Here is a 72,089-nt window from a genome sequence, read left to right as displayed (position 1 = left end):
CCATCATAGAGCTAAACAAGCAAGAAGTATCCAAACACCAGAATGAAATAATCAAGCTAAAATACAAAATATCCTACTTTTAACAGTTCAAGAACTTCTTACAGCCATGGCCTGGCCTGGCACTTGAACCCTGCAGTATGTCGGTGGTGAAAGAGCAAGGCTATCCACTCAGCCACCCTGTATTGTAAAAAAAAACTGTAAGTTCCAGGTGTGGTGCTGCACATTAGGGGTCAGTGACGGTGTGGGATTTTAGAAAGAAAAACAGTGTGGCTCATGCTTGTGGGTATAAGGTGTGTGCTACTGCTAAGCCATGAAGCCATTGGGTGTTCAATGAGGAAAACGAGTTGATTACTTGTTAGTGTGGAGATGCGATCGATCTGCTCAGCTGCTCCTCACTGACACTCCACAGATCATTAGGCAAAGCACCTGGACCTACAGTTATAAAAGGAGCCTGAATAGAGAAAATAAAGGACAGCAAAAGGAGAAAGGGAAGGATCAAAAAAGAAAAAGAAAGAATCACAGGAGTAAAATCAAAGGAAAAATTTGGAGGAACAGCAGAGAATGGAATGGATGTGCAACAACAACAACAACATTTATTTATATAGCACATTTTCATACAAACAGTAGCTCAAAGTGCCTTACATAGTAAAGAATAGAAAAATAAAAGACACAATAAGAAAACAAAATAAATCAACATTAATTAACATCGAATTAGAGTAAGGTACAATGGCCAGGGGGGACAGAAAAAACAAAAAAAAAACTCAAGACGGCTGGAGAAAAAAATAAAATCTGTAGGGATTCCAGACCATGAGACCGCCCGCCCAGTCCCCTCTGGGCAAAGGCAACAAAAGGTATGATGCTCCAGTTGGCGAGGCAATTCTGCAGTGCAATCTGTAGGAACAGGAGTGATTGAGTGCACCAGGGGTCCTACTGGACCAGATGAGGTGATTGGGATGACAGTCGGAGTGAAAACGATAATTGTTGGCACTACTACCAATGGATGAGAAGCGAGGAGACAGGTGAGAAAGAGAGAGAAGCACTGGGCCTCAGAACAGGAGAAGAAAAGAAGCTAAATTATCTCTTGGGTTTTACAAATGACTGTAACCCTTGCTTTGATTATTTCTTTATTTATTTATGGATTGATTTTAACTCCCACTGAGTGCACTTGTTTTTATCATAGATTATTTATCAGTTACTTATTTAAAAATACGGGCACTGCACCATTCATGCATACACTAATTTGCAATGAGCACTATGATGCACCAAACTTGTTGTTATTGTGTCCTCATTGCCCTAGCCATCCTGGTCATTACGATCGAGTAACCGGGTTCAAGGAGATGCCAGAGGTGCAGAAAACCGCGCAAGACACCACTTTCAGGTCAAAATTCATGGTTGCTGACTCAATCACTCTGATTTATTTTACCCAGTGTTATTTTGGGCACCAAATTGCAGTGCCTGCACTAGGTTGGTCTAGCTGGCAAGATACAACACATTAACTTAAATAAGTTCTAAATTATTCAAAATGACTCTGCCTAACAACTACATAAGATGTCTGTGGTAATATAACTGGAACAGATGTTTCATTTAACCTAAAAACATTAAAATAAATTAAAAACAAACAGTTGTAATTGTTGGTAGTAAACATTTACTTTACAGTACAAATGCAAATTTGATTCATTCTAATACTTCACTTCCATATCTCCACTTTGACTGTTAATTAGCACATGCAACCAAGAATTTCACTGTACTTTGTACATGTGGCAATAATGACCCTATAAATCTATAAACTATTCATATTACTATGTGTCCTTCTCTATAATGTACACAATTACAGACCTGTGCAGCTCCGTGATTTAGTACTTCTGCTGGACAGCCAACTGAATTGCAGGTTTTTGTCAAACGGTTTACTTGACTTGAGTCAGACAACCCTCTGCCAACCCTAATCTTAACCACAGTGTAACCAGTTGTTGTCACTGACATACACTATAAAGTGACAACCTCCTAATTGGAGTGGAGAGCTGGAGGTCCACAGCTAGAGCTCAATATGTGCGTCTTGGGAACTGCAGGTTTGACATTGTGTGCAGCAATACAGGGGCGCCGCAGGGGACTGTACTTTCTCCGGTCCTGTTCAATCTACATACATCAGACTTCCAATATGACTCGGAGTCCTGCCACGTGCAAAAGTTCGCTGATGACACTGCTATTGTGGGCTGCATCAGGAGTGGGCAGGAGGAGGAGTACAGAAAGCTAATCAAAGACTTTGTTAAATGGTGCGACTCAAACCACTTACACCTTAACACCAGCAAGACCACGGAGCTGGTGGTGGATTTTAGGAGGCCCAGGCCCCTCATGGACCCTGTGATCATCAGAGGTGACTGTGCAGAGGGTGCAGACCTTTAAATATCTGGGAGTGCAGCTGGATGACAAATTGAACTGGACTGCCAATACTGATGCTCTATGTAAGAAAGGTTAGAGCAGACTATACTTTCTGAGAAGGTTGGCATCCTTCAACATCTGCAGTAAGATGCTGCAGATGTTCTACCAGACGGTTGTGGCGAGTGCCCTCTTCTACGCGGTGGTGTGCTGGAGTGGCAGCATAAAGATGAAAGACGCCTCACGCCTGGACAAACTTGTTAAGAAGGCAGGCTCTATTGTAGGAGTAAAGTTGGACAGTTTAACATCTGTGGCAGAGCGACGGGCACTAAGCAAACTCCTGTCAATCATGAATAATCCACTGCATCCACTGAACAGTGTCATCTCCAGGCAGAGGAGTAGCTTCAGTGACAGACTTTTGTCACCGTCCTGCTCCACTGACAGACTGAGGAGATCGTTCCTCTCCCTCACTATGCGACTCTTCAATTCCACCCGGGGGAGTAAATGCTAACATTAATTTTATTTTAATTTTTTTCATTTTTATTACTATTTAATTTAATATTGTTTCTTTGTATCAGTATACTGCTGCTGGATTATGTGAATTTCCCCTTGGGATTAATAAAGTATCTATCTATCTATCTATCTAGAGTCTATTGGATTTACTACTGTACTCTTATCCCTGTCTCATAGGAGCCAGAGCATTTTGAAAAACACTGCCCTCTGCTGGATTGCATTTAAAATGTCAGTGCATTCTATAATGGAGAGAAGAAAAAGATTTTAAAATCAGACAATTGCTATCAACTAAGAGTCCCAATGTATGCAAGTCCTTGTAGAATCATTTTTAAAATAAAATACTTATTCATCACAAAAATGTTTTTTTAATATCAATGAAACTATGTGGAGCACAAAGGCAAAACGGAACTGACTTTAACAAGAAGTCAACCCAAACCAAACACAGATTCCAATAACAAGGTTAAAACACTGAGCAGCAGGCTGAAAAAATCCAGAAAATCACCAAGCACATTAAATTAAAAAAAAAAAACAGAAAAAGTGCAGGAATTCACCACTCCTAACTGTATTCAAAATGAACTTTCAGGAACTGTGCAAGGCCCTCTGGATTTATATGGCACAGGGCAGTTCTTGGTGATGATGGGCACATGGAACTTAGCACAGGCTTAGATACAGATACATAAAACATAAAGAATACTTTGAATCATAAGCAAAAGAAATAGTAAGACATACAAATAACGAAAAAAATATAGAACAAAGACACAAAACAGACATTTGAACCCCAGCCAGGGCTCCGCTGATTTATAACAAAAATAGTCTTGTTTCAGAAAATGTTGTATTGAACAGACTCATTATTTAGTAAGATTTCCATTTCATTATTGTTACACATAGACATTGCTTCTCTTGACAGCGCCTTTCTTCACAACCCTGTTAAAATATTTAGGGATGCATTTTCTTCGTTCATACAATCTACTTTCATTGTATTCACACATCTTCCATGCTATTTTAAGTTGTTAATGAAATGTTTTTGCAGCTATGATATTAACAAATAAATAAATGTTGTATGACTCTGGAAATGTTGCTCGAATATCGAAAGTAGCAAATAAAACAGACTTTCTCACATACCAAACACATTCATTAGAACTCATTTCTGTAACAGTCAATACTTTCAAAAATATGTTTTTTTTGTTAGATACTACAGCGTTGCCAGGAAGCTAGCAAAGTCAAGCAAAAAGATGGGCACCAGCATGGTCATCCCATTTGGTTATAACAACAACAACATGGCTCTTAACAGCCTTGTTTTAAAAGTCAAGTTGGCTATGGAGTTGGAGCTCTGTCTTCCTCACAAGCAGTTCAAACAGTGATGCCACGTTCACCCGTTTATAGCATTGTTGCCAGAAGCGGCAGAGTCTTCTCTGAGGCTTGTGGGTGAAGCTAGGCATCATCCTTTGGTGGCCTATCAGTGCTACACCCCTCTTGTCCTAGGGTGCTAACATGAAGGTGAGATGGAATTATTCAAAATATAAAAAGATTGATTTTGTGGTAATTTTACCTTCATGAATCATTTCACACATACTTTGTCATTGAAGACACGGGTTGACTGGCATTCCAGCCACAGCTGGATCATTCCTTTTTTATCCTGGTAGCCATCATAAAGTAAGGACATGGATGGACGGGCATACCAACCAGGCTGGTTACTGGTACTTTTCCTGGTTGGGAGGCTATTCTGAGGAATAGACTGAGGGAGACTTCTTCTCAAGGCTTTGTGTTCCCCCAGTGCACACCGGGTGATAGTGTCCCTCTGGTAAGGCTCTCATTTGGATAACTGCAGGGCTGCACAAGAGTTGTACTTTTCCTGGGCAGTCTTGTTAGGGTTCTTTTGTGTCACTAGGGGGAGCTCTCCTATTACGGAGCGGTTCCACCGGTCCCAGAAGTGCTTCCAGGAGGCAATCCTATTGCACTGTAAGTAGTCTCAGGTTTGTGTTGAAAACCAGCCACTCCACCTCATCCAGCATTCAGAGTTGGGAGGAGGTGGACAAGGCTTGCCCGGAGATGAATGAAGGTGGAAAAGAAAAGAAATGGAATTGTGACTAATTTATCAGATGATAAAAACTTGTAGAAGTAATTTACTTTGAATAAAAACTTTGTTTCCTGAATCTGTGACTGTGTGGTTTGGTTGTGTCTGGGTATCTGGGGGGCAGGTCACAATCTTCATATGGTACTTTACATTCCTGAATGCTCCTCAGTGCTGATCAACCTCATACATATGCAATCACAATGCTGTCGATATTCATTGGCTGGTAGAGCTGCCCTGTAACCTGCATTCAAGAATATCTGCCTGAGCTCCATGTGCAAAATCATGAATGGCATTACAGTGAACCTCTTCTGCGTTCTGATTATCCATCAAAGGTATTGGTGCCAGTGTCTGAGCAGGTTGCTGCTACTACCTGGCACATGTAATGACATGATTGCTGAACTTATGAAAAACAGAGGTATGCCAAAGCTAGTTTGCCTCAAAATAAATGAATCATAAGTTTACCGAGACCATGGAAATGCGATGTTTGTCAGCCTCATCTTGGCATAACATATGACTGAGGCATTAATGAAATGTAACAGCTTACAGTTAACCAAAGTAGCTGAATTCTTGTTACGTGCCCTTATCGCAATATAAGTGCTGGAAAGTGATCCGATTACATTTAGAGAACCAGACACAGCTGCATATTGCCTTTTAATTTTGGCAAACATATATTACATTTTACGTATGTACATGGTGGCGCAGTGGTAGCGCTGCTGCCTCGCAGTTAGGAGACCTGGGTTCACTTCCCAGGTCCTCCCCGCGTGGAGTTTGCATGTTCTCCTCGTGTCTCCGTGAATTTCCTCCGGTTTCCTCCCACAGTCTGAAGACATGCAGGTTAGGTGCATTGGTGGTGGGCTGGCACCCTGCCCGGGGATTTGTTCCTGCCTTACTCCCTGTGTTGGCTTGGATTGGCTCCAGCAGACCCCCGTGACCCTGTGTTAGGATATAGCCGGTTGGAAAATGACTGACTGACTGACTGTATGTACACCCACAGCTTACAAAAACTGAATGTAACGCCTCCTCGGTCAGCTAATAGCTGAGATATTCCTAACGTATTGGCCAGTTCCCTGAGAAATGACAGCAGGTAAAGAATATAAACTGACAAAAAACATAAACGTTCTTCAGTGCAATGCACAGCACTGGCCCCTCTTAAAAGGAAACTGAAATACAGTCTGCACATCATGCTTAACATTTTTGAGGTTTAAAATGTTGTCACGTCAATGCACACAACAATAATGGCTCCGTGATATGAATTATTATACTTCATATCCCCAAGCTGTTATTACAGTATAATATAATATTGCACACAAATAATCATTTAGATAGTTTGGCTTCATTTTCCTGCTTGATCAAAGATGTCGTCATTAATTGGTTTCTCTGAAATGTCACATATGCAAGGGAAAGAGTTGCTGTAAATTTACTGATGCTCCTCTATCAAGTTTTCTTCTATAAATTCAAACATTGTGTAGGAAGTTGCGTATGCACATTTTGAGCCTCATTTCTGTGCGTCTACATGCTTTATAAATGAGGCCTCAAGCTTTTACCAAAAATCTTTCACTTCATATTTCGTGTTTAAGTTTATAAGTGGAATGGTCTGAAGTTGTCCAGTGTAATGAGAATGTGTGGTGACAACCCAGCACTTGAATTCCTATTAAAATTGTAACTTCAGTCATAGTTGATGTTAAATTCACAACCTTTACTTAATATGTGTGTAAGAGTAAATCTTAGAAAGTTAAAGTTTTGAGTTAAAATCATATTAATGTTTGCTTAATTTGAATGGAATATAAATGTCTTTCATAGTCATAACTTATGGTATAGTCCTTTCCCCTTATAAGTTAGCAAGAGATAGAACCTTCTTATTGTAACTGAGAAACAGCGTGATAATAAGCTCAGTTGTTGTTTAGAACAGGTCCCAGTACATAGGGACTTAGGGGCGTTTTCCACTGGGAACAGTACCTGGTCCTTTTTTTAGTACCACCTCAGCCGAGGTTCCAAGCGTGCCGAACCGTTACCAAAACGTGACGTGTAAACTCTGCTGGTCACTGATTGGCCGGAGAAAATCGTCATTACTGCGTCACTGGCTATTCTTTTCTTTAAAGGTACACACACGCGGAAGTTTGTGTCCCGTCTCTCCATCGCTGGACGCAGTTTGTTGCATAAGTGGATGAATGTTTCTTCAGACATTCGAAAGTTCTCCAACCACTGAGTGTTTGTAAAACCGGGAACAATCACATCCCACCACTCTGAAGCACGGTTAAATGTCCAAACAGATGGTCTGTTGCGGCGACTTTATTGCAAAATGTGGAAGATCTGTAATATACAGAATCAGCATCTTAATGTTACACTGGCAGTTAAGTTCATTTTATGCTTTGCAACAGTGATAAAAGTTAGCTAGTGATGTGCTTTTTTTAGATGCTTACCCTTGCGCGTCATCGAGCTAAAGTGTTGTCGTTGTCTGCATGTTGTTGTAAAAGTTCCACGGTGTCACGGCAGTAGAGGCGGCGCAACTATAACGACACGTGAATAATCCCGCTCACTCTAAAGCGGTACTAAACTGCAGTCGAAACGCAAACCGAGCCGAACTGAGCCGAACCAAGGTGAGCTGTACTGAACCGTGCTGTGCCGTACTATGCAGTGGAAAAGCGCCTTTAAAAGACTCATTTTAAACTTAGAAATGGGATAAGCATACAGTTTTCTGACCGTTTTGAATTGGTTCAGAAATGTTAAGAAAATAGTAACGATCTGAGAAGCAACAAGATTAAGCTTACAACTGAACTTTTCTTAACATTAATTTTTCCTTTTTTGCTATTTTAATTTTCCTTTTTTTTTGTGTGAACTGTTTTACTTCAAAACTTAACTAAACTTTCAAAAACAAAGATATTTTATCTGTGGAATTATTTCTGCGCGTCAGGTTTTTGTTGAATCCCATTTTTTGAGTTGAAGCTGCTGAACTTTGGTAATTTTGGGAAAACGCAGCTACAATGTGAATCATATTATTTTTCACTGCTTCTCAGACATTGACATTTAAAAAGTTTTCAAACTGTTCATGAAAAATATATCAGTTCCTATTACGAGAGTAATGGGGAGTTCCTTCTCCTGAAAGTGCAGCCCTTATTTATTTTGTTAATACCTTTATATTAACTCCTCACAACTTGTCGCAAATTACACACTTATGCTCCACTACAGGTGTACACTTTTGGGGCAACACGTATAATGGTATAAAATTAACAAGAAATAACGGAGCACTTTGACTCCTTTTCATCTTGAATTTATAACCTGCACTTAATCTGACAATCTTTTATTTCTCTCTTGACAATATTTCTGTGTTTTCATGTCTGAAGAAGTATGGGGATTTGTAATAGAATTCTTTTGTCCAAAAATTATAACTCAGTCAGATTCCTTTTGAAACAGGAAAAAATGTCTCCTCTTGAATCCACAACACAATATTTACAAATTAAATATGGTAAACCTTTTAGTTTACTTTTCATAGCCCATTATGTTTTTCATTTCTAGGCATCCCAATGTCACTGTGCATAGGTTGAAATTTTACAATACAATAAAATTGTTCCGAAATGACACATCAAGCACTTATAACTTTTACTGCAAATAAACCAAAATGTTCTTCAGATGTTTAAGCATTTGATGATAAGCAGTGAAGCTTTGTCTTTCTACTTCCACGACCATTATTTAACATCACAGCAGTGTGCTCACCAATAGCAAATTAACGATCACTTAGCCAATGTACAATAAATGTAATAATAATATGGGTGACTATGAAAGAATCGGAGAGCAGCATTAAATAAAAATAAATTGGAAAACTTCTAAAATTATTGAGCATTTTTAATTCTTCTATAGGAAATGGGAAGATGTGTCATTCTAGGACAACTATATTTCATTACTAAAATTCCATTCATGTACATAAAATAAAAAAAAATGTATAAAATATTTGACAAGCTATGAAAATTAAATAAAAAGATTCAAAAATTAAGAAAGTGATGTAAAAGAGATGTCTATTGTAGACAATTTTACTGAATTTCAGATCCCCAGTCCTCTCATGTGCCTACTGATGCACGGTAGTGTAAAATTTGACACAGCTTCAGAGTCTCAAATTAAGTGCAGGAATTCAACACCTGGTCTTCAAGTTACTATTTTCAAAATAAATTAAAAGGATATGTCATTTCTGGACAATATTAAACTACCAGAAAAAATCAGGTGTATGCCCTTAATAGGTATGTACACAAGTATATTTAAAAAGTGGTGGAAACAGATATAAAAACTGTCATTTGTGAATTTAACATCAGACACTTTTATTTTATCTTAAAAGAAAATACAAAGGTGTGTCATTCCTGGGCAATTTTTATTTCATTTAAAACATTCAGTATTAATGCCTCCATATGCATACTAACACAATATTCGGCAAGTTGTGAAAGGTGAAATAAAGATTCACACACTAAAAGATTGTAGATTTAAGATCAAGCACCTGGCTCGCCATTTCAAAAGGATTTGGAACGATTTCTTGTGTCACACCTACTGCCTGTATACCATTACAGCCCCTTTACCTTAATAAGGCAGAAGTTAAACTTTTGACATGCGGTGAAAGACAATGTTTAATAATGAAGAACAGGTTTCGAATTCACCACTAAACACCAACATTACCTTAATGATTTGTCATTTGGGGATAATTTAAATTCAAGCATAAAGCTGAAGTTAGCTACTTACTCAACTGTCTACTTATTTGCACATGTCAGCTACTTATTCTACATTAACTGAAAGACACAATGTTTAAAAAGGTTATACAGTACATTGAGTTGTGTCATTAATATTTCACCATACACAAAACAACTGTTTCATATTTTGATTAAATATGAATTCTGTCCAGCCAAATGCCAGAACATAAATCAAACTCAATGGGAAACCTGGCACAATGCCACATTTGCACAAGACCTGAACAAACTATAATGCTTAATCACCATTGCCAAGGCTTAAATGAATACACCATTAAAAATGATAACTTTAACTCTTAATTACTGAATACACCATTAAAAATGATAACTAACTCTTAATTACTGTGTTGTTGTAGTTATGGCCAAAAACAATACTGAATCTCATATTTTTGTGGGCAATGAAGATAAAATTTCTGATTCAAAAGACATCAACAGAGTCCAATGCTGAACAACAGCAAACAGTATAAAAACACCAATAAAAAAATTCCAAATTACTCTTGTCGCATAATCCACATCAGGCATCCCATCACATGCTCCTAATGTCAAACAAATGTGTTTTTGTTATATTACTGTTAAACAATTTCTACTGTAGAATGAGCTTTTGAATCCCAATCCTCATTCACTGTATATCATAAGACGTAAGTAACTTTAGATTTCTTTTTCATGGAATTCTGATATTATTTGCTGTTGTGCAGCCTTGGTCCTCATTGATGCCTACTGTATCAGGAATTGTGTTTTCTCTGTAAAAACACGAAGGTAACAATTTTTCATGACCATCACTACAAATAACACAAAATAAGTCACAAAGCATCATTTCTAGGTGGATTATTCCTTTATATCTAATTTGGCTATTTTTATTTTCACAGGTTTGCAGCAAGAATAATACATCATATTCAGATGCATGTGAATTTTGCCTGGCCTAATATGGGTACAGAATTAAATCCACTGGCATTATTTATTCAGTAACATTTGAGCCACCGTGAAGAAATCAGGAGTGAAAATTGGGAACACTCTTGGATTTAGTAACTTGTAAAACCACTTCACCAGTTTTTTTTTTCTTTTTTAAAGTCTATTGATCTCTAGGTGTGTTATAGTATCTCGTAATGTCACATTAACTGATCTTTGTATTAATTTTCTTGGAAAGCCATCTGTTTTGGATGCCCTTTATTTGTAAATAATTCTTCTGAATGCATAATGATGGGTTTTAACTAGTGTGTAAATGGCCTTATAAACCTCCCTAAATTAAAGAGCAGCAAAGCTAACTTCTTAAAGGCCACTGAAGATGTCCAGGGGGGTATTTCCTGTATGTCGCTTAAATCATCCCAAATCAGACTAATCTACTTCACAGCTGCGTTTGAAAAACCGACTTATTGTAGATTAGTTTCACCGGCATTAACTCATCCGAGAATGAGTCTAGCTGGATCTAATCATCCGAGATGATCGTGCGCCCGTGCTGATTGAAAAGCCCATATATATTGAGTCTAGAAAACATGATCAGCAAGTCTTTGATAGGCTAGAGCAAATTGACGAAAGAACGGGCGCATTTTTTCGACACAAGCGGAGCAGGACCTTTTACTCGAAGGATATGAAGAATTTCAAGATTTAATATGCACAAGGGGTAACACTGCAAAAGCAGCCCAAACCAGAAAAGACGGCTGGCAAAAAGTGGCTGACAAATTAAACACCTAAGTGTTATGCATTGTACTTACTAAATGCAGCGTTTCATTTCCTACGTGTAATTATTATTTAATATGTCGTAATTCCAGATCAAACGTGAGCACAAGGAGAACATGGGAACAGGTTAAAGTGAAGTACAAGAATATACTTCAAACTGGTAAATATTGGTATATAACTAAAGAATTGTTGACAAAGAATCATATATAATATAAAACATTAATTTTAAAGCTAATAAGAAGGCAGACAAGCAAAAAACAGGTGGAGGTCCACGCAGTCCAGACCTAACCCCTGCAGAAGAGTTGGCTCTCCAGCAAAATGCCCATTGCCCTGTTTCTAAGGGCATTCCAGGGGGAAGATCCTCTTCAGAATCAGTGGCAGGATGCAGTGGTCACTTCATTTTAGGTAAAGGATTCTCATTGCATATATGTGTCCTCAATGTGTGCCATAGGTATGTTCCATACAGCCCTCTTTTTTGTTGGGTCAGTTTCAGGGAATGTCATATCCCTAGAACCTGTGTCTGACCAACGAGATATTGACAAAGGTCAAATATTTGATGAAGACACTGTGTCTGATTATTCGTCAAGAGGAGAGGTAAATTTTACAAATAATGTTTGATCAAACTCCACTCTGATCAGTCCCATGTGCCCCAATCATATTTGGAAATCCTGGGTAATGAGAATGTCAGGCGGATTTTGAGATTCTTTATGGAAGGAACCGTGGGTGTTTTTGCCAGTGTATTGACTACCTGCAATGGCTTGAAACGACTCTTTTATTGCCTGCACACGCAGGTGTCCAGGAAACACTATGAAAACTCGAAGGAAATATTTCAGAGCTAAACAGACTTTACAAATTGCCTGGCAAACTGCACTTTTAGATAGATTTTCCACATCGCCTGTATATTTAAAAAAAAAAAAAAACAGCTGCTTGCAAAAAACCTCAAAGCAATACATACTGTCTGTGTGGTTGTGAGAGCCCTACTTCGCCTAGGTTGACTTCGAATATAAGGTGCTAATAAATCTTTTAGGGCCTCTTCCCTTCTTAGTTTTTCCACATAGACCATTGTTTTTATGTTCAGTGCCAACGTATTGTTCTATGCAGTACCATGCTGGGGAAGTGGCATTAGTCCACGTGATGCTAACAGACTAAATAAACCCACCAAAAAAAGCTGGTTCAATTTTGGGAGTCAAGCTGGACTTAATGGAGGAGGTGGTGGTGAAACAGAGGTCACTATCCTGGACAACAACCCTTGCTCCCTGGATACAGCTTGGCTAAACAGAGGAGAACATTCAGTAAGAGACTGAAATAACTTAGTTGCTCCAAGGAGTGTTATTTAATGTCACTTCAACGCTCAGCCATCTGTCTCTATAATGAGTCATCAGCTGAAGTAGTATTGACTTCCAGATACTGGGCATGTCAGATTAGCTGACCGCAGTCCCTTATCTCATGACCAGACCATGTCAATTTAAATGACTGAAAATGGCTGACAATGTCACATTTAGTAATTGCATACTCACCCCTTTTTCTTACAGAGCCAACACTGTATGAAGGGATAGATTAAGAGCAGCAGCTAGGTTAGCAGCAATCTTGGTCCTTCTTTTCTTTTTTCCCTTTTAAATACAAGACATTAGGCAGAGGAGTCTCTTCTGTTTTTAAGGCACAAAGCCCCTCTGCTACCTTAACAAAGCCATCACTGTAGGAAGGATAGGTACGGGGAGTACCTGCCTTTTTTGGGTCTTGTTCAGATAGCAGACACCACTTGAGACGGCCTTCCCCTCACCCAAACACTAACCTTAAGGTCAATAAAATAGGTCCCTGATGTTAAGTCACTATTTTAGGGCTAAAATGATAACAGAAATGTGAAACCTATTTACACTCACCTAAAGGATTATTAGGAACACCATACTAATACGGTGTTTGACCCCCTTTCGCCTTCAGAACTGCCTTAATTCTACGTGGCATTGATTCAACAAGGTGCTGAAAGCATTCTTTCGAAATGTTGGCCCATATTGATAGAATAGCATCTTGCAGTTGATGGAGATTTGTGGGATGCACATCCAGGGCACGAAGCTCCCATTCCACCACATCCCAAAGATGCTCTATTGGGTTGAGATCTGGGGACTGTGGGGGCCATTTTAGTACAGTGAACTCATTGTCATGTTCAAGAAACCAATTTGAAATGATTCAAGCTTTGTGACATGGTGCAGTATTCCTGCTGGAAGTAGCCATCAGAGGATGGGTACATGGTGGTCATGAAGGGATGGACATGGTCAGAAACAATGCTCAGGTAGCCTGTGGCATTTAAACGATGCCCAATTGGCACTAAGGGGCCTAAAGTGTGCCAAGAAAACATCCCCCACACCATTACACCACCACCACCAGCCTGCACAGTGGTAACAAGGCATGATGGATCCATGTTCTCATTTTGTTTATGCCAAATTCTGACTCTACCATTTGAATGTCTCAACAGAAATCGAGACTCATCAGACCAGGCAACATTTTTCCAGTCTTCAACTGTCCAATTTTGGTGAGCGCATGCAAATTGTAGCCTCTTTTTCATATTTGTAGTGGAGATGAGTGGTACCCAGTGGGGTCTTCTGCTGTTGTAGCCCATCCGCCTCAAGGTTGTGCGTATTGTGGCTTCACAAATGCTTTGCTGCATACCTCGGTTGTAACGAGTGGTTATTTCAGTCAAAGTTGCTCTTCTATCAGCTTGAATCAGTCGGCCCATTCTCCTCTGACCTCTAGCATCAACAAGGCATTTTTGCCCATAGGACTGCCGCATACTGGATGTTTTTCCCTTTTCACACCATTCTTTGTAAACCCTAGAAATGGTTGTGTGTGAAAATCCCAGTAACTGAGCAGATTGTGAAATACTCAGACCGGCCCGTCTGGCACCAACAACCATGCCACGCTCAGAATTGCTTAAATCACCTTTCTTTCCCATTCTGACATTCACTTTGGAGTTCAGGAGATTGTATTGACCAGGACCACACCCCTAAATGCATTGAAGCAACTGCCATGTGATTGGTTGATTAGATAATTGCATTAATGAGAAATTGAACAGGTGTTCCTAATAATCCTTTAGGTGAGTGATATATACCTAATCTAAACTATTGTGAAACAACCAGGTTGTGTCCACTTTCTGAACAAGAGCCCCTTTTTTTTCCCAATCTCTGTTTAAGTACCGAAAACATGAGATATTAGGCAGAAGACAGACTCCCATCCATTTGTGAGGTTATTCCTTGTTGCTGCCTTATATGCATTGTACTACAGGATGAGCATTCAATGGTTAACAATCCTGCACACAGAGCCCATCTTCCGACTAAAGACAAAAATCAGACCTGTTTGATATAAATGCAGACTGTTTGTAGTGAGTAGCTGTAGTTCACAACATTTATGTAAATTAAGTCTCCACTTGGAAATATTATGAAATGTGACACAGGCTTGAATGGTATGGAGCTGGTCTAGCAGATATCCCTAACAATGACAATACATGCAACATACTGTGCCAATATTCCAAGCCAATGAATAACATCCTGTACTGTAAAAGTGTACTTATTAAGTATGTACAATTCAACTCACTACACTTAGTAAATATCTAAACCCTTTTTTTTATTTGACATACTTCATTAATCTCCTACGGTAAATTATAAATATATTGATTAACAAACGAAGAGACAATTTGCCTTATTTGTACAAGTTTGACACAATCAAGATTATTATAATTCTTATTACATGTGCATTTGTACCTTTTATGTCCGCTGCTGCATCCATGCATTTTCTTTCGGGATTAATGGAAGCTTCTATCTATCATTAATTAATCGTCTGCCCGATCCTTCACTACAGCAGCAATCCATCAAATCCTGCCTCGACTCGCCTACTGCCATTTAATTTAGGATGTCAGGGCCCGAGGATATCCAGTCAAGCAGCTAAAAGGTAAAACGACCTCGCCTTACCAATATCTACAGTGGAACCTCTGAGGTGGGAAGGCTCAAGCATAAACAAAGCCTCGCGTGCGGTACAAATCGGCCACGGTGTCCGTTTTACTCTGCGTTGCTATAAATATTAGAATTTCCATCAGCAACGGAACACGTCGGACGTGGGGCTTCTAGGACTACGAATGTGTGGAGGTTTCAGCGCCGCAGCTCGTGTACGTAGGTGAAGTGGCTGGTTTGTCAAAATGAGTTCACCGTCTCGTCTCTCGGCCACACCTGCAGTCCAGCCGAATGAGCGACGGCTTACAGGCAAAATCTCCGGCACTCCAGCCAGCCCTCCCGTACACAAGTCTCGTAGAAATAGCCGCGGCAGCCAATGAGATTAACTGATATTGAGGCGCCCCGACGCTGTCGGGCGGTCCGCCTTGTTGCTACAGAAGCAGAGGAGACACAAACATGGAGGAGACGGAGGGTAAGTGATGTTCGTCCAAAAAAGCGTGCGATCTTCACCCGTAGTGTGCTGAACTAAGCGCGTGCGAGCAGAACGTAATTACTCTTATTCACTCCCCCACTTTAGACGGCGCATGTCGTAGGAAACGTTCGCAGTCCATGCCACTTGCACAAAACCTTGCAATCCCAGGTCTGTCATTTATAGGTTAGATTGAACCTCTGTGGTTTTCTGGAAATGAGGTTCGCCTCATCGGTGTTTGTTTGACAAGGGAGAACATCCAGGTTGACTTCGTCCTTTCCTTACGTTTTTCTATGTGAGGATAATACGAGAGAATCCCGATTACAGGTTTAGAGCAGGTCGGAGGTGAAGGAAGGAGACTATTAAGTCGTGATGATCAGAATGATTATGTTGTGAAATTTATAAAGCAAATAGATTCATATTTGAAGCAGGGTGATGAAAGACAAGAACTAGCGGTCAGTAGATTCTTGACAGTTCTGTAGCGTGACACCGCAGACTTTATCTAAATCTAAATAACGAGGTGACACAAGATATGCGGGCAAGAGAGAGTGAGGGTGTTGTGCACCATACACATTTGCTAGTAATGTTTTTTTGTTTTTAAATTTTGGGGTCAGAAAATCAATTTTATTTTTTGATGATGTCACCAGGATTGGCCGTCACGTGGTCGGTGGACTGTCATTTGTGCCTGGTGTGCCAGACGCTCTAAATTGTGCGCTCAGTGCACTGCCAGTCGGGGCTGTCCATCAGTGGATTTATTTTAAGGTCACTTGTAATTTTTGGCAACAGCTGTTTTTGGTCGACTTTTTTTCTTGGTTGATTATATCGTCAAATTCCAAACATGCTCCTGGAGGACCTTGGATTGCAGGATGCTTTTTGTTATTGTCAGGTTGTACTTCCAGGCTGTAATCCGGTTTAATAGTTAAATTGACAATGTTATCTTCTTATGTCATCATGTTATGGTTTCAGTGCAGAATCACTTAATCTGTATTTTATTTTTTTTGGATGGTGTGGGCATAATCATCTGTGCAGGGTCTTGATGTAAGCATAATTTTTATTCTACCCAATCTGTCCATCATATTCTGTGTCAGGGAATCCCAAGTTCTGCCCTGTGGTACCACTATCACTGTGGGTTTTCATTCCCACCATTTTCACAAATGTTTAGTGTTTTTATTCTCAATTTTTTGTATTCAGAAATACAGTATGTGCTAGTATATTTGCATGTTAACAAAATTAAGAAATTAGCATATCTTTAAATGTTAATAATAGTTTTGCTATATTTTACTTTTTAATTCACATTTTCCTGTGGAGTTTACTTCCTTAATTGTATCTAAATTCGTTGGGGGTTAAGTTTTGATCCCCTGCTGAATTTGAAAGTTTGCTCACACAAATGGACAGTCTCTAATTTTTTTATTGTAGTTTCATTTTAATGGAGAGGACAAAATATCAACCAAACATCCAGAAAAAACATTACACAAAAGTTATTTCTCTCAATGACATACTTATAAAATCAATTTATAAGTATTTGATCCCCCACAAATTGGCTGTGTGCCCTTGTGGCACACAGATTACAATCAATAAATCAATTACAGATACTCCTGATCTATACTTATAAAATCAATTTATGAGTATTTGATCCCACACAAATTGGCTGTGTGCCCATGTGGCACACAGATTGCAATCAATTACAGATACTCATGATCTCAACTCGTTATGTTTATAAAGCACACCTGTCTAACGGATCAATTTCTTCCATTCCAACGTCTCCACCATCATGAGCAAGACCAAGGAGCTGTCAGAGGACGTCAGGGATGAGATTTTAGACCTGCACAAGGCTGGAATGGGGCATCCGCAAGAAGCTTGGTGAGAAGGTGACAACTGTTTGTGCGAGTATTCAGAAATGGAAGAAATGTAAAATGACTATCAATCGCCTTTGGTTTGGAGCTCCATGCAAGATCTTGCCTCATGGGGTTAGGATAATCATGAGAAAGGTGAGGGATCAGCCTAAAACTACACAGGTCAAGCTTGTTAATTATCTGAAGCCTGTTGGGACTACAGTCACCAAGAACACCATTGGTAGCACTTTAAGCCGTAATGGATTGAAATCTTGCAGTGCCCGCTAGGTCCCCTTGCTCAAGAAGGCACATGAACAGGCCTGGATGTTCACTGGCAAATTTAAGATGGTGTTAAGTTAGACTAGTAGTTTTTAAAATTTTTATTATAGTATAAAATTCTTCAATTTGCTTAGTGAAATACCTGGTCACAGGGTGCAGAAAGCTATACCAGCAACAGTGGTCTCAAGGCAGGAGTCAGACTTGAGCAGTCCATCACAGGGTGCAGTCAATCTCACTTTTTTTTGGGGTGCGAATGCATTTCACATGACATTCATTTATCATGGTTTGACTTTGAGAAAAGAGGGAGAGAATAGAATTTTATTGTTGGATGTGTGGCAGATGTCATTTTATTGAGTATTTTTGGAGAATAGCCTAAAATGGGCATTGTGTTTTAGTGTGTATCACTAGAACAGCAAAATCCTTAGTCCTTTGCTTTTTTTTTTTTTTTTGTGCATGTTTTGAGGAATCTTACGGTTTTTGTGGCCATTATGGTCACAATGTACAGAATATAGTGAAATTCTTATTTGCAAGTGTTAGTCCATGTACAACATGTTGCCACTCTCCAGTGTCATGATTAGGACGTATAGCTACCTTTTCTGAAAAATCTTACCTGAAAAAAAATCTCTGCACACATTAATCTCAACCTAGAAGGAACAAATTGTATACTAGATATGGATGTACGGGAAGCAAGATTATGACTAACACTTTTAGTCTTACCTTGTTTATCTATTATAGATCAGGTCTGGGGTTAAAACATATCCACACTCATTCCCTTGTTAATATGGGAAATGACATAGAGGATGTTGCAGGAGTATGAAGTCCCAGAGATTCTGCCATTCTTGTCCCTTGTTTCCACAGCAAGAGCTTTTTGTGTGTTAAGTCATATTTGTACAAATTAGTTATAAGTCCTAAGGTGTGGCAGAAAAGTAATGAGACTGATTTTTTATTTACCAAAGCTTTTATTTTTTTCAAACATCAATGTTATCCCCTTCAAAGTAGTTCCCTTGGGCAGCTACACACCGATGGAGACGTTGTTCCCACTGTTGGTAGCAGCGCTGGAAGTCTTCAACCAGTATGGTCTTCAGCATGTAAATCTGTTGAAATTTAATTGTTCACTCAACATTCTTAATGTTAAACAACGGTCTGATCTCACAAGAGTGTTCACACGTTCGATGTTTTCATTGGTTTTCGAAGTTGAAGTCCTCCTTGAACGGTGTTCATCTTCAACGTGTTTTCTGCCTTCCAAAAATGATTTGTGCCAGCTAAAAACTTGAGCTCGGGATAAAGAATGTTTTTCATAGGCCTGTTTTAACTTTTCAAACGTCACCCTTGCCGTTTAATGGCACAACGTTGCTCCAAATTCCGCTGTTCCATTTTGCGTGACGCACAACCAAAAACACAACTTCACTAATAGCAGTCACAAAAATCACGTAGTTAACGGAAGGAGTTGAAACTCGCACTGAGCTATGGGAGGGTACTGATACACGTGCTCTATCAAGGACAACAGCGCAGCGTTGCCAGATCGCTTGCAGTGTTGCCAGTCTCATTACTTTTCTGCCACACCTCGGTATATTAGAATTTTTTTTTATTTCATTGATTTTATTGTAATTACACAACATTCCATACAAATAATCAATTTTTACAAAAATATGATCGAAAACAAATCAACCCCCACCCCTGAGAAAGAGAGCTAGGCCAGCAGAGTAAAACTTAAAGCTAGTAAAAATAAGTAAATAGCTGAATTAATAAGTGAATAAAGATAAATGGAAAAGAAAAAGAAAAGAGAGAATCTGCTTCCTCAGTGCTTTAATAGCTTATTCTATTCAGGCCTATATTAGTATTAATGTAACTAAATGGTACTGCAGTTTGTCATAGGGCTATCACCCACTCATGATGCCATTTTGTGGTGCCAGTTTACTAAGTCATTTGGATGGAGAAGAATACTCACAGAAATGTGGAGAAAATTCAGACTTCAAGCAGGCAGCACCAGGATGGGGTCTAAACAAAAATCTAAGTTTAGTGCTTATTATCATTCTGACTACATATTCATAAAGCTTATGGGAGAATAGGTTACTGGCAGCAAATAAATAGCTAGGCTTTATATAAGTCAGTAAGGCAACCACTAATAAGAGCCTTGATATTAGAAGTAGGGGTTCTTGATATCTGAGATAAAAGTGGTGACAACTGCATCACCTCTACAGTGTCCACCTCAGACCATTGATCTATTATAGCTTTTCTCAAATGAAATTGAGATTGTTCTTATTTCTACATTTAATGGTTTCAGTGCAAATGCTCTCAATTAGTATTTTATCTTTCATGGTGAGCTGGGCAAAATAATGTGTGGAGGGTCATGTGTAAGCATGTTTGTGTTGCTGCAACTTTGTTCATAGAATGCTGTTGAGCTTGTTTCTTGATTGGAATTTTAGTGTATTTTTTTTCCTGCTTTAGCCTTATAAGTCATAGGATACAGTTCTCAACTGTGCTTAGTCCAGTTCAGTTTCAAAGCTTCTTCCCGCAGCAGTGGGCACAAGGCAGGAATTAGGTCTAAACAGGATACTAGGCCATCACAAGACGCAATCTCTAATTAAGGAAAGCCCGTGGAGAATATGCAAAATCTAGATGAAAACTGACAAGGTTCTGGGTGCCTTAAGTAGTTGTGCGCCACTGCACCATTTTGGTAACTCTCTTCCATACCATGTTTGCAAAAATTGGCCATTTTTAAATCTTATCACCTTTATCTTAGAGCAGTGTTTCCCAACGTTTGTGGCCTAGGGACTGGGTTTTACCTTTTTAAGTTCCTTGATGACCCACAGACCGCATTTGATGAGGCGATACTTTCCCCTTTTGTGAATCCAGCATGATTTGAAAAGTTTTGGAGGATTGGGGGGGGTCCCCTTGCTCCCCTTGCTTTAAAACGTCTGAACACATCCAGAAATTTTTATGTTTTTGATAGTTGATACTTTTATTTTATCACGATACATTACGTTTATTGTATATAACAATACAACCAAAACATTTCTAGTGTTGCTATTAGCAATTACTGCTTGAAATTACTAATTTTTAATATGTTATTCGCATATGACTGCAAAGCCACCTTTTCAGCAGCCAAATGCCAATGTTGTCTGCAACAGAGAAAAGATGACTCAGAATGCTGACCATAATGTTTCCCAGTCTTATTGTGGCCAATCTTTGTGTTTCTTTTGTTCATTTTAACCTTTTCTTGATAGTTTCAGGTATGAAGTTTTCTTTGAAGCTGTGCCTATAAGGCCAGAATCCTGGAATCGTCTCTTTATTGTAACAGATGACTCTGATATTTGGGTTTTTTCTTGTTTGGCTTCTTACTTGAATACAAATGCTTTACAGGTCCATATATTACAGACTCCTATCAATTTATTCTCATATGCAGTTGTACATCTTGACATTCTCCTTTTTATATCCTGGTTAGATGCAGTTTTACCTCATCTCTCAAGATAGTAATTTTGGGTTTATATGAAATGTTTAATTTCTTGGTAATCTGTAAATAATTTCAAGCAGTAATAGCCATTAGAAATGCTATTGCTGTCTTGCCTATATATTTAAATCAGTTTAACGGTATCTTACAAGCACATATCTAGGCACCTTTGTGTAGCACTGTCAGAAACTCAGACTGATTGTGAGCAATGCACTGACATTTCATGAATTTATTGACATTCAAATATTACCTACAAGTTGGCAAAGTCATTAAGTTGTGTTCATATTCTGTAGAAAATGTCAAGCATCTGTTGTAAATATTCTTAAGATTCATCAATAGCATTGCACAACCTGAAAAAAAAAATCCAACTGCATTAGAAAATAGTTTTCTGAAAACCACCAAGAGGTTGTCCTCATCATTAGTAAAAAATGTGTTGACAGGCACATGTAAAGATTTCTAAATTTGCCTATGTTATACAGTAGATATACAGTATCTAGAGCCAGCAGACATCCATAGCCGATATAATAGAGATACGTTAAAGAGTACACCACAACTATACACGTTCAACAGTTAACCATAGCTCACGTTATGGCATCAGGCAAGTTAAAGTTTGGTGTTTTCTTTTTATATTCTGCTACATGGCAGTTGTGCTGTGATATGCAAGTTTATTGTTACAGTTTTAGAAGACAGCTGCTTTTTTAATTTTAAATGTAATTATTCCCAAACCACTGATGCTTTTCAGCTGGAATTCATCTGTCCCTTGTTTGTTTTCTGGCATTTCCCAATTGCTCAAGGAAGTAAATTTTAATCAATAATTTATTTTAATTAATTTGATTGCATGTGACATCCCTAATTTGATACAGATTTGCTTAAAAAGTAAGTAGATTGAAAGCTTTATGTTATTTAGTTACTGCTTAGCTTATTGACAAATAAAAACAATTCTTAGAATAGTAGCAAGTTGATGATGTTTATATACCTCCTGGCAACATACATATATGTAGACCAAAGATTTTAAAAACATTTGTATATATTCAAATAATATTTTATATAAGAAATGTTCCCATTTTAATTATAGCCGAATATAACTATACAAGTTTATCTTAAAAAGATGCACCCAGCAGCCATACATCCGGCACTTCAGAACAGGTAATCCACCTGAAGCTAAGTATGTTTAACACTGTCAGTACCTGGATGGCAGACTTTTTAGGAAAAGCTCGGATTGCCATTTGAAGAGATGTTGGTCAGGCCATTAATAAACACTGAATCTGTGATCTGAATGTCAATTTCAATGTCCCAATGCAGTGAGAGGGACACTGTGCTATAAAAATTGGTGTCATCCTTCAGATGAGATGTAAAATAGAGGCCCTGAATCTCTGTGGTCATAAAGGATCTGAAAGGGTAGGGTGTTGCCTGATATCTTGGCTAGATTTTCCACTACTGCCTGGTCATTCTGGCCACCTTTTCATCCCCTGTCCCTTATTTGCCAATTGCATTTCTCATCCCTTCACCACCTAAGAGCTAATGTGTGATGAGCATTTTGGTGCATAAATGGCTGCTGTTGCATCATCCAGGTGGATTCTGCACATTGGTGGTGGTTGAAGTAATTCCCCACTATCTATGTAAAGTGTTTTGAGTTATTGGATAAGCACTATATAAATGTAATTAAGGGGTCAGATTAGGTACTAATACAGTGTATGTGTTACATATGGTTACTTACGGTTAGTTAATATTGTCAGTCTGTGTCTGGAGATTTATGAGATGCAGCACTTGAAATCCAGTTCCACCATTTAGTGAAATGAATTTAGTCAAAGATTTCCCTGATTTGGTATAATAGATTGACATTTAAGATAATAGGGATATAATTTCAACTTTAAATTGAGAAGGTAAATTGCATTGTGTCCCTGACAATTCCCAACCCATTGAATTTGGTTTCAAGTTCCTTTGACTCAAAGCCAGCAATATATACAAGTGCATGTAGCACCTTATTAGCACCTTAGACACACATCCTCTTGCTGTCGATCATTCATAGATCACTGAACCATATCTTGTACTCTATTTTTTTTTTCTCCTGTGTGCAGGAGTCTTCCAGGTCTCTTGATGACATATGTGTGTAAAATATATATATATATATTTGTAATTTTCTTAGGTCCAGATGAAGACCTTATACCTTGCAAAATATGTGGAAGGACATTTTTTCAAGCAGTAATAGTAAGTATGAACACCATAAAGTTTCACTTATTTCTTTTTTCATCCCAGTATGTACATTATATATTCATTTTTCTCTAAACATTTTCTCAGTTTAAACATTTGTTATGTTTTCTGTGTTCTATTGTGAATAAAATATGGGTTTATGAAATTTGTAAATATTTACATTTTGTTTTATTTACATTTTACACAGCATTTTTACACAGAATTGAGGTTATATATAAATGATCTGGATAAGAACATGAGCAAGAAGTAGACTAAATATGCAGATGATACCAAGATACAGTAGGTGGATTGGCAGATGATCTAGAACCAGTTGAATCATTACAGAGGCATACAGACTTGGGCATATTTGTGGCAAATGAAATTTAATGTACGTAAAGTTAAGGTGTTACACGTAGAAAGTAAAAATGCTAGATTTTAATGCACAATGGAGGTCTGAAACTTGAAAGTACTGCTATGATAAAGATTTAAGAGTCATAATGGACTTGGCACTATTAATATCCAGACAGTGTTCAGAAGGCATACAAAATGTTATATTATATAGCATGTGCAGAGTACAAATCAAAGTAGGATATGCCTAAAGGAATACTCCACCCAAAAGTGATTTTTTTATTGTATATGTTACTTACCCAGTGTACTTTGTAGTGGTGACTAAAAACATTGAATTTTCTGTTTTCATGCAGAATGGAGATAAAATAATTTATGACATATTAGAAGCCAGTAGTGACCAACTATAGTACAATGGGCAATAGATGTGCAAAAAAAGTCTTTGGGGTGAAGAAAGAAAAATAATCTCACATTATTCGTGTCTCATAATAGACAGGTCTGTTATCTAGTCTAGTCAAAACTTGCAAAATGCATGCTTGCTAAAATATTGTTAGTTACTTCTGGGATAATCAGTGTACATCATAAAAATGAATCTAAAGCCTCTTGGGAATGACATTTAAATTGAAGGTATGACTGTTGATGAATGAATGAAGTGGAGTGGTGAGTCTTCAGTTTAAAAAGTAATTCAAAACTCGACCTGATGTTATTTTGGATAAATTAGTTAGATAGGATAAGTTAGTTGTTTTTGGGCTGAATGGCCTGTTCTTGTCAAACATTTTCTAGTGTTCTAATTACTTCTGCTGCATGCCAGCAGAGTACTGGACTCTTATTATTAAAGGTTAAGTTTGGCATTTTTCAGGTCAAAAATGTTTCATCATTATAGTACACTTTAATTTCCACAGGAGATTGTGATCTTATGTGAAGCATGGCCTTTTATAAATTTTAAAAAACACTGTGCATTTTCTTGCAGTTTAAAATTGGGTCTGCAGGGCACTGGTGCAAATGTGAAAACAAAAGATTTAAAACTTGTTCTTGAGTATTGATTCTGTTCTTGGGACTGCATACATAATAGTGTATCTGTCTTTTTGTTTGTTTTGTAAGATTCTGCCTTTTTAACAGAAATTATTGCCTGTCTCCCTGTGCAGCAGCCATTCTCCCCCTTTTCACCCCGTAGGTCATTTTGTGAATGCTGTGGTTTCCGTTTTTATTTTGCGAGTACTTCCAAGTGCTTAGTAAGATTGTTATCAGGAGTTAGAGAGAAAGGCTGTCTTTTTATATCCTCTTGTGCTTTATTTTTGGAATGCCAATTCACCTAAAGACTATGTCACATTTGATGACTTAACCAGCTATTTTTAGTCGTAGCCTTCATTTACATAAGCAGTCTGCGGTGTGCTCCCGTGACGCTAGCCGTGTAATATAACATGCCCAGCAACTCGCATCAGCTAGTCCAAAACTCGCTCCAGGTTCTGTTGTGGTTAGTTGTAGAGGTGGTCTCTCTGTACATTAGAGCTGACAAACAATGAGTGGTCATCAGGATGCACTATACACATAATTCAGTGACAAGGAATAAAGAACGGTTGTGTTTGGGACCTCACAAACAGAAGAGAAGTTAATCTGTCTGATACCTCATGTTTTAAATACTACAACAGAATATAAAAAAGAAAAAAGAAATTGAGACTGAGCTCACCTGACTTTACCTTTAAACCATTCATACAGCACTGGTTTGATCAGGCAAAACATTGTTGGCTGTCTTAAAAGGCACAACTGTGATGAAAGGTTGTCAATCACTAAATGTGAAATGCCCAGTGATATACATTCATGTAAATTTATATGGTCTAGAGACGAGATCAGCATCTGCAGTCAGCAAGTCTAACCTACCCAACGTTTAGAACCTCCATATATTTGGGGATGTGAAAGGAAACCTCATGCTAATTCAGGGAGAACATGCACATTCCACAGAGATGATCTACACCCCATTTTGATTTCAGATGCTGTGCAGTGACCGACCAGGAAATTGTTTGAAAGTTTAGTAAGCTTCAGAAATGGGTGATTGGGAACACAAAATTGTAGAACAGCTTTCCATACATTTTCAGTTGTGGTGTTCATAGCTTGCTTATCTTACAGACAGATCTCAATATGTGCGTCTCGGGAACTGCAGGTCTGACATTGTGGTCAGCAACACAGGAGCGCCGCAGGGAACTGTACTTTCTCTGGTCCTGTTCACCCTATATACATCAGACTTCCAATACAACTCGGAGTCCTGCCACGTGCAAAAGTTCGCTGGCAAAACTGCTATCGTGGGCTGCATCAGGAGTGGGCAGGAGGAGGAGTATAGGAAGCTAATCAAGGACTTTGTTAAGTGGTGCGACTCAAACCACTTACACCTGAACACCAGCAAGACCAAGGAACTGGTGGTGGATTTTAGGAGGCCCAGGCCCCTCATGGACCCTGTGATCATCAGAGGAGTCTGTGTGCAGAGGGTACAGACCTATACATACCTGGGAGTGCAGCTGGATGATAAATTGGACTGGACTGGCAATACTGATGCTCTGTGTAAGAAAGGACAGAGCTGATTATTCTTCCTTAGAAGGTTGGCGTCCTTCAACATCTGCAATAAGATGTTGCAGATGTTCTACCAGACGGTTGTGGCGAGTGCCCTCTTCTACGCGGTGGTGTGCTGGGGAGGTAGCATAAAGAAGAAGGACGCCTCACACCTGGACAAACTTATGAGGAAGGCAGGCTCCATTGTAGGAATGAAGCTTGACAGTTTAACATCCATGGCAGAGCGATGAGCGTTGAGCAGGCTTCTGTTAATCGTGGAGAATCCACTGCATCCACTGAACAGAATCATCTCCAGACAGAGGAGCAGCTTCAGCAACAGACTGCTGTCACCGTCCTCCTCCACTGACAGACTGAGGGGATCGTTCCTCCCCCACACTATGCGACTCTTCAATTCCAACCAGGGGCGTAAACGTTAACATTATTCAAAGTTATTGTTTATTTTTTCCTGCATTGTTATTAGTCTTTAATTTAATATTGTTTTTTTGTATCAGTATGCTGCTGCTGGATGATGTGAATTTCCCCTTGGGATTAATAAAGTATCTATTTAATCTATGTGCTACATTCTCTTTTATTTGTATGTTAACATGCATACCACATCTGTGCCGCTTTCTAAATTTATCTAGCACCCACCCTGACTTAAAGACATCATAATTATTACAAAAGGGATCAAAGGAAACTGTAAATACTTGGTTTTTATTTTCTTATTCCTAATATGTTCATTCTCAAAGAATTTTAGCAGATTGATAATGTAGCATTAAACAGCTTCCGACAAGTGCATGGTTTCCTGATGTTTTTATTTCCTTATTTACAACAAAGCTCAACACAGGCAGTCACTATAAATAAACAAGTGAATGGGAATGTATGCTTACTCAGGAAAAATAGTGGTACCATTTATTACATACAGTTTACTTTTTCTGTCATAAACATACCTCAGAAACCTAGAAGGCATGTTTTCTGAAATCAAGAACTTAACTCTTCAAACATTTGTTAACTACAGTATTTCATGTTTGCACCAAATCCTGTAGACACCATTGTAAATCATAACAACAGCTATTTAAACTTGGAACAATGTATATTTTTTATTCGCAGGTTCAGCATAGTTTTATTAATTTAGAGTTTAGAATTTGTGGGTTACATTTTATTAGATGGGTTAGCGTTAGCCAATAACATAGAGTCAGCAGCATCCCTCCCAACAGGTTTTGCCAAAAGTCAGAGTTGGGTGTTATATGTGGAAAACTTAAGCTTAGTGTAAATAAATGCAAAGTCTTTAACACAGGTAATTACAAATCGATTGATATACAGTATGCCACAGGTTCAGTTTCTGCTTTGTACTAAATATTGGTGATATGTAACTGACACAAAAAAAATAGAACTTTAGTGCATGTTAATTTATTGTTTGCTTTGTAGAAACACATATACAAGTTTATAGAAATTTAATTTATAGTCTCTTATATACCTTGTACTGTTCTCATCCTTGGTGTTTGAACCAGAAGCTAAACAGAAGCCAAACTCTACTTCACAAAAGATTCGTAGAGTCAGGAGATAGCGCCTTGCTCCAATTTTATTTCAATTTTATTAAGTTAGAGTGAAACTGAAAAGAAGCAAATTACAAATAGTTACTGATTTGAATAAACAATATAACTTTGCTCTATACTTATCCAATTAACTTAAAATAATACTTACAGGCTTTGCTTCGATGGGACTAACACTGAGTAATCGTGAAACATGCTGTCTAACTAATGACTTCCTGTAATTCTATTTCCGCTTCCTTACAGTTATTTAAATGAATATTCATAAGGTTATATTAATATTCCTTTGAACAACAAACAGCTATTCTGCGAGGCAGAACATTCCTATTAACACTATATCTCTTAACTTCGACAGTTCCATGTTTAACTGCGAAATTGAACTCATATGTATGTTGTAGAAACGCTCGTGTCCACCCAGGAATTTACTATTGACATTAAATGGAGAATTATTTAATTTATCTTATACTAGCAAAATACCCGCGCTTCGCAGCGGAGAAGTAGTGTGTTAAAGAAGCAATGAAAAAGAAAAGGAAACATTTCGAAAATAACGTAACATGATTGTCAATGTAATTGTTTTGTCACTGTTGTGAGTGATGAGTGTTGCTGTCATATATATATATATATATATATATATATATATATATATTTACACACACACACATAAACATATATATATATATACATATACACATATATACATACATACACACAAATACATACATACACACACATATATAAACATATATATACATATACATACATATCTACATATATACACACACAGCTATTTCGTATCAGTGCAATACGCTGTTTGTTAAAACGGTTGACTCCCGCTCTTACGTGCAATAACAAATCAAATCATTAAGTGGTCTTTGCTCATATGTCATTTTAGAGCTGGACGCCTGGCATCTTTTTTTGGCCACAGGTTCGTTTCTGTTTGGTGTAAGGTTCTGTGTTGTGGAGATTCTCAGGATGGATTGCAGGTGCTCATCAGTGAGGCGACTCCTGTGTGCTGTTTTGTTAGTCTTTATCACTGAGAAGAGCTTCTCACACAGATATGTGCTACCAAACATGCACAAGGTTCGAGCCGCATGTAGACGGACTTTTTTTATTCTTCAAAGTCACCAAAGCGCCGTGCAAACTCAGTGCGCAATAACTCTAGTAAGCGGTAAGTGTTCGGCAAGGCAGCTGAAGCGCTGCATTATGGGATCTGTAGTTTATTGTGTTACCAGCGCTTCATATACCCGGGCCATTAATAACAATAATACAGTATATAAAATGATCTCGCGGGCGGATATAATTACGCCGGGCGGATGTGGCCCGCGCCCTTGAGTTTGACACATATGGACTAAATAGAACTTGAAAAGATATATTTTTTCAAATGTGATTGCGCAATTCAGATAGAGTTGACGCGCACTACAGCCTGCATGCCTCAATGAGTCATCCTCCCATCTCTCTTACTTTTTTACCGTTCATCTAATGAATACACTGAGTATGGCTTTACCAAAACAATCATTGATGGCGAATAAAGTATCCATTATTCGGATATGTAGATCGGGATATATATATATATATATATATATATATATATATATATATATATATATATATATATATATACCCGCGTATCGCAGGAGAAGTAGTGTGTTAAAAAGCTAGAAAAGAAAAGGGAACATTTTAAAAATAACGTAACATGACTGTCAATATACAGTATTTGTTTTGTGAGTGTTACTGAGTGTTGCTGTCATCAAGGATTTGATTATCATTATTTGTTTCAATCAGGTTCGTATTTGTAGGATGTGTTGTGTTCAAGTTACATTCCGTGTTTGTCAATCGTTGTAAAGATGACAGGTTTCATTCATCGATTCGTTTCTTACTGCATCAATAAACAGCTCGTCTTCTTCTTTATCTGAGACCTGACACACTGCATGCAAGGGTTTTTTTTTACACTGTCTTCCTTTAGCGGGACATTGACTTTTTCCACCGTGTGCTTTGTTTCCGCAGTAGCTGGATTTATGAATATGCTTATCAGACGCTTCATATTTTTTGCTGCCTTTTCAATTGTGTAATTCGGTTTTGTTCAGCGCTCTTTGGAACTGTTGCCTTTTATCTGTGCACTGCGTCAGTTCACGTGAGCCGCTCGGTGTACATGCATCAAAGGTTCCCAGCTGTGCTGGTGCCATCTCGTGCTATGTCCGTGGCTGTATTTAATGTTACCTTAGTCCTGGCACTTAAAACTTTCTCTCGCAGTTTCGCTGAGTTTGTGTCAAACACCACCCTGACCATCTCATCTTCCTCTCCATAAGCACAGTCCTTCACCCGTGAATATTTACCCGTGGCAGTTTGCTATTGGATTGCCGCTGACGGACGGCCTTATATGGGCAGGCACTAAATTACAAACGCCAGCGCAGCCTGTCTATGAACTTAATTTAAAGTGTAGGTTTACATCGTGCTTTGTTTCCGAAGTAGCAGAACTCATGAATATGGTTGTATATGTCACTCGCTCGCTTCTTATTGTTTCGCTGCCTTCTCAATTATATAATGCATGTTTTCTTCAGCGCTTTTTTGAGGTCTTCCTGGTTTTCTATGTACTGCGTGATTACGTGGGAGGCGTGATGATGTCCCATGAAACTCCGCCCCCACGGCGTTGAAGCTCATCTCCATTACAGTAAATGGAGAAAAACTGCTTCCAGTTATGACCATTACGCGTAGAATTTCAATATAAAACCTGCCCAACTTTTGTAAGGAAGCTGTAAGGAATGAACCTGCCAAATTTCAGCCTTCCACCCACACGGGAAGTTGGAGAATTAGTGATGAGTCAGTGAGTGAGGGCTTTGCCTTTTATTAGTATAGATATAACACCTATGAGAGAAACACATTTTAAAACAATTCTAAAAAAGCATATACAAATTTAGAAAGTGTTACACAATTCCAGTATATGCTAACGTATAAGTCAGGTCTTGAAACCCAAAAAATTGATTATAGAATCAGACCCCGACTTATGCCGTTCCAAAATGCGACACTTATTTATTTATTTTTTTACTTCTTCTTGCCTCCTCCAGTCTTGCATCAGTTTCTCAAATGCATCAAATTTTGTTGCAGCAGCACAGTTACCAATTTCTTTTGCTACTTTAACGACATTTAATTTAAAACCAGCTTCATATTTTCTTCTGATCGAACACTCAATCGTAGATGAGGGATGCTCTTATGATAAAGATATATGAGGGTGTGAAATCCAAAAAACACAAATCAGTGCAAAAGTCACTTCGGAATAGTTCGGGTATTACCGTGTGGTTACACAGGAACAATAGAGAGCGAGAGAGAGAGAGAGAGGTTAGGAACACGCACTGATACAGCGCATTGCCTCACACACATAGAAAAAAAGGCTGTATGTTCCGTGGTTACTCTCTCAGGTTGGCATTCGCATATCATAATCCCTTGTATCAATAGCTTGAGCTTTTCGCATTTGACTTATACGACCGACATTATAAAATACCAGAAATTATACTGTAAAATAAAGTCCCAACTTATCCATGGGAGAACTTATCCATGTGTATATACGGTACCTTATGCTACATCAAACTCTTCTTTCTAAATTTAAATGTGTCTCCGTTGTGCATGAATCCCTTCCCACGGGCACACTAACGGCAACCTGTGGTTAGGAGTTTGGTTAGGACCACAGAGTGATAACATCACCAGCATGGCACCATGAACACAACCGTCAGAGCAAACAAACAAATAAAGTGACTTCTACAATACAAAGAAGTGTGTTTACAACAACAAGGGATAAATGAAACATTTAAAAGAAGTTGCTTTGAATTATTGAATATCCCTCACTTTTAGCCACAGAGTTTAATTACACAAAGATGCATTGGATCTGAAGATGGTAGGTATGTCTTATCAAAAACATTAATTGTATATTTGGCTAACCTGGTATGCTGCGTGAACTGAAAATTAAGAGTTAGTTTCATTTATTTATAAAACATATTTAAAACAGTGCTGCACATTAAATAAAGGAAAAAAGATCTATATTCTAAGACCAGATTAAGTCAAACTGGTTAAGTCTAAATTATACTTAGAAAATATTTTGTCTAAAGGATTAAGGTACATAATTTATAACAATTTTACCGTGTAGAAAATGGTTGAAAATAGCACCCTGAAGAGCACATTGTAACACATTTAAAAAGAAATTGATGTGCTGTTTTCTTTTGGGCAGAAGGTCCTGTTGTCCCAAATTCTTCCTACTTAAGCTTTGCCAGAATGTTAATCTTTGTTTATTCCTGAGGAAACTTTCGTATTTCATGATGTTTTGAAAACATTGGTGAATAGGAATTGAAAATATGGCAAATTTAAAAATACAGTGAAAGTTTAGAGTTGTGTTACAACTTATCTTTTAACTATTCATCACTGCTTCCTTTTCAGGATGGAAGTGCATATGTTATATTTTTTATACATTTTTTCAGTGATAAATGATGCCGTTTTTGTTCAGTATAGTTTATTTGTGGTTTTTATGTATTTTTATCTGTAATAAGGCTTTAATAATTATTTATAACTTGTCCTGATATTGTTTCTTACAAAACTGGAGACGTCTATTCATTATTTCAAACTTAGTGCCTTATTTTCAGCTTTTGTGTCTTTGTTGTTTTTTTTTTATAGAAAAAGCACATTACTATTTGCCAAAAAAGTGCTGCTAAAAGACGTAAAATATTTGACTCAAGCAGACAGAGGGCTGAGGGTACAGATATTTCTACAGTCAAACCTTTAAAACCCAAGGTATGTGATGTATTTTTAGATATAAAAGTAATGTTTTCATTATACAGCAAGAAAGTATTTTATTGAAATTGATTGCTCTGTAGAATATTTCCATCTTAAAGTGCATTATTTATTTAGAGGACAATAAAAAAGTACACTGATTTAAATTATTTAATATGTGTTCCATTTAGTTTTACAAACTGAAGTACAGTTATGTTACTCCATATGTTCTTTCCTAACAAGACCAAGCTATGAAGTTTGTTTTTTCTTTTGCTGGTTTGATTTGTATCTCACTTATGCTTTTTCTGATTCATTTATAATCTACACTACAGTATTATTTAAATTCTGGAGTGTTTAAATGTGGTCGATCAAATTTATTAAGGCTTATTTTCTTCATATTCCAAACAGATATAATGAACCATTCCTCTTTATGCTCTATGCAAGGTAATATTTTAAGTGAATGTGCATTGCTGAGCAGTTCTTGCTTCTAGCTTACGCAGTATTTAGTTCATCTAGTTCAGTTGCAGTAGATTTGATTTTATTGTTGCAGGCTGTAACAGCATTATTTTATATTTGTATTGTGAGTTAGCAAAAACAGGCACTGAGGTACTATGGCAGCTATTATTTGCTTGTTTAGTAAACGCACTTTAAATTGTTATGCTTGACTAGTAATTTTCATTTTTACTAATGGATTAATTGCATGAGAATGGCATTACAAGTCAAATATTTACTTTAGCAATAATGTTATCCTGGTAGTAGTTTCCACCAAATAATGATATAATTGCTGTAAGAGTTTCAGCTAGGTTACTCGTTGATCTCATATAGTATGTTTTTCATTGCCATCCCAGATTATAGAAAAATATAGAAAATAAAGTTTCAGCTTTCAAATATCTCATTTCATATGTTTTATTGGCACTTTCAACTATTCCATTTACACTGGCTATTTCACTTTCATTTAAAGAGAATACTGAACTTAAAAAAGAGAGATGTATGATCTACAAAAGTATTATATATTCTTCAGTTCACTTCTACCTCTGGAAGAAAATAATAATAATATATATATATATATATATATATATATATATATATATATATATATATATATATATATATATATATATATATATATATATATATATATATATATAGTCAACCCTCGTTTATCGCGGTTAATCCGTTCCAGACTCTGCCGCGATAAATGAATTTCCGCAAAGTAGAAACCATATGTTTGTATGGTTATTGTTATATATTTTAAGCCCTTATAAACTCTCCCACACTGTTAACATTATTAGAGCCCTCTAGACATGAAATAACACTCTTTAGTCAAACGTTTAAACTGTGCTTCATTACAAGACAGAGATGGCAGTTCTTTCTCACAATTAAAAGAATGCAAACATATCTTATCTTCAAAGGAGCATCGTGAAGAGCAGATAATGTCAGAGAGAGCGCTCGCTAAGAAAAGCAAACAAAAAATCAATACATACTTTTAAGTATACAGAAGCACCGCGATAAAGCGGCATTTTGTAGAGGAGCGTCGGTATCTTCTAGGCAAACAGCCACTGTGTAAACAGCCCCCTCTGCTCACACCCCCTCCGTCAGGCAGAGAGAAGCAAACAAAACAAGCGCCACGCGGGAAGCATATCTTTTAGCATTGAGGAGTTTTAGTTAATATGTAATACATGCTCTGATTGGGTAGCTTCTAAGCCATCCGCCAATAGCGTCCCTTGTATGAAATCAACTGGGCAATCAAACTGAGGAAGCATGTAACCTAAATTAAAAGACCCATTGTCCGCAGAAAGCGCTAACCAGCGAAAAATCCATGATATATATTTAGATGTGCTTACATTTAAAATCCGCGACAGAGTGAAGCCGCGAAAGTCGAAGCGCGATATAGCGAGGGATTACTGTGTATATATATATATATATATATATATATATATATATATATATATATATATATATATATATATATGACCGTCCTTTATTTATACCAGCTGGTGGAGCCCCCATGTTCCTTGTTTGATGAATCATTGCAGACTGAAGAAATTTAACAGAAACCATCTTTTAATCAGCTAGGTTCATTTATATAAAATATATCGAAGATTTTCCAACACATTTATTGTACGGATAAACAGCATTATCCAGAAACACACCACTACTATTAAATATTATGTGGAGTCCCAAAATAGTTAATAATTAAGGGTCATGAGTGAATACCTGGTTAAAAGAAATAAGATTTCATATATGTGAACTATTAGCAGAGAATAAAATATAATGTTAAATGTTTATTATCTCATTTAACAATTTAAATGTAGTGGTACAAAGTCAGAATGTCTTGGTTGAACAAGCAGGTAGTTTCAACTACATTTTTCTGTTACAACAGTTCAGAGACAGCAATTGAGCAATTAACATTTTACACCTGACCACCACACAAAATACTCAGCAAAGTATGCATGAGTCATCAGTGAAAAGACGCCAGGTTGGATTAATGTCAAATATAATTACTAAGAATTCCTGTGTGAGAATATATACAGTATACTTAAAGTAGTATCCTTTTCCCAATATGTGCATTTTCGTAGCATCTTTCATTGAATAATTACAGTTATCTCTTAATGAAATGTGCCACCTTCTACTGGAGGAAGACACATGTTTACACTGTGTCTAAGCAGTAAGTGGATGGTGGAAGCAGCTGGTGTCCTTTCTCAATGACAATCAAAAGTAACTGCTATTTTTGTCAGTTTCCTTTTGATGTTTTAATGGATTTATAATTGATTTTCATGAACATTTTGGCACTACTCTTTTTAGCTACCTCTGCCAACATTCAGTTTAATACTAATGCAGATATAGCATCTGCTGTGAAAGGTTCATTTCCTTCTGTCTGTTTCCTCACTATCTGCTGTGTTGACCTAAAATGGTGAACTTTAGCTTATAAACAATGATTCAGATTCATGTATGAAATGAAAAAAGGCTATGTCTCAATGCCCTGCTATCATGTTATTGAAATGTAGCCACACTTTCCTATTATTACATCATGCTGCACAGTTTATTTTCCTCTTGTTACTTGGTAAAGCACTATAGAGTATTCTTCAAAAATGCTTTTCTTGCTCCCTATTGTATTATTCCCTTATTTTTAAACTAAAATGTCCGAATGACACTTGAAATAGGCAAAAGTTTGGCTTTAAAACTGCTTACATTCAAATTTGCAATAAAAACATGAAGCTTTAACCTTATCTCAAATAAGGTGTTTTAACAAATACTTTTTAATTAGTGGTTTTTTGTTTTTTTTTTGCTATGTTCCTAAACTCCATGGTATTATACTTAGCCAAAGTTAAGTTTATGCATGCTTCTGTATCTTGGCTTTGTTTTCTTACTGTCTCACCTACATAAGTAATTATTGTGTTGTGCTGTGCCCAATAGAACATTCAGTGGAACATCCCAATTACTTTTAAGAATATCCATTATGAGTGCTAATAATCCATTTGACGTATTTAGAAACATTAAGGCCACCCCGTTAGATAAAAGCATGTTATGTTTAGATAGATAGATACTTTATTAATCCCAAGGGGAAATTCACATAATCCAGCAGCAGTATACTGATACAAAGAAACAATATTAAATTAAATAGTAATAAAAATGAAAAGAATTAAAATAAAAAAGCAGACAATAACTTTGAGTAGTGTTAACATTTACTCCCCCGGGTGGAATTGAAGAGTCACATAGTGTGGGGGAGAAACGATCTCCTCAGTCTGTCAGTGGAGCAGGACAGTGACAAAAGTCTGTCACTGAAGCTACTCCTCTGCCTGGAAATGACACTGTTCAGTGGATGCAGTGGATTATTCATGATTGACAGGAGTTTGCTTAATGGACGTCGCTCTGCCACAGATGTTAAACTGTCCAACTTTACTCCTACAATAGAGCCTGCCTTCTTAACAAGTTTGTCCAGGTGTGAGGCGTCTTTCATCTTTATGCTGCCACCCCAGCACACCACCGCGTAGAAGAGGGCACTCGCCACAACCGTCTGGTAGAACATCTGCAGCATCTTACTGCAGATGTTAAAGGATGCCAACCTTCTCAGAAAGTATAGTCTGCTCTGACCTTTCTTACACAGAGCATCAGTATTGGCAGTCCAGTCCAATTTGTCATCCAGCTGCACTGCCAGTACTGATGCTCTGTATAAGAAAGGTCAGAGCAGACTATACTTTCTGAGAAGGTTGGCATCCTTCAACATCTGCAGTAAGATGCTGCAGATGTTCTACCAGACGGTTGTGGTACATATTAATACATGTAATGGGCTCATACAATATTTAATCTCAGTAATAGGGTTCATTGTGATTCTGTCACTCTCAGAAAATAGGCAGGTCGAGATGCAGCAAAGCTATGTCTAACTTGTTATGGTTAGTCTGGACTTTAGATCAAGCCCAGAAGGTTAGTCACAGAAATAGAACCTTAACAATGCATCTAACCAACATAGTATGAAACCTCTGTGTACAATAAAGCCTAGAATGAATTGTCTGAAAATTTGCTTGCATTGCTTTCTGTCTTTGTTACCTATCAACATGTGTAATTAAGTAACTATAACCACACCCCATGAACAACCACACAGTTGCATAGCTGATAATGAGGAAGATATGAAAAAAAACGTGATGTGCACTGTGAATTTATAAATTGAAATTGAGATACACAACTTAACCCCCTTAGGGTTGCATTTTTTTTTATCTCAAAAGTATAATAATGATACAAATAATAATAGTAATGATGAATAAAAATAATAACATGAAATGACCAATAATAACAAAAATAATAATAACAGTAATAATAATAATACTACTGTTGATGCCAAAAGAGTATAATCTCAAAATGAGTCCATTGTGTGATAAATCTTAAACCACAGTGAAGGATACAATCTAACGTCACAGTCAGGGCAATAATAACGTCTTTCTTTTCAGATTTTCTTTCCAGATTTTTCAGTTTTTGAACAGCACACTAAATAGGTATGAGTTGGACTCTTGATTTTTATTTCTGTTGGATATAAATATTATCAATGAAATATCTACCAATAAGATGTTCTGAATTCATCCATGATGTGCTTGGTCGACCACGTCTCTTTAGCAGTAGTGTGGATGGTGGATGTGCAGCAATTATTTGTTCTACAGGGTGCGCACAGGATTTTGAAAACACGTTTCGATTGCAGGAGCTGTGATATATCGCACGCTCGTCAGAGAACATCACCTTTTCCCTCTCAGCATTTGTTGGAAATTGGGGCAGCATCAGATCACAAGCTTCCTGATGTCTGTCCAAGTCAGCATCTGATAACTCGTTAACGTGCAATGGACGACAACATTTCATTTGCAAGTCCTTTTTGATGTGTTTTCACATTGTCAATTCCGCTATTCCCAACTCAGCAGCATGTTTACGAGTGGATTTCATTGGGGATCGTTGGACAGACTCTGCCACATCTGCACACATTTCATGCCTTGTGGATGGTCTTCCACTTTGCGGCGCATCTCAGACTCTGCCCGTTGCAAAAGCCTTCTTCTCCCACTGCAACAACGTCCTCTTTGTCAGCGATGCCTTCCCAAAATGCACAACCAAGTCATCCATGACATTTTTGATCAATTTCCCAGTAACAGGCCGCTCATGAACCCACACAGTGGCCACCAAACGCTCCTCGATCGTGAAAACACTTGTGTCACCCATCGCTTCATCTTGGAACGACCGCCACGTTGTTGTGATTTCTTGAGCGGCAGCAGGTGGCAACACCAGACAGGATGTCGGAAACACACCTCGAAATACCAGGAAGACTTGGGCTGATGTCCACAGGAGCCAAATTGTCATGGTTATTCCTGTAAATGCTCCTAAAGATAGGGGTATACAGACTTTGTGCGCACCCTGGTACAAGCTGGCATGTAAATTTTTAATGAGATACAGTTTCACCAGGTTTTTGTTTGTACTAGATGAATGCATTCCAAATGCACTGTTCCACCAGATGATGAAATATCTTTTTGTAGTATTTCTTTTGTTGCCTCCGCATAATGGGATAGAAAGTTCATTCTTGATCCGCACGATCTATGCCGCCCATCATGCTATTGTGGTCAACCACAGCACAAGGCTTCATAACCTGCTTTGTTGCCTTTTGCTTGTACAGCGAGTATAGGTGCATTATGTACAGTGCTAAGAAGATGAACATCTTTCTTGTCTTTCCATTTCAGTGCAAGTACTTTACCCTTTTTCCAAGCTACTAGCACAACCTCGCTGTAATTTAGCTCTTGTCAGAATCTTCAGGCGTGCCATGATGGTTGGGATACACTGTTCCATATTGTCAGTCTTTCTTTGCAGCAAGATGTCAGATAGGTCTGGTGAAGTACAAATTTTGTCCATGGTTACACAGTAACCTTGATCCAGCATAACATCGATTAGAGTTCACACAGTTGATGTAGCAACACTATACTAATTGTATTTTGGATCGAACATTGTCCCTTTCCCAGTGTACAGAACCAAATTCCAAATGTATCCTGTTTTTAGATTCACAAAGCTCATAAAACTTTATGCCAAATCTTGCTCATTTTGAAATGATGTACTGTATCCATGACAGTCTGTCCTTATAAGCCATGAGACTTTCATCGTTGCTGACATTGTGATCCAGAATATAAATGCTCTGATATTTTGCTACAATGGCCTGGTATATCTCCCAAGTTTTCTTCAGTTTGGGTGCTGGATGGGTATTCCCTTCAATGTCTTTATTGTTGATAAAGTACAGTGGTGTGAAAAACTATTTGCCCCCTTCCTGATTTCTTATTCTTTTGCATGTTTGTCACACAAAATGTTTCTGATCATCAAACACATTTAACCATTGGTCAAATACAACACAAGTAAACACAAAATGCAGTTTTTAAATGATAGTTTTATTATTTAGGGAGGAAAAAAATCCAAACCTACATGACCCTGTGTGAAAAAGTAATTGCCCCCTGAACCTAATAACTGGTTGGGCCACCCTTAGCAGCAATAACTGCAATCAAGTGTTTGTGATAACTTGCAATGAGTCTTTTACAGCGCTCTGGAGGAATTTTGGCCCACTCAACTTTGCAGAATTGTTGTAATTCAGCTTTATTTGAGGGTTTTCTAGCATGAACCGCCTTTTTAAGGTCATGCCATAGCAATTCAATTGGATTCAGGTCAGGACTTTGACTAGGCCACTCCAAAGTCTTCATTTTGTTTTTCTTCAGCCATTCAGAGGTGGATTTGCTGGTGTGTTTTGGGTCATTGTCCTGTTGCAGCACCCAAGATCGCTTCAGCTTGAGTTGACGAACAGATGGCCGGACATTCTCCTTCAGGATTTTTGGTAGACAGTAGAATTCATGGTTCCATCTATCACAGCAAGCCTTGCAGGTCCTGAAGCAGCAAAACAACCCCAGACCATCACACTACCACCACCATATTTTACTGTTGGTATGATGTTCTTTTCTGAAATGCTGTGTTCCTTTTACGCCAGATGTAACGGGACATTTGTCTTCCAAAAAGTTCAACTTTTGTCTCATCAGTCCACAAGGTATTTTCCCAAAAGTCTTGGCAATCATTGAGATGTTTCTTAGAAAATTGAGACGAGTCCTAATGTTCTTTTGCTTAACAGTGGTTGTGTCTTGGAAATCTGCCATGCAGGCCGTTTTGCCCAGTCTCTTTCTTATGGTGGAGTCGTGAACACTGACCTTAATTGAGGCAAGTGAGGCCTGCAGTTCTTTAGACATTGTCCTGGGGTCTTTTGTGACCTCTCGGATGAGTTGTCTCTGTGCTCTTGGGGTAATTTTGGTCGGCCGGCCACTCCTGGGAAGGTTCACCACTGTTCCATGTTTTTGCCATTTGTGGATAATGGCTCTCACTGTGGTTCGCTGGAGTCCCAAAGCTTTAGAAATGGCTTTACCAGACTGATAGATCTCAATTACTTCTGTTCTCATTTGTTCCCGAATTTCTTTGGATTTTGGCATGATGTCTAGCTTTTGAGGTGCTTTTGGTCTACTTCTCTGTGTCAGGCAGCTCCTATTTAAGTGATTTCTTGATTGAAACAGGTGTGGCAGTAATCAGGCCTGGGGGTGGCTACAGAAATTGAACTCAGGTGTGATATACCACAGTTAGGTTATTTTTTAACAAGGGGCAATTACTTTTTCACACAGGGCCATGTTGGTTTGGATTTTTTTCCTCCCTAAATAATAAAAACCATCATTTAAAAACTGCATTTTGTGTTTACTTGTGTTATATTTGACTAATGGTTAAATGTGTTTGATGATCAGAAACATTTTGTGTGACAAACATGCAAAAGAATAAGAAATCAGGAAGGGGGCAAATAGTTTTTCACACCACTGTACATATATTTCATGATTAGTGAAAACCTACACTTGGACATAATTTCTCCAAAGAAAGGCAGCACTGACAGCACTTTTACAGCCCGAGTGCCTCTCGGTTCTAACACTTATGCAAGACACATCTGTACAGTTGCCTGAGTGACACTCAGGACTAAAACTTATAGCATGGTTTTCACAACCCAAGTAACACTCTTTACTAATGCTAAGCAGGCTGCTAGTATTTGGTAAAGCATCTATCTCCCCTTTTGAGCATGCTGTTTGTCCCAGGAATTTACAGGGGAATTCTCCAGTCACAAACGTGGGTCAACATTGCAAAGGTAGCCATTTTCTGGACACTTGACCTGACAATTTCCCTGGCAAAAAAAACTCATAACATTTCAGGGTTTGCATATGTGTAAGCCTGAAAATTACCACAATAAACATGCAAAGTGTCACAATGGCCATGTATATGACACACTGAAGTTATTTCAGCGTCATGTATCAATCAGCGTGAGACCAAGGAGTTAAAATGTAAAAGTCTACAATTTGCCAAAATCTGTTTTCAAAGGTTAGTATCTGAAAAGCTTATTCTATTTAGTTATATTCTAAAACAGGGGCAGTACTCCCTAGCCATGCAAGGAGAAAACTGCTAAACTGGGATATTAGTAGACATGACCATGTGCCAAACACTTCACAGACATTGTTCCCGTTAGAAAAAGATATGTATTCCTGTAAAGCACTGATAAAACAGGAGGTGGTCTATGCTTATCTAGTAGAAACAGAGTTTTATGCAGCACAAATTCAATATCATACAACTTTGGTTCTTTTCAGCTTTGTATTGACTTGGCATTGACTTATGTGCGTCCTTCAGCATTCTTGCTTCATTGTCTGAGGCTGTATGTATACGCTGGATATTGTAGTGACCGTCCTGATATTACTGTATGTAAGGAAAATACAGTGCCTGTAAAAAGTATTCACCTCCTTGGAAGTTTTCATATTTATTGTTATGCAACATTGAAACACAGTGGATTTAATTTTGATTTTTTGTTACTGATCAGCAAAAACAGACTTTTTATTGTCCATTCTTCAAAGTTGACTAAGTTAAATGCAAATATAAAACACTAAATAACTGATCATTTAAGTATTCACTTCCTCCACTTGAGTATATTTAGTAGCAGCCGTGGGAGCACTGAGTCTAAATGGACATGCCTCTCTCCCGCTCTGCCACTGTGTATCAGCTTTTTACATCCGTACAATCCAGTTTTGTAGACACAATATCTGTAATGGTTTTCCCAGCTTCTCTGTGTGAAAAGGGCTTGTTACTGTTTCAAGGGGCACAACTTACTTACTCACTGTGGAATATACAGTATAATAAAAAATAATCAAGAAGAATAATAAAGAAGTTCTGATTAGTGCATTGCCTTACTCTTTTTTCCTATAGGAATTTAATTTGTTTAAAGATATTTTTTTACTTTGGGATGAGTTGTTAACCCTTTCCTTAACAAAAGCAGTAAAGAACAAGAAAAGCCTGTTGTAAAACCTTCTGGGTTTGGGGGTGCTTTGTTGCTTTTAAACTTGCAACAGCCTTAATTTTTTAGAAAACTTGCTTAATACTGAATAGAAATTACAAGTATCTTAACATCTAACTAGGTACACTCTTTACAATAAAGATGTCAATAAAGTTGTTCTTTAGGGTGTTGCCATAGGGGAACCATTTTTGGCTCCTTAAAGAGCCATCCACATGTAAATAACTATGGATAGTTTGCAGATTTATGAAATGCCAGTGGGTTCCTGCTTTTAAAAGGATCCTCGCTACAAACAATAACACAGGCAAACTTCAGGTTTACTTGATCTGTCAGTACCTGCTAAGTAGCCTGCTATACATTAAAGATTTCTTCTTTTGTCCACATATTAGGAACCTTTGCAAAGACTCAATTTAATAATGGGTATATGAAGAGCCACACAACCCAGTAAAGTGCAATTTTAGAATCGTCGTTTTTAAGAGTGTTTCTGATGAAATAAAAATTTCAGTACAAACACCTTGTTGTTTTTTTTTCTTGGTTTCCTGAAGCAGTTCAGAATATTGCAATGCACATTTATATTGTAAAACACTGGTGCCATTAATGTAACAGGCCGGCACAAATGAGTTACCAAGTTAGATCACAGACTTTTATTAAGTGAGCATAACAATGTGTTTCCTGAACATATTGAAGGTTCAGCTAAATTATTGAATGATATAAAAACTATAGCAGGGTAAATTATTTCTTGAAAATATAGACATAACATTGTAGCACTAAATAGGCATTTATTTGTCATACTGATACCCAAACTCGTGCAAGTGCACACCAAAAAATAATGTTTTTGTAATATAAATTAATTTGACATTTGTTAAATTAAAACATTAAAGATGATTACCACACTTAAAAAAAAGAAGTTTAGAGACTCCGTATTTTGGTTGTGTAGCTTTGTTCAGGTATATGTCATGTTGAAAGCTGTTCCTTTTTTTTGAGGTATGGTATTCCTTAAATACACAATGAAAATGGTGGTGTGATGCACCCTTGTAATCTATATTTGGAGTAAGCTAATTTAAATGAGAGAGGTATGCCTAAACTAGCTCCCAAACTTGAATAATTTAATTTTTAAGTTTGTGCAAGTACCAGATGTTCAACTTCAGTATTAAATAGTGGTAGCCTTGCTTACAGCAAGAAATTCAAAGTAAATTAAAGGGATTTTCTAAGTATAAAAAGCTGAATTCAGCTACTGAAGGCAAAAGCCTGTTTAACCTATATACTATATGTATTACATACATTTTGTGAAATTAGTACAGTCCCTGGTATATGTGCAATTCATTTAAAAGTGAAAATATAAACTTTAGAGAATGATCATGAGAAAAGTTATCCAAGGCATGAAAATGTGGAGTCAATTAATTGGGAGAGCATTTTTGAAGTGTGCACAAATATTGGTTCTGATGTGACTAACAAGCAAATCGGAGTCATCGCACTGATGAGAACACCCTGACTTATGTGTGTTTTGTTGTTATGTAATAATGACTAACAAAGTGGCTGGTAACCTGCACCCTCAAGAGTTGTTCAGCTATTTAATTTGTTAATAGTGTATATCAAAAGATTTTAAAGCATGCTTTACAAGTTTCTGAGTCTCATGATATAACAATTGTCTGATTACCAAGTACCATACAATACCTGTCGTACATGTTTCACCTTTTAATGAATACACAAATAGTATACAATATAAACCTGCAAGAGAAACATGATTTTCAATGACTTTGGAATAGATAAACTTGATGATGGTGTAACTGAAATGTTCCTGGGCTAAACACCTGACACTGGAAAAGCATTGTGCCTTGCTATCATGTAGAGATAATACCTGGAAAGGAGATTTTTAGAGAATATTTTCCCAATCCTGAGAAGTCAGACCATGGCTGAACAGAAATTTTGTTTTAATGTACAGAGGCGTATTTACTCTTGATAATGAGGGCATGGGGGAAATGTATCACCATTTCCATTAAAGTCACTTTTTTCTACAGCATATCATCTAAACGTTTGTGTTTTTATGAGGGAAGAATAGCCAGGAATGGGCAATACTGTACCTGTTATCACTGTTTTACAAATATGTTTTAGATATTATTGGCGTTGTGGATATCACTGCCACCTCGTGGATCTAGTGACACAAGGTTGAACACGCACATGCACTTGGTCATGTTCCATATGGAGTTTCCATGTCATGTTTTTTTTTTTATTTTTGTTTTCTCCATATCCCCATTTATAGTTTGGTCAATTGGCAGATGTAAATTGGTCCTGTGTGTGTGTATATGTGTGTTGGGTTAGGCCCTATGATGGACTTGTTCCTTGTTCAGAGCTGTTTCCTGTCTTTTGGCCAGTGCTGCCAGATAGTCTCAACCCCCTTGCATTCCTGAATTGAATTAGGCAGAATGCAATACTGCAGTCTTAGCTGTCTTTTTTATATGACTGTGAACATTGCCATGCGTACAATATGTCTTACTTGACTACAGTAACAGTCATCACTGGATTTCTTTTAAGAATTATTGTAACAGACTGCAGCTGCTGTCATGTCTTCAGTCTTTTGTTTTGCATGTTTTAACCATCATGGTCATTCTGGTAACTAGTCCACCTTGTCTGTCTGTTTCAGACTTATCTTCAAGACTATGTTACTGATATACAAAATTCTTCAGCATAGCAATCCAGGGTAGTTGTTATGCTCAGATCATAAATAGTGAATGCAGACGTTTACTCGTTAGCAGACACACTGTGTCATTACAACATTTAAATTAAAGCATTCTCGTATTTGTATTTTAAATAATTCATACTAGGTTGTAAAGACTAATGTGATGTTTAGCCTGTAGATATGCAATCTCAGGCAGGTGTCCTTTTAACATTGTAGGATAAAATTTTGAATTGTATATTCTTTTTCATCCATAAAGACAGAACCACCTAAGAAATCATCAAACTGGCGTAGGAAACATGAAGACTTCATTGCTACTATTCGTGCAGCAAAGAATCTTACTCAGACAATAAAAGATGGTGGTCCTCTTCCTCCTCCACCACCTCCATCATATGACCCTGGTAAGTATGCTTAATTTTAATAAAACTGAAATTAGGAAGCATTCACAATTTACATAGGCCTGAAATCTGTACAGGTGACACTAATAACATGCTGCTAAAGATAGTGTATTTTTTAATATGCACAAGGCAAAAGGAAAACAGGTTTGAAGTCTAAATGAAGCTAGGAAGCACTCTTTTGATCACATTTGTGTATACTGTAATTCCAGCTTCATGTTCAGAAAACTTGACGGCTCATGACAAAATAAGACTGGAGTCTACAATTCAATTTATTGTTAGTAATTTTCGCAGTACTATATACTTATTACAATAAATTTTGCTTAATCTTTGGTAACTTAACATTTTTCTGACCACATTCATTCATTTGCATAACTTTAAAAATAATGTCAGGCGTGTTTTAGCTTTTCTCTGTATTATATCTACTGTTTATGTGAGTTAAAGTAACCTTTAATCTCAGTGAAAACATGAAATTTCATTGCAACTATTTTTTGAAAGGGAAACTATAGATACAGTTCCTTGGTTTTAAATCTTAAAGCAAAAGCAGACTTTTCATTAGGTTCTTGAAATGATGGAAGGCATTTGTGAATTTAGAATAATGAAATAAACAACTACCGTATAGTAGATAGATAGTTCTTTTGAGTCAAAGCTGATTTATTCCTGCCAAATGTATGTTCTGTTTAAGCTACTGTATATTAAGTCTATCAATTACTAATGTCTTTTCAAAGTCAATTCCTGTATTTACTATACGTTACACATTAAATAAAAATGAAAGATATTCATTTAGTTGTTTTACTGTATGTTTTTAAGAAAATATTACTCCATGGATATTTAATTTTATACCTTGTTTTAATCTTTTGTTCTGCAGATTACATTCAATGCCCATATTGTCAAAGGAGATTCGGTGAGAATGCTGCAGAAAGACATATTAATTTCTGCAAAGAGCAGGCTGCACGTATTGGAAATAAAGGCAAGCTTTCTTCTGATTCCAAATGTAAAACAGCCTCAAGACCACAGGTAAAGGATATTTTGTGTTCTCTTATTTTTTTCTTTTGGATCAAAACAACTCATGTTTAACCACAATTGCCTTTGAATATGCATTTTCTTGAATTTTTAGATTTTATCCCTTTCTTAAATGCTATTTGTGCTATGTGCTGTTCTTACAATGACATATTAATGAAATAGTGCTACATCTTTATACTGCAATAATATGAAAACAATGTACCCAATGTTTGCTACTCAAACAATTAATTTCTCTGCAATTTTATAAATTTTAAACATTTCTATATTAACAGAAGTAGATAGTAATGATGATTGTTTTCACATTACTATTAAAATGAGAATAAATACACGAAACTCTACACCCCATACTTTAAAAAAACTTCACATATACTAACCAATTTCATAGTCTACAACTTAAAAAAATCTTTTTAGAATCCCTGTACTGTACTGCTTCATAGCTACACAACTTCAGTTTGTAATTAGAAAGTTAGGCTGCATTCCATTTCTTCACAAAATATATGTAATTTTGTAAAAAGTCTTTTCACATAGACTTTTGAAAGCCATCATACTTCTTCCCAAGAGCATTTGTATTTGTCAACATTCTGGCTATTTATTGTCAAAATATCATCTTTCGTACCATGTGAGTTTTACTATCTGTTCTCTCTGATTTTTCAAGTTCAGTAACAAATTCATACTCCGTTTTTCCAAATAAAAGATTCAATATTGTAACACCACTATCATCAATCTTCCCACAAAATTTAGAAATGAACAGTCTATTGAGGTAAAGGTACTCTATCACTCTAAGCAGTTTCAGAGAATATGTGTGGAGGTGTCATAATCTTGCCTGTATGTTGCACTAGTTTGTATATGTATATGTGTATATATGTACATATGTGTATGTATAGATTTATTTATTTCTATATATATATGTTTGTGTGTGTGTGTGTATGTATTTATGTATGTATGTTTGTGTGTGTGTGTGTATATGTATATATAATATATAATGTATATGTGTGTGTGTGTATATGTATATATACATGTATATATATGTATATCTGCTCTGTTGGGCCCTTGAGCAAGGCCATTAACCTGCAATTGCTGAGCACTTTGAGTAGTGAAAAAAGCGCTATATAAATGCAAATAATTATATATATATATGTGTGTTTGTGTGTGTTTATATATATAAGTATATATATATATATATATATATATATATATATATATATATATATAAGTATATATAAGTGTTTGTTCTTCTTTTTATACAGATTAAGCCTCCAGCAGTAAAAAAGACAAACTCACCAGCATCAGTAGTGTCGCCATCTTCCCGCTTACCACAGCCTTCATCTACTAAGCCTCCTGGAAGTGGTATGAGCTGCTTTTTTATACTTTATCTTTTAGGAAAAAGGAAAAGAAATACAACTGTAAAGTCATTGTATGAAATCAAAGTGGGCATGATCGATTTTATTTATAATTTTTTCATTAATGGAATCCACCCCTTAGCCAGGGCTTGAGTTACTCTAAAAATATTTAACTTTTTGCATTAATGATAGTCAGAAAAAACTATGCACTGAGTTTGGTTTTTTTTTTGTTTTTTTTGTTTTGTTAATAGAAAATGATTTCAGCACTCAAAGAAAATAGACAAATCTTAGTAATCTAGTATACAGTGATCCCCCGCTATATTGTGGTTCAGCTATCATGCCCCCGCTACATCACGGATTTATTAATACTATTACATATGCATTATTTTCTTTTTTACTTTAATACTTTTGTAAAAAAAATATTTGTCCTTTATTTCCTGCCCTGGGCGTGGTTAAATCTCTTTCTCGCGGCACTTATAACGCTGCTCACGTTGTGAATTGGGGGTCTGAACGCACATTAAAGAGATGCGATCGGTTCAGCTGGTGCCTTGCTGATGCTGTTGGCCAGCTATGTGTTGTTCTTGTCACATTTTGCGTAAATCACTTAATAGCCTGTACAGCAGCTGTCCTTTTGCCACTTCACGTCTCTGCCGCTCACTTTGTGAAGGGGGGAGCTGATCGCACGCTACGCAGAAGTGGACGGATCAACTACTGGCTTTGTGCTGCTTCTGCCAAAATGCCTGTTCTGCTTGTCACTCTGCGCGTTCTGAAGTAGGAGGAGTTTTTGGGTGTGAGGTCTGAAAGCACGCTAAGGAGAAGTGCTTGGATTGTCTGCTGGCTTTCTGCAGCTGCCGCTGGCAAGCTGCTTGTTCTGCTTGTCGTTGTTTTAAGAGCTGGGAGCACCTGAAGTTTGTCTGCAAAAAGCATTCCAACAACTGCTAGGTTAGATGTCGGCGAACTTGTTTTAAACTGTTTGTAAGTAGGGCATGACGTGCAAAAGTCACTGCCTCACGGGTTTTGCTTCCTAAAGTTGTAATGTCTAGTCTTGCATTTCATCAAAGTGTCTGTCCGAAATGATCTGGTCTCGATCACTTCGCTCAACTGCTCAAACCACCCCACCCCTCCGGAGGCACACTACTATCCTGCCACTCCGCATTGTGACGGGGGGAGCTGAATATACTCTAAGGTGAAGTTGGACTTTGTGCTGCTTCTGCCAAGATGCTTCTTCTGCTTGTCGCTCTGCATGTCAATCATTTAAAAGCCTGTACTGCAGCTGCTGTTCTATCTCACTGCCTTGTCTTGCGTGACGTTAAAATGTTTTATAATAGTCAGGCTCATATCCTTAGCCTGACATCCACATATCATATGTATTTACAAAGTGAAGCTAATTATACCATGTGTAGCAGTCACATATCTTAAACCTGTGTTATATACTTTTTTAAATAAAGCAAATATTCACCAATATATTGGCATCTTTGCATTAAAGGCAAAGTTGACCTTTTAGCTTTTCAGATTTATGTTTAACCAAGAAATATCTGGTTGTATTTGCCTCCATTTCATTGTGAACATTCTAAAGATTAGTCATTCTGAAAATTCTGGCATCTTCAACTGAATAGTTTGAACTGGAAACATTTTCTAACTGCATATATATTGTAAGATTTCTAAACTCTTTTGGGACTCCCATCAATGGGACGAAGCGCCAAAGAGTATCCCAAACTGCAGTCGCCCCGTCTGTGGAAGACCGGTTCTCCATGGGCAGAGCAACTGTAGCCTCCCAGTGCTGCAGTGGCTCATCGTGAAAGTGAATCCGAGCCAACCATGGTCACGTTGTAAGCACCTGTCATCAATGGGTGATGCAAGGAACATTATAAATGCAGGAAACTTGGCCACAACCCTGCCTGACTGCTGTGTCTGTGTTTAGGAGAGTAAATATATATACACACAGTAAAATACAATACTATAATTTGCAGGTGACTTGAAGATGTAGACAAATCTTCTATAATAATACCAGTTCATGGTCATGGTTTGCAGAATGGTCATACTGTATCTTCTGTAGTTGCTGTAGCTACTGTTATAGAAATTTAAATGTCTTGTTCTTGTGCTTTATTTTACATTGCACTGACTAGGAAAGCCTAGTAGAATTCATTTCAAATGTAATTTTTTCCAAATCTTAAAAGTCTTTCTCAGCATACTCCATGGGATTCACAAAATCAAAAGTTAATTTCGGGCTCAGTGTTATAATCGCTGTAGTATCTCGCGATTGTACACATTATGCAGTATGCACATTTGGGGTTTTATAATAAGATAATAATTTTGATTTGAATTTTCTTGAGTTGATATATGTTGTTAATCCTCAAAGGGATATTGTCTTTTCAGTAATATAAAGATACATTATTAAAATACAATGTAATGTGAATTGGTCATTGGTTAAGAGCCCAGTGTTCAACTCATGAAAGCACTGATTTCCAGACTAACAACCTTCTAGGGCTTTCTGTTTTCTTCATCTTCTTATATCTTCACTTTTAATTGTTTTGATATTAAAAAGTTGTTTCTTACCTTCATTATAGATCCAAAGTTTGCTTACACTCTCTTTTTTTTCCCCACACATGTAAGGCTTGTCTTCAACTAGAATATTGTCTACATCTGCAAATAAAACTAATTCATCACATTTCTCTCCTCCGTCTCTGAATTCCAGTCCACAAGGAGGGTAAGTGTTTTTTTTTTTTTTTTATAACATCCTAAAGTATATTAGCCAATTTTAAATGTGAGTGTATGTCCTGTCCAAGTTTGGTTCCTGCCTCATATCCTTGTTGGCAAGATAAGAGTCTACCTCCCTCTAACAGTGCAATGGAAACAATAGATTCAGATGTCAAAAAAGTGGTCAAAACGACCAAAAAATGTTGCTGTTCTATGACACTTTGCATGTTTTAATTTTGGGAAAGTTCAGTGCCATTAGAAGTCAGTTATTCTGGGGTTAAAAAAATGCCCCTTGCACATATACAGTGGGTACGGAAAGTATTCAGCCCCCCTTCAATTTTTCACTCTTTGTTATATTGCAGCTATTTTTCTAAAATCATTTAAATTATTTTTTTCCCTCATTAATGTACACACAGCACCCCATATTGACAGACAAAAAAAAGAATTTTTGAAATTGTTGCAGATTTATTAAAAAAGAAAAATGAAATCTCACATGGTCCTAAGTATTCAGACCCTTTGCTCAGTATTTAGTAGAAGCACCCTTTTGAGCTAATACAGCCATGAGTCTTCTTGGGAAAGATGCAACAAGTTTTTCACACCTGAAATTTGGGGATCCTCTGCCATTCCTCCTTGCAGATCCCCTCCAGTTCTGTCAGGTTGGATGGTAAACGTTGGTGGACAGCCATTTTTAGGTCTCTCCAGAGATGCTCAATTGGGTTTAAGTCAGGGCTCTGGCTGGGCCATTCAAGAACAGTCACAGAGTTGTTGTGAAGCCACTCCTTCATTATTTTAGGTGTGTGCTTAGGGTCAATGTCTTGTTGGAAGGTAAACCTTCGGCCCAGTCTGAGGTCCTTAGCACTCTGGAGAAGGTTTTTGTCCAGGATATCCCTGTATCTTGGTCTCATCAGACCAGAGAATCTTATTTCTCACCATCTCAGAGTCCTTCAGGTGTCTTTTAGCAAACTCCATGCGGGCTGTGTCTTTTAGCAAACTCCATGCGGGCTGTCGTGTCTTGCCTCTCCTCAGTGTGTGGACCCACTGTACATGTTGATTTTCAAGCCCCTTCCATATACAAATGTTGTTGGAACTTTGCCAGTTTATCTTTTCTAGCTCTCTTGACAGATGCCCTTATCATACTTGTAGCCCCTTACTGCATCAATTTAAGTTTCCCAACATTTCCACTTATCTTTACTCAGTCTTTCTGTAAATACAATTGCATGTTTGAAGGGAGCTATGCAAACAGAAATGTTAACACCTTTACTAATTTAACAACATTACCTGGCTCATACAGAATTTTAAACTTGACAAAAGTCACTAATGTTGTGTTCATTTCTGGTGATCATATGAGAAAAATAACACACCGTTTTCAGACTGACATTTTTGTTTCTTTTGCTGCAGTAATTAAAATAAATTGTTCAAAGAAAATATTGAATCTGGGCACATCATCTTGCCTAAGTTTAGAATTATGGATGTACAGTACTCCATGATATTCCACTGCAGTGTGAAGTTATAGCTGACACAATGTAATGACATACTGCTTCTGGCTTTTCACTCCATTGTGACAAAGATCAATTTGAAGCTTTGCTGAATAGTTGGTAAGAACTAATGTAATCTATCATCCTGTGTGACTCATAACTGTACAATCTAACTCACACTTTCAGAGACTACTGTAGATCCAGCAACTGACCTGCTCACCTACTAAAAGTGGAATGGTGTCATGCCACTATAATGAAGCTGTCCCTTACTATCCAAAAATTGTTTGTTGCTGAAAATGTGTGTGAAAGTGGGCTATGGTTCCCACTAGGTGGTGCAGCAAGGAGTTATACTCCCTATTCTTTGGGACTACCGTATGGCCCCGTAGTGCTTACATCAAGTAAAGCAGTGGTACCAGAAGTACCCCCTGGTCTCCAATAAAAAAAAACACACACACACTGTCTTGTCCAGTCGAGTTGGAGCTGGGAACAGAAACGGGCAACACTTGCCTTGGAGGAGTACCATTGTGGAGAATAGTGAAAGAAGAGATTGTGTGTGCAAGGTATTTTTGCACTTACAACCCTTTTGATTTGGACCTGGGACTGTTTTGTGTGTTCATGTTTGGTGTTTGGGGTTCTGTGGCACCCCCTAACTTTCACAAATGATACTATCCAGTTTCAGATACTATTTGCATTACCTGCTACACTAAGATGGTAATGTACTGTGATATAAATAAACATTGAAAACACAATGAATATATGTAATAGTTTTCATAATTTAAACAAAATGGTTACCAACTGAAAAATTGAGTTATGTTTCGGTGGTAAAAGGAGGATGGTGGAGGGGTAGTCATTCTCCTTGCACAGTTTGTTTGTAAACATTTTTGTTTGATAATAGGGAATAAATAAGGCGCAACAGTTTTCAACTACAAGAGTATGAAAAGCAGTCCTATGGACAGCTGAGCCTATGGTGAGCTTTTCATTCTCTGTCTGGACTGGTGATCAATTTTAATGTTTCGCCATCCAGCACTCCTGAATTTCTGTCAGGTACAGATTCAAAATAAGACTTTTTGATATGGATAGTGAACTTTGGATACAAAGTTTCAAGAGTCATAGTAGCCTGTTTTTGGGTAGAGACATTACAATTAGCGAAGTACTGGTGTGTAGTTACAGTATCTCACAAAAGTTGGTACACCCCTAAGTGAAAAATGTCCAAATTGTGCCCAAAGTGTCAATATTTTATGTGGCCACCATTATTTTTCAGCACAGCCTTAACTCTTTTGGGCACGGAGTTCACTAGAGCTTCACAGATTGCCACTGGAATCCTCTTCCACTCCTCCATGACGACATCACAGAGCTGGTGAATGTTAGAGACCTTGCGCTCCTCCACCTTCTGTTTGATGATGCCCCACAGATGCTCAATAGGGTTTAGGTCTGGAGACATGCTTTGCCAGTCCAGCACCTTTACCCTCAGTGGTCATCTTGGAGGTGTGTTTGGGGTCGTTATCATGTTGGAATACTGCCCCGTGGCCCAGTTTCTGAAGGGAGGGGATCATGCTCTGCTTCAGTGTATGTCACAGTACATGTTGGCATTCATGGTTCCCTCAATGAACTGTAGCTCCCCAGTGCTGGAAGCAGTCATGCAACCCCAAACCATGAAACTCGTACCACCATGCTTGACTGTAAGCAAGGGACACTTGTCTTTGTACCCCTCACCTGGTTGCTGCCACACACGCTTGACACCATCTGCACCAAATAAGTTGATCTTGCTCTTATCAGAGTACCACAGGACATGGTTCCAGTAATCCATGTCCTTAGTCTGCTTGTCTTCAGCAAACTTGTTGCGGGCTTTCTTGTGCATCATCTTTAGAAGAGCCTTCCTTCTAGGACGAAAGCCATGCAGACCAATTTGATGCAGTGTGTGGCATATGGTTTGAGCACTGACAGGCTGACCCCCCACCCCCCCCCACTTCAACCTAAGCAGCAATACTGGCAGCACTTATACATCTATTTTGAAAATACAATCTCTAGATATAACGCTGAGCATGTGCACTCAACTTCTTTGATCGACCGTGGTGAAGCTTGTTCCGAGTGGAACCTGCCCTGTTAAACCACTGTATGGTCTTGGCCACCGTGCTGCAGCTCAGTTTCAGGGTGCTGGCAATCATCTTATAGCCTAGGCCATCTTTATGTAGAGCAACAATTCTTTTTTTCAGATCTTCAGAGAATTCTTTGCCATGAGGTGCCATGTTGAACTTCCAGTGACCAGTATGAGAGAGTGTGAGAGCGATAACACCAAATTTAACACACCTGCTCCCCATTCACACCTAAGACCTTGTAACACTAACGAGTCACATGACACCAGGGAGGGAAAATGGCTAATTGGGCACAATTTGGACATTTTTCACTTAATGGGTGTACACTGACTACTTTACATTGTATCAAAGTGTCATATCTTCAGTGTTGTCCCATGAAAATATACAATAAAATATTTACAAAAATGGGAGGGGTGTACTCACTTTTGTGAGATACTGTAAGTAGTGAAAGCTAGCGGTGTGAATAAATAGAGCTTGAAACACTTGCAAAACAAAAGTAAAAATGAAAACGCAGTATAATTATTAGACTTGTCATGGTAGTTTAGGGCTGGGCGATATATCAAAAATTTATCGTTACCGAAATTTATGACTCTCATCGACGTCATTTTGCCCATGTCGGTAAATTCGGTATTTTAAAAAAAGAAAAGGCATGTGCAGGTTGGCGATGTTCATGTCCCTTTAAGACGCTGTGCTACGTTACAGACTTGACGGGGTGGAGTCACATGACTCTACTACCTGTAACAAGACGAGACACGGGTGAACAAATGGAGGACGATTTAAATGTTGAAGCAGCAGCGACGAAGGTAGAGCTGGTGGAGGAGGAAGAGGAGACGCTTGTTAACAAAAAATGCATCATCAATCGTTTGGCAACATTTTGGATTCAACAAGGATGATATTGATCAAAAAATTGTTAAATGTAAACTCTGCAAAAAGACTGTTGCGTCAAGTCAAGGTAACACAACCAACCTCTTCCACCACCTGCAGCACAACCATGTGATTCAATTCGAAGACATAAAAAAAGCTCAAAGCGAGAAGAGATTAGGAGGACCAGCAAAAACGTCTTCCTCCACCAGGCAGCGGTCAATAACCGAAGCATTTGCTAGTACTCAACTATATGAGCGAACTTCAAAAAGATGGCAAGAAATCACAAATGCTATAGGCTACCACATAGCAAAAGACATGGCTCCTATTGCTACAGTGGAACGCAACGGGTTCAGACACTTCATGAAAATAATTGACAAGAGATACGAACTCCCATCACGAAAATATTTTTCAAAAACTATCATTCCCAGCATGTACAGCACAGAGAGGAAAAAGGTTGCTGCTGAATTGAGATACGTTAAGCGCGTTGCAGCCACATCCGATCTCTGGTCCAGCCGCACAGTGGAGCCGATATTAGTCTCACAGTTCATTACATCGACAACAAATGGGAGCTGCGTACCAGAGTGCTCGAGACGGCCTATTTTCCATCTGATCACACGGGGGAGATGGTTGGACAGGGGTTGAGAGCGATGCTGTCTGCATGGGACATCAGTGAAGAGGACCTTGTTGCTATAACAACTGACAACGGCCCAAATATTGTGAAAGCTGTCAAGCTCAATAAATGGACATGGGTGCAATGTTTTGGGCACAGGCTGCACCTGGCAGTCGGTAAGTGTGTACATCTTAATATATTTGGGTGGTGACATCTGGTGTGTTTTAAAGTGACTTTAATTCTGTGTGTCATATTCAAAATTGAAAGTATTAATGTTTGAATAATGTTTATATAGGCATAAAAATACTTAAGACTGCTGAGCAGCAGTGTATCCAGAAAGTTTTACAGAAGACTTATTGTGAGCCAGTGTTGATCATGTTGTGCTGTGAAATGTAGCAAAATACATGATTTTTAAAATGTTTTATTACTGTGCCAACCCTTTTAATTTTGTAAATATGGTCTGAGAGGTCTTATTTAATTCTTACTTTATTTTGCTTGCTTTATTTGAGAATTAGACCATGAATTGGGGTGATGTTGGGTGTGAAGATTTGGATAGATATGCTACCTCAAGGCCTTAGCAGAGATAGGCCTTTGTCCATGATGGCATTACATTTGCACAATCATTGTTTACTTTGTGAATAGCCAATGTGAAACATATTTATTATTAAACTATTTTGTTTACAAGGGATACACATTTTTTAGAGAGCATGGTTACATATTGTATCCTACACTTTTTATTTTGTTCAGTTAATAAATCTTAACCACTAAAAGTACTTACTACTATTGTCTTCATTTATTTTCAGTGACATTTTACAGTCCTTTAAAGTGGTAATAATATAATTGCAATGAATAGGTCTAGGGGGAATAATATTATCAAAATAACTGGAGGAACTATGCTGCCTGCCACAGCCCCATCAAATGAAAAAAAAAAAAGTTTGTTTTTTTGGCACTTGGGGTGGTTATCGTCCATTTATCGTTATCGAGGTTAACTGCTCAATTTATCGTGATATTGATTTTAGGCCATATCGCCCATGTTTATGGTAGTTCCTGTCCAAATCCATCAATGCAAAGAGTGCCATATCGCAAATTAAAATGCATAATTTGACTTTTCTCCATGGACGCCCATGTGTTGTTTCCATTAAAATATGTACCAGTTGCATAAGTTATTACTTTCTGTGGTTTATCGAAGGCCTTGAATGAACACTGATATGAGCAGTTTCTGACAACTAAACATGTTCAAAAATGGCAACAACAAAATAAAAGAAAAGAAAAAGCTTACCGTTCTTTTTTTGAATTGGATTTAATTACAGGATTAATATGAAGTCTAGAACACCATCGTCTCCAGGTTCTCTGAAGAACACGCCAGTAGTTACAGGCAATAGGAAGAAGGCATATAATCCTGATAGTTACACTTCGAAGTAAGTAAATTCATTACATTCAAATGAAATATATTTGCAGTTAATCATGTCTTTTTAATCAATTAAGAATGTAAGTACTGAAGGTAAGTAGCTCACAATCAAATCAATTTTGGTTTTATTTGACACGGTACTAGTAAGCTGTTTGACAACATTCTTCTAAAGTATTTAAGAAGATTAAAAAGCAAGAGTCATTTGAATTGACATAGGTGTAGCTACACATTGGAACTGTAAAGTAAATAGGAGAGTTAATTAAACAAGGGCAAGGATGAAAAGTAAAAGTAATCAGTGGAGATTAAATACAAAGAAAGCAGTTTTTTTAAAGAGCTCAGAACATACAGAATAGCAATAAAGAAATTACTGTATGTTCAGACATAAAGAGCATGGTATGGGAAGAGCAGAGCATTCACTGAGAGCTGCCTAACCGCAAGTTGGGGAAAGCAAGAAGTAAAGTAACAATGAAGCTTTGATAATGAATACAATTCTACAGGGTAAACGGTGATTGCAGAAATCCCAGTGAATGTTATATATTTTTGTCCTGCAATGTTTATATAAAGTACTAGGAAATACTTTTGAGAAACCATGAAAGCAGCTGTTCTCTATGGTCACTCCAGTATTTTAAGCTGGTTCTATTTCTTGATTCCACAGACTACCAGGAGGAAGTATAAATACAATTTACTGTTGTTATTTTCTATCCAGAATTGTTACACTTTTAACCAGATGGGATTTATTTAGGAGTGAGCTGAGTTGTACATCTTCAGAATTATAGGGAAAAGTGAAGATGTGAAATCAGAAACCCCTTTCACATATGCAGAGTACTGCATAAAGGTATCAGTAAATTCCTGGGTAGAGTGTAAGTGCAAACAAAACTGGGTCAAGAATGTAAGGATTGACAACTTGGCAGTTGCACAGATCAAGACCTAGTGTAATTAAAAAAAAATATATATATTCTGGGTTTGTAAAAAAAGACATAAAATTACCAGATAAAGCATGCAAAATGTCACACCTTCCCCATGTAGATACACTAAAGTATATGCATGTGCGGCAATCCAGAAGAGTTGAATTATTGTCTAAAGTTAGAAATTTTGGAAAGTGGCCATAAATTGAACAGTTTTTGTATCACTGATTATTCTTCACCCTGACAAAAATGGAAACTGTTAAGCCCAATAAACACCAAACACAGCCATCCACCAGCTAGCTAAAGGGGTGATATACTCCAAGGACCATGAAGCTGCTGGTACCAGTTGTGTGCATCTGAGGGAAACCTAAGTTCATGCATCTTTGAAGTGCACTTAAAGTGTCTCCTTTCAAATTTCTACCTTGTACAAATCGATATTATCCTTTTTTTTAAATTTATACATAAAAGGCAGCGCATTCGTCTTTTAATATGAGACAGATACATGTATCAGCTGTTTTTGAAAAAATTTACTTTTCAGAGACAATTTGAGTGGCTACGTGCCACTGTTTGCGGTTAGTAGCTGTTGATAGGTTATTGCTAAGAAGGCAAATTACACATAATTATTCTGGAAATTGTTTTGCAGACTTCATTACATTGACCAGCATTTTTAGCAACAATTGTTGAATTGTTGAAGTTTAATTTTAAATGCAAATTCAGTTTCTCTTTACTTTTAATCAGCATGCTGTGCAGCCAACAAAAGCGCCAGCACACACAAGACTCGGCATGATCATTTATATCCGTATATTATGTGATGAAAGCATGATTAAGAAGGCATGCATTTATTCATTAGAAAAACAAGTCAATTATAAACCCATTAAAACACGTATTGGTCAATGCTGTTGTATTAGTCCGTTTGGCAGTACAACGCAAAGAGAACAGCTACCATGACATTATTTCTGACCGCTGATTAAGTCAGCTTATCTGTCAGGAGCAAAATACTAGCTTATTTATATTTTCTGAGAATAAAGTTAAAATAATTTTGAGAGAGAAAAAATTGTTTACAATGAAGAATTCAGCCATCCTTCTTGCTCAAGATAATACCATTAACAGCTGAGCTAAAAAAAATGTAACAAGCTGTTCAGTCAGGGTATTTTATCATGTCGTCAAATGCACCAAACACAAAAAGTACCATCTAACTACTTAGGCTTTTTCTTAATGGCAGATAGGAAGAAATGACAAAACCAACTATGCAACTGTTACCCATAACCTCCTTCCCTCTCTCCCTGCCCATATTCAACCCTAGGGACCTCTAATTACAGACTACTTTACTGACTAGGACTGTTTTTTTCTTTCAATCTTTTGCCTCAGCCTAGTTTTCCACCAATAGAGAGCTTCTCAAGAGCATCCTCTTAATCTCTTTAGAAAACAGACCTAGATGAGGACTAATTAGTCCAGCTGTCAGCTTGCTATTAATCAGACAGAGATGTTGATTTCATTATTCACTTCAAAGGTATATTTATTAACATCAAAACCAGTAAAAGCAAATATAAGCAATGCAAAGAATTACTGTATACCTCCTGGGTGAGTTCATGCAGTTTTTATTCAGTCCAAGATGGCATTTCCTAGATAGTCCACTACCTTATTTTACCTTTTTACATTTTATACTATATTTTTATATGTCCTTAATCGAAGAATGAAAAGAACAATTTCTTGCCACAGGGAGAGCTCATTTGTAAATTTTCAACAGCTAAAAACAGAAAATAGCAAGCTCTATTTAAATATCTGCATTTTAAAGTGTCAATTTTTACAACTAAACTGAGTTCTTTACCAAAACTACAGAAGGCATCTGAACTAAATACTCAATTTTTGCAACAAAGCAACAACTGAACAATTCTGAGAGAACTTTTTTGGAAAAAAGTCTAATAACGGTCAGGCACATCCAGAAAAAAGTAAGCATCTGCCTGCCTATCTGTAAGCAGAACAGCTAACATTTTTATAGTTTCCCAAAACACAGGAAAGTTGCTAAGTCACTATCACAACAGCCAAGGCTGATTCCCTACTGGAAGCTTCAAACAGACAGACTGAGGAAAGCATTTTAAGATAACGCTTCACTGTATAACTATGTAAGACACCTGGAATCCTGGCTTGCCTTTCAATTTTCCCAAAGTACACTGCACATCTGTTCAGCTTGGCAAGACCTTTAGGATAAGGCATGTTCCCTGAAATCTGTCAACTGAAAAAGGGTATAATATCTCTAATACAGTGGTGTGAAAAACTATTTGCCCCCTTCCTGATTTCTTATTCTTTTGCATGTTTGTCACACAAAATGTTTCTGATCATCAAACACATTTAACCATTAGTCAAATATAACACAAGTAAACACAAAATGCAGCTTTTAAATGATGGTTTTTATTATTTAGGGAGAAAAAACAATCCAAACCTACATGGCCCTGTGTGAAAAAGTAATTGCCCCCTGAACCTAATAACTGGTTGGGCCACCCTTAGCAGCAATAACTGCAATCAAGTGTTTGCGATAACTTGCAATGAGTCTTTTACAGCTCTCTGGAGGAATTTTGGCCCACTCATCTTTGCAGAATTGTTGTAATTCAGCTTTATTTGAGGGTTTTCTAGCATGAACCGCCTTTTTAAGGCCATGCCATAGCATCTCAATTGGATTTAGGTCAGGACTTTGACTAGGCCACTCCAAAGTCTTCATTTTGTTTTTCTTCAGCCATTCAGAGGTGGATTTGCTGGTGTGTTTTGGGTCATTGTCCTGTTGCAGCACCCAAGATCGCTTCAGCTTGAGCTGATGAACAGATGGCCGGACATTCTCCTTCAGGATTTTTTGGTAGACAGTAGAATTCATGGTTCCATCTATCACAGCAAGCCTTCCAGGTCCTGAAGCAGCAAAACAACCCCAGACCATCACACTACCACCACCATATTTTACTGTTGGTATGATGTTCTTTTTCTGAAATGCTGTGTTCCTTTTACGCCAGATGTAACGGGACATTTGCCTTCCAAAAAGTTCAACTTTTGTCTCATTAGTCCACAAGGTATTTTCCCAAAAGTCTTGGCAATCATTGAGATGTTTCTTAGCAAAATTGAGACGAGCCCTAATGTTCTTTTTGCTTAACAGTGGTTTGCGTCTTGGAAATCTGCCATGCAGGCCGTTTTGCCCAGTCTCTTTCTTATGGTGGAGTCGTGAACACTGACCTTAATTGAGGCAAGTGAGGCCTGCAGTTCTTTAGACGTTGTCCTGGGGTCTTTTGTGACCTCTCAGATGAGTCGTCTCTGCGCTCTTGGGGTAATTTTGGTCGGCTGGCCACTCCTGGGAAGGTTCACCACTGTTCCATGTTTTTGCCATTTGTGGATAATGGCTCTCACTGTGGTTCGCTGGAGTCCCAACGCTTTAGAAATGGCTTTATAACCTTTACCAGACTGATAGATCTCAATTACTTCTGTTCTCATTTGTTTCTGAATTTCTTTGAATCTTGGCATGATGTCTAGCTTTTGAGGTGCTTTTGGTCTACTTCTCGGTGTCAGGCAGCTCCTATTGAAGTGATTTCTTGATTGAAACAGGTGTGGCAGTAATCAGGCCTGGGGGTGGCTACGGAAATTGAACTCAGGTGTGATACACCACAGTTAGGTTATTTTTTAACAAGGGGCAATTACTTTTTCACACAGGGCCATGTAGGTTTGGATTTTTTCTCCCTAAATAATAAAAACCATCATTTAAAAACTGCATTTTGTGTTTACTTGTGTTATATTTGACTAATGGTTAAATGTGTTTGATGATCAGAAACATTTTGTGTGACAAACATGCAAAAGAATAAGAAATCAGGAAGGGGGCAAATCGTTTTTCACACCACTGTACATGGGGTATCTTGAAAAACATACAGAGTTCATCTATATATCTGGTGCTTCTCGCTTTAAGAGATAGAACTGCTATAATCACAAAAGTGTGACCACCTTTCCTTAACCTCAGATATATACCTTTATGCATATTTGCATACCACTCATTTCATACATGAAAGCATTTAGTTTGACCTGATCTTGATTCACACTATAAGTTAAAGGTTTATCTTCACCCAGAGAGAATCCCCGAATTTCTCTTTAACTTGCCATTCTGTCCTCTATTTTCTTCTTCTCACTTACTTTGAGAGATGGTCTGCATGTGGTTTTGAAGAAAGTTTGAACCTTCTCCTGATTGAAATAACAGTAGAATTACCAAAGCCTACGAAAAAACTTGTAATCTCGACTCACCTTAAATCCCTTCGTATCTCTCCGTCAGCGTCTTTTGTGTTGTAAATGTGTCAATCAATACTAGCAGCAAAGCAACCTGCTATGCCATCCCCCCACCGACCGCCAATGTTCAATTCACAAAGAAGATTCTCAGTTCTCAGTGTTTATCTTGGAGTGAAGTGCTGGAGTTGTAGAGGGTAAATAATATATCGTCATTTGGAATACATACATTTCATGGGTATATCATATCAACAACAATCTGTGTAAACACATTGTTAAAACAGAAAAGTTTTTCATGTTTTACTAATAATTGACAGAATGTAGACATGAAATGTATAATGTGTGAAGCCTGCAGTCCAAATATCAATTATACACTTTCACAAAAGGTACAAGTATAACAAAACTAGTGCACTTTTATTCAAGAATATAACTGCAGAAAAAGAACTTGCATTAGGGTGCGACATTGACACGCACCTAATACGACTGCTTTGGTGGTGTAGCAGTAAGAATGTCTGACTTATCAAATATACACTATGTAAACACATCTTTAAAACAGAAACTTTTTTCATGTTTTAGTAATAATTGACAAAATGTTGACATGAAATGTATATGTGGGCCGCGATTATGATTTTTTCAAAGGTGTTGGTAATTCTAGTGTTAAAGTCTCTTCCAGTTACAAAACCTGTGTCTTTTAATAGATAAGTTCTTCTGTCAATCTTAGTTGTCACCCCCTGAATTATAGGTCTTTGTCCTTGTTTAAGTCCATTCTGCACCTTCTGGTTCAAGTCGTCTGCAGAGGGGCCTTTGGAGAGATGTCAGTACATCTCTGATTTACACTTTTGTTATCAGATGGAGTCCAGGCAGATCCTGGTACAAGATGGAGTTCAGTTACTTAGTTTGGAATGCAAATAGGGGTTTTGAGCAGCTGGATGTCTGTATCCCTGATAAAATCTGCTTTTTAACATGCCTGGTATGCCACTAAAGCCTAGCAGAATGGATAATGCCCACCTGTCCTACATTATTGTAAAAAAAAAAAAAAAAAGGTCTATGTTACATTCTTCTGAACCTTCTTATGATGTACCCTGCAGTATGGCCATAAAATGTTATTATCCTTGAGGTAAAATTACTTGGATTTGATTTCTAATGTGGACCCTGTTTGTGTTCTGTTGTGTGTTCTCCCTTTCTTCATGTGTTTTTTATTTATTTTATTTTTTTGGATTGTCCCTTTTCCCCCGATCCCAAAGAAATACATGTTTAACTCTGTGAATCTTGATATGGACAGAAGTGTGCCCTGCAATACACTATAACTCTAAGGTTGGATCCTGTTTTATACCCAACACTGCTGATTAGTCCCCTTGGCCCACCAAGCAAACCTGGATTAGACAGTGTTGATGATGGATGGATTGATTGATTCTATGAGTAAAACTAAAAATAAGGATACTTACTTGTTTACTGTATCAGAAATTAAAATCACTGAAAGAAATTCAACTGTCATCACTCTTAAAAATAAAGAAATGTAATTACTTGCCCAGCATATAGATGACCACAACTATATGACTCTTATAATTATTTTTATATAAATTAATTATTCCTGGTGTAGTAAACTTTATTGTAACATGGTTTATGTTATTTGTTTTAACCCTTACAGTGTCTTCAGACGCTGGCTCAGTGTTGTGCCTTCCTGGTCTTTTTTTCAGCTGATTCTGCTGACCGTTTTTATGTGCCATAGACAGTGTAGGAAAAGCCATAAAGTTTCATCCTGAACAGATTAAATTTAGGGTGCGTTTACTGATTTCAAACAAAAAAAACGGATGTGACCCCCCCCAAGACATCTGAGGTCTTTGAATACTGTTCAGCTTTGATTATTTATAATTTTGTATGTATTATTTACTTCCTTTATTGAATTTTTCAGGAAAGATGGCAGAAGTGGATTGGAGGCAGGGGATTGTTTGAGTGGTGTACCAAACAGAAGAAGTGACAGAATTGTCTCTGAGCAGCTATCCAAATTTTGCCATGAATGTGGCACAAAATACCCAGTAGAACATGCAAAATTCTGTTGTGAATGCGGAGTAAGAAGAATGTGTATATAAAGGTATATCAAAAGCTGTTTTATGCATGTAATTCATATTGTAAAACTTAATTTTAGGATAGTTACTCTTAGCTTATTTATCACAGAATAAATATGTTTACTGAAATATGTGACAGAAACACAAGCCATTTATTTACACAGTTGCATATATTCTGAATTTATGAGAACATGTTCACTGCTCTAGTGCCAAAGTATACTGACAAAAACCTTTCTTCATAAGTTATATTTAGTAGAGGAGAAAACATAAATTGCATACATTTTAAATGTAATAAAAATAATATTCTATTTGATTATAAAATCAGTGTTGTTTGACTTTTTTTTAAGCAATAGAGCAGTTGGTGACTAAAATTATACACTGCTTAATGCTAAATACTGTTTTTGACAGGGCATAATGTGGAAAAATTTCCTTTGAAAGTATAGCTTCAGTTTACAAGCACACTGCAAAATCTAGTAAAATTTGGGATTTTAAATAATATATTAGGTTTAAATTGCCGACATTAAAAAGATGCTGTGCCAGTTGTAACATTGTAATTACTCTCCTTTTGAACTGCTAATAATAATAATACGACAGCCACACAACAATCTGTACATACATTAGAGAATATATCCCTGATTCCTTCAACAGAGGCTGGTATATGTTAGATAATCTGCACAGAACATACCTTAATATTAAAATATGATTCATTTAAAAGATGTATCGCATATTATTAATAATGACAGTGCTTCACTTGGCTTGATTGTATGTTCCAGATATAATTTAGTACTCACTATAACTGTTACATTCTTTAATGTAAATATTTAGCACTTACTGCTAATGTACAGATTCACAAAAAAATTGTTGCTACATTAAATATAAACAATGGTGGAAAAAATTAAATATTCAGTGTGTTTGTTTCTTACTATAATTTATGTTTACTGGTGTTTAAGCAAAGTTTTATAAATATTCAAAAACTACTGACTCTTAATAAAATAATGCATTAGCCTTTTAAGTGATTGGATGACTCATTTGTTTATTGTGTTATCTATTTAGGTTGTTTTAAGTCACTGGTTACTTTGCAGATCTTATCTTCCATATGACGGTGCCTAGCTGTTTATTTTGTTTGTCACCTCCTTTGTGTTTTAGCTTTCAGCTGTCTCAAGTCTAACTGGCTTTTACAGCAAAACTTCCTTTTAATAATGTTTCATAATGTGCCTGAGATGTTTGCCTGTAACTGCAAATGATTCACTTTATTCTAGTATGGCACTCTTCACTCAGTATACAGTGCATCCAGAAAGTATTCATAGCGCATCACTTTTTCCAAATTTTGTTATGTTACAACCTTATTCCAAAATGGATTAAATTCATTTTTTTCCTCAGAATTCTACTCACAACACCCCATAATGACAACGTGAAAAACGTTTACTTGGGATTTTTGCAAATGTATTAAAAATAAAAAAAATGAGAAAGCACGTGTACATAAGTATTCACAGCTTTTGCCATGAAGCTCCAAATTGAGCTCAGGTGCATCCTGTTTCCCCTGATCATCCTTGAGATGTTTCTGCAGCTTAATTGGAGTCCACCTGTGGTAAATTCAGTTGATTGGACATGATTTAGAAAGGCACAAACCTGTCTATAGAAGGTCCCACAGTTGACAGTTCATGTCAGAGCACAAACCAAGCATGAAGTCAAAGGAATTGTCTGTAGCCCTCTGAGATAGGATTGTCTCGAAGCACAAATCTGGGGACGGTTACAGAAAAATGTCTGCTGCTTTAAAGGTCCCAATGAGCACAGTGGCCTCCATCATCTGTAAGTGGAAGAAGTTCGAAACCACCAGGACCCTTCCTAGAGCTGGCCGGCCATCTAAACTGAGCGATCGGGGGAGAAGGGCCTTAGTCAGGGAGGTGACTAAGAACTCGATGGTCACTCTGTCAGAGCTCCAGAGGTCCTCTGTGGAGAGAGGAGAACCTTCCAGAAGGACAGCCATCTCTGCAGCAATCTACCAATCAGGCCTGTATGGTAGAGTGGCCAGACGGAAGCCACTTTTTAGTAAAAGGCACATGGCAGCCCGCCTGGAGTTTGCCAAAAGGCACCTGAAGGACTTTCAGACCATGAGAAACAAAATTCTCTGGTCTGATGAGACAAAGATTGAACTCTTTGGTGTGAATGCCAGGTGTCACGTTTGGAGGAAACCAGGCACCGCTCATCACCAGGCCAATACCGTCCCTACAGTGAATCATGGTGGTGGCAGCATCATGCTGTGGGGTTGTTGTTCAGCGGGAGGAACTGAGAGACTAGTCAGGATAAAGGGAAAGATGACTGCAGCAATGTACAGAGACATCCTGGATGAAAACCTGCTCCAGAGCGCTCTTGACCTCAGACTGGGGCGACGGTTCATCTTTCAGCAGGACAACGACCCTAAGCACACAGCCAAGATATCAAAGGAGTGGTTTCAGGACAACTCTGTGAATGTCCTTGAGTGGCCTAGCCAGAGCCCAGACTTGAATCCGATTGAACATCTCTGGAGAGATCTTAAAATGGCTGTGCACCGACGCTTCCCATCCAACCTGATGGAGCTTGAGAGGTGCTGCAAAGAGGAATGGGCGAAACTGGCCAAGGATAGGAGTGCCAAGCTTGTGGCATCATATTCAAAAAGACTTGAGGCTGTAATTGCTGCCAAAGGTGCATCGACAAAGTATTGAGCAAAGGCTGTGGATACTTATGTACATGGGATTTCTCAGTTTTTTTATTTTTAATAAATTTGCGAAAACCTCAAACTTTTTTCACGTTGTCATTATGGTGTGTTGTGTGTAGAATTCTGTGGAAACAAATGAATTTAATCCATTTTGGAATAAGGCTGTAACATAACAAAATGTAGAAAAGTGATGCGCTGTGAATACTTTCCGGATGCATGCACTGTAGGTTCATAGCATGCTATTTATAACTTTTATCAATTAACAATAAATTACCTACATACACCCACAAATGATATCAAACACCATGGTACAGTTTTAATTGCACTAATTTGTTTGCTTTAGTCATTTAAAGTTGAGCCATAGAGGATGCACAAACCAGTGTGTTTCTTCGTGCCAGTCCCAAGCCCGGATAAATGGAGAGGGTTACGTCGGGAATGGCATCCGGTGTAAAATTTTGCCAAATCCATATGCGGACAGATGATCCGCTGTGGCAACCCCTAACGGGAGCAGCCAAAGGAAGAAGAAGAAGAAGCAGCACAGTATCTGAGCTATGGCCAGCTGACAATGCAGAATGTTTACATAAAAAGTCAACAACTTGCTTGGAGAGAATAACCCTTATTAAACACAAAGTCACAGTCAAAGTCAGGAAAATTCACCGTTCTGACGGCCTAGACTAACGGATCGACTGCCTACTGTATCCCGGTGTCCTACAATATCATAAGTAAATGCTGAATAGTTTGATATAAAGCAGATTGTTTCATTTTATCACTAAATTGGTCCTTTCACTGTTGATTCCAATTTGTGCAGTTACGTTTTATCTGATCTAAATCTGACTGGTTATTGAGACTTTTTACACGAGTGTGCTCTGACATGGCCTGATTACTGCTTTCTTCAGTATTACAGCTCTGAAGTAAATGTGTGGGTGTGTATCTGCAAGGAATACTATTATTTTAAACTTCTACGTTTAATGTTGTTAGTAGAACATTGCTTAAAGTTGCTTTTATGAGCATGCATCTATTTTTGAAAGTACTTTTTTCATCAATTTAATTATTTCTGCCCAAAAACAATAAGCATTTAACAACTCATTTGGAACATGTCATAATGTAGGTAATAAATTTCATTGACATTATTCCACTTACCTTTAGATAGATAGATAGATAGATAGATACTTTATTAATCCTAAGGGGAAATTCACATGAGTAACGGGTCAGAATTTTTACATTATTTTTTAACAACAAATTTGAAAGGTAACAGAATACAGACTTAGATCACTGTTTGTTTTTTCTTCAAATTTGGTCCCCAAATTGTTTCTATAGGATTCATTCTTATTGTCATTTGATGTTTATCGGATTGTTAGGCTTTATCTGTAAATCCAGGCACTCATGTTTTTCAAAGTACTATACAATATTAACAAATACATTAAAAAGAACATCCATCCATCCTTCCATTATCCAACCCGCTGGGGGTCTAACATTTGTTTATGCAGCACAGTTTCATTTAGTAGTGATGTTCAAAGCGCTTTAAAATAATGACAGATTAAAATAGAAACAAAGCTAATCCCTAGTGGTCATAACGACCTAGTCCCCCATGTACACAGGTAACCAACAAATGTTGCTTTAACCACTGTTGCGGTAAGACAAACGGCGAGCAACAATGGTAATGTTGCTGCCGGAATCAAACAAAGCCACCACGGCGTGCCCATTTAGCAACACCACTCCCGATTCGACTCGCCAAGGGATGCGGCGGGGTACAATACCTCTCCGTGATGTCCAGCTGCAGTCCATAGGCTCCGGGCGATGTGATGGGGCAGTTTGGCAGCAGGTGGCGGTCTCGCCACACTTGAAACAGCGCGGCGGACCCGGCCTCTCTTGGCTCTGGCTGGCGCTTCTGCAGCGCGTCGAGGGGCTCGGGGTGGCCGCCCGTCCCTCGGTTCCAGCGAGCAGGCTTTTCTGACCCCCAAGTCGGAGGACCGCCAACTGACGCTCCAGGACGCCGAGGAGGCCCGACATGTTTGATAGGCGTGCCCCGACCTGCTGGGCGAGGGAACTGGGCATTGCATTGACCAGGCCTTCACAGGCCACCCGCTCGACGACTTTCCGCCCGTCGGGGCTCTCTCGTAGCCAGCGCCCATCTTGCCCCAGAACTTCGAACGCCTGGGCGCGGCGGGCTTTTCGGGTCAAAGACCCAGTTCCAGGCTAATGCCGTAGCGGGCCAATATTTCGGGCTTGAGGAGGTCGTAATTAGCGGCCTCCTCCTCAGGGAGGTCATAATAGGCCCGCAGCGTGGTCCTTTAGGTATGGCGCCAAGATGGACGCCACTCGGACCGCTGCCACTCGTTCGGGTGGCCGTCCTCTCAAACATGCCCAGGTAGGCATCGACGTCCTCGAAGGGCCCATCGGTACCATAGGAGGAGGCGGCTGCCTGGGCGAGTCTGGTCTCGCCCGTTGGGCTTCCACTAACCTGGCCTTCGTGGCCTCCAGCTCCCGGTTGGTAGCGGCTTGCGCTTGCTGCAGGGCCTGGAGCTGGGCGCTCATTCCTGCAGCACGGTGTTCAGGTCCTGTCCCTCCGTCATTCCGGGATCTCTTATCCTGCCGACTACGCCACTTGTAAAGGACCGAGAGACAGTAGCAAGGGTTGGGGTTTTCCGCCCCGTATATTGTACAGAAAACAAAAACAGGTCAAAATCATAAACAAACAGTTATATGTTCAGTGTTCAACGGGTCAATTAATAGAATACAAATATATGTACTATACAATATTAACAAATACTATGCAGCACAGTTTGATGTTCAAAGCGCTTTAAAATAATGACAGATTAAAATAGAAACAAAGCTAATCCCTAGTGGTCATAACGATATATGTTCAGTGTTCAAATTTACAAATATATGCTATGGTGAAAAGGTAAGAGATGAGTGGAAAATGTCAACTCCAGCCAACACAGATGGTGAAGAATGTCAACCTCTAAGTGGTTCCAAGGCAAAAGGACTGCTGTTCTTCTCGCCCATTCTACAGTACATATTTAAATGTGACTTAGTTTAGTATTGTTTGTTTCAGATGTGCTTTGTAAATAATAAATGTTGACCAAAGTGTTATACATTAAAATAAATAAGGTAAAAAGAACTACACTCTATAACAAGGGATAAAGTTAAATAAGACATTTAAACAGAAAACACCATAAAGACATTAAAAAAACAGTTTAAATTAAAATCTAAGGAGATAAGATGTGCTTTCAACCTGGATTTAAAATTAGGTCACAGTTGTTACAGACCTACCATGAGCAGGTTGATTTTTCCAAAGCCTAGAAGTGGCTGTTCCTTAGCACACTCACGTTTTAGTCTTAGTCAAGCCCTCATCACTACTAATAGCATCTGCAGTTGGTGTGAAGATGGAATGTCAAGGTGTAAATGGTGGGAGAGATATCAAAGTGCTAACCCATTTAGACACCTTAAAATCAACCCTATAATGGACCGGAAGCCAATAAAGCGAACTTATACAGGAGAAATACGGCCATGCTTGCGTGTGCTTGTCAAAAATCCAAATGCGGAGTATAGGACCAGCTGTAGATGAGAAAGGGATTACTGGGTAACTCCGGTGTATGATGAGTCCAGTTATGATGAAGTAAAGGCACAAGTCACCTTTTCAAGATCAGCAATAGACAAAGAGGGCTTGGTTTTACTTTACACTTGTAGTTGGCTTTAGCAACAGAGTTTAAATTCTATTTTAATATCACACCTAAATTCCTAGCACAGGATTTGATGTATGGTGCTAATGGACGAAGATTGCAACTGGTGGCACTATGGAGGTCAGATAGCCCAGATATTACAATCTTGGTTTTCTTTTCATTAAAATCAAGAAAATGTGATGAAATACTTGCAGTGTTTCACTCAATTCAATTAGGAGTTGAGTGACACCATTTTAAAGGTAAATAGATATGTGTGTCTAACAGTGCATATAACAGTGAACAGATGCCATACCATATAGTATACTAAGGGGAGCATGTACAGTGAGAATAATATGTGACCCAGAATGGACTCTTTGTGGATTCAACATGTCAGAGGGGTAGAAGAGGATGAGCCATCCCCAAGGCACACAGAGAAATTTCTACCTGCCTGTAATGACATGAACCAAACAGGAGCATTACCTTAAATGCTAGTACCTTGCTGAAGATGGGTAAGACTTAAGGTGTTCACTACTACGTCAATATTATGATGAACAGGAATCCTCAGCCATATCAAAGCATACCTGTCATCTAGTAGACATAACTAAGGACCAATGATTTAGAGTAAAAACCAGACACTAAAAGGTAATGTTCCAACTATCAGGTCAGGTTAGGTTGGGGAGCATGCACTGGTACAGCGCATTGCCGCACCCTCTACATGACAAAACAAGTCAGGATCCAGGTTGGCAACCCCCCAGGTAGACATGTGGTCCAGCCCCATCCTCAGGAAATGACTCTGCCACAGCCAGGTGTTACCTGGATGTCCCTTTGGATTGGTCCAGTCTCTCACGCCCTAAACCATGAGGATCCTTTGAGCCAGATCACCCACGAAGAATCGAGCCATATGGCCATAGTGCCGTAACTGATACTCCCTCACAATGCAGGTAATGTGCCTCATTCGGGACTCCATGAGCAACTGCTCATTCGACACAAAGTCAAACCAGCGGTACCCAAGGATTCTCCTAAGAGACACAGTACCAAAGGAGTCCAGTCTTCATCACAGGCCACTGGATAAGGAGTTATATGGTACAATACCTTATAAACAGTGGTAAGTCTGTGAGATTTGAGGCATTCTGACAAAGGCTACACATTAATAATACAAAAGGGGAAAGGAGAGTAATAGAGAACTCTACCAAGACAAAACGGTTGTGTATAAAACACAATGGAATTCTTAAGTGTTTCACCACCACAATGTGTGAATCTTGTAGGATACTGGATAGGAAAAAATGATCATGTGATTTGAGTGTCCATTATTTTGTTGTTACAAGCCATGGCAGAACATAACTGTTGAAAATGCAGAACTGCAGAAGCAAAAG

At 38.0% G+C, this 72,089-nt stretch overlaps 1 protein-coding gene across 2 annotated transcripts; it reads left to right on the top strand.

Moving 5' to 3' along the window:
• Positions 1-15,358: 15,358 nt before the first annotated feature.
• On the top strand, positions 15,359-65,371 carry zc2hc1a (zinc finger, C2HC-type containing 1A). 2 transcript variants are annotated; one of them, XM_039754401.1, is made up of 9 exons: positions 15,364-15,768; positions 23,474-23,535; positions 32,610-32,726; positions 45,498-45,639; positions 46,502-46,650; positions 47,904-48,003; positions 50,610-50,703; positions 57,046-57,153; positions 64,206-65,371. In XM_039754401.1, exons 1-9 carry the CDS (start codon positions 15,753-15,755, stop codon positions 64,381-64,383), a joined length of 966 nt encoding a protein of 321 aa, XP_039610335.1. In that variant the 5' UTR covers positions 15,364-15,752; the 3' UTR covers positions 64,384-65,371. The 2 variants fall into 2 exon arrangements, with proteins under 2 accessions (XP_039610334.1, XP_039610335.1); XM_039754400.1 differs by lacking the exon at positions 23,474-23,535 and having other exon boundaries at positions 15,359-15,768.
• Positions 65,372-72,089: the final 6,718 nt, after the last annotated feature.

Source organism: Polypterus senegalus, chromosome 5 (assembly GCF_016835505.1).
Source record: "Polypterus senegalus isolate Bchr_013 chromosome 5, ASM1683550v1, whole genome shotgun sequence".
NCBI classification, from domain to species: Eukaryota; Metazoa; Chordata; class Cladistia; order Polypteriformes; family Polypteridae; genus Polypterus; species Polypterus senegalus.
This window is presented reverse-complemented; position numbering and strand designations above follow the sequence as displayed.

What these genes read in the sequence shown, in the direction of transcription:
- zc2hc1a (XM_039754400.1), top strand. Translation starts at nt 15,673, where the DNA reads ATGAGATTAACTGATATTGAGGCGCCCCGACGCTGTCGGGCGGTCCGC. An exon ending in ACCTCCATCATATGACCCTG is followed by an intron (nt 45,640 to 46,501) that starts GTAAGTATGCTT and finishes TTTGTTCTGCAG; the next exon opens with ATTACATTCAATGCCCATAT. An exon ending in AATTCCAGTCCACAAGGAGG is followed by an intron (nt 50,704 to 57,045) that starts GTAAGTGTTTTT and finishes ATTTAATTACAG; the next exon opens with GATTAATATGAAGTCTAGAA.